Below are 60,948 nucleotides of genomic sequence, written 5' to 3'. Positions count from 1 at the left end.
TCTGATAACTCTCAAGAGAGGAAGGACAGAAACCCTCAGAGCCCTGGGGATGCTTCTTATAAATCCAGGGACCCCCCTAGACTTACAAGGTGGGGCAGGGCTGCAGGTATCCTCACAGATGGGCCTGGTTGAGGGAGGATGCGTGACCAACCTGGATGAACTCAAACTCTGACTCTTAATGGCTCAAAATATAGTGTCTTGCAGTTGGTGGATGATGACATATTTCTCTGGTCAATTGAGACTCTTAGAATGGTCCCTGGGACTCATCTCAACACATCTTTCTGACTGAGACCACAGTGGAAGTCCGAATTACAGGGAAGATAATTTGGGGAACAAATCCTTGAAGAAGCAGGAAAGGTGAGACCCAAGGACACAGATTTGGAAGGGAGAGTAGACTTGGGTAACTGTAGGTCCACTTCTTTTTTTACGATGTTAGAAAAGGAAGTAAATATTAAGATAAGAGAAAGTAGTATCTGTGGGGTTTCACATCAGTGTCTCTATTTTCTCTTTGGAGTAAAAGGTTTTCATGGTGTCTTAGTCTGTTTGGGCTGCTATAACAAAATACCTTAGAGGGGGTAATTCATAAATAAGAGATATTTATTTCTCAAAGTTCTGGAGGCTGAGAAGTCCACGATCCAGGCACCAGCAGATTCAGTGTCTGGCAAGGGCTTGTTCCTCTTAGATGGCACCTCCTGCGTATCCTCACACAGTGGGAAGGGGTGGAGGGGCTCCCTGGAGCATCTTTTATAAGAGCACTAATCTCATTCATGAAGGTTCTTTCCTCAAGGCTTAATCACCTCTGGTTTGATATGGTTTGTTTGTTCCCACCAAATCTCATGTTGAAATTTAATCCCTGTAGTTTGATCATGTTGGGAGGTGGGGTCTAGGGGGAGGTGTTTGGGTCCTGGGGGCAGATTCCTCATGAATAACTTGGTGCCAATCTTGTGGCAGTGAGTGGGTTATCACTTCTGTGAAACTGGATTCGTTCTCGAGGGAATGGATTAGGATTAGTTCCCTCAAGAGCGGGTTGTTGTAAAGCCAGGATGCCCCTTGGGTTTGGTCCCTCTTCCCCTTTGACCTTCCCTGCCATGTTTTGACACAGTATGGAAACCCTCAACAGAAGCTAAGCAGATGCGCAGGCTGCAGAACTGTGAGCCAAATAAACCTCTTTATAAATCACCTAGCCTCAGGTACTCCTTTGTGGCAACACAAAATGGACTAAGACATCTGGTAAAGGCTCCACCTCTTAATACTATCACACTGAGTACAGCACTTCCACCTTTCCACCTCTTAATACTATCACACTGAGTACAGCACTTCCACCTTATCTGTGGGAGATATGTTCCAAGACCTCCAGTGGATGCCTGAAATTGTGGATAGTACCAAACTCCATATATACTATGTTTTTTTTTCCCATATGTACATCCCTATGATAAAGTTTAATTACAAATTAGCACGATAAGAGATCAACAACAATAACGACTAAGAAAATAGAACAATTGTGGCTGGGCGTGGTGGCTCACCCCTGTAATCCCAGCACTTTGGGAGGCCGAGGCAGGTGGATCACAAGGTCAGGAGATTGAGACCATCCCGGCCAACATGGTGACCCTGTTTCTACTAAAATACAAAAAATCAGCCCGGTATGGTGGTGCGCCCCTATAGTCCCAGCTACTCAGCAGGCTGAGGCAGGGGAATTGCTTGAACCTGGGAGGCAGAGATTGCAGTGAGCCGAGATGGTGCCAGTGCACTCCAGCCTGGTGACAGAGCGAGACTCCGTCTCAAAAAAAAAAAAAAAAAAAAGAACAACTGGAACAATTGTAACAATATGCTGGCATCACTCTTGCTTTTTGGGGCTATTCTTAAGTAAAATAAGGGTTACTTGAACCAGTACTGATAGTTGATCTGATAACCAAAATGGCGATTAAGTCACAAACTGGCAAGGAGCGTCTACAGCGTGGATACCCTGGACAAAGGGATGATTCACATCCTGGGTGGGATGGTGTGAGATTTCATAGTGTTACTCAGAACAGCACACAATTTAAAACACTAATTTTGTATTTCTGGAATTTTCCATTTAATATTTTTGGACCTCGGTTGACTGTGGGTAACTGAAACTGTAGAAAGTGAAACCGCAGATAAGAGGGGGGACTACTGTATTAGGTTCTAACATATGAATCTTGATCATCATTCAGACCATACCACATGGTCTTCTGAGTGTGAGGGTAACCAGATGAGTGAGAATTTAGGCTAAATGGGGATGGTTTGAAACAGCTGCTGGGCATTGGGGAAGGCAGCTGATTAGGACAAATATAGAGATGGTGAACTTGGGCTTGTAGCATTGGGGCTGGGGAACAGAGGGATTTCTGAAACCTATCCTTGATCATGGTCACCTGTCACCATGAGGGAGATATATGCCCAAGGAACAATGGCAAGCAGGGGTCAAAATCTGAATTTCTATCTAGTCAGTTCTGGCTCTGGCCCCAAATCCTATAGTATGTAATTCTGGTAAATTCTGCTGGGTTACCTTCCAAATATTCTCTTCTTCCTCAGCTTGTAAGGCCTAAGAGCATCAGACTAAAGCAAGCCTCGATGCTTGCTCTGTTCATTTCATCCATCACATCTAGCCCCATAACCTAACTACCTCTCAACTTTACCACTGTGATGAGAGAAGAGGACATCCAGACACACCTGTGATCATCCAAGGGCATGGAGGCAGAGAAAAGAAGACAGCAACAGAATGCACATTCCCTCTCAGCATCAGCACTGATTTGCTTAAGATGATGCTGAAGCAGCACCAGGCCTGGCAGCCATCAGCTGGGGAAGCAGTAGCTTTCAAAGGAAAATTAACGAAACATCCCAGACTACTCTCTTACGTTTAGCCTTTGGGAAAGAAAGAGACGGAGGCAAGGAGGGAAAGAGAGAGATGAAGATGTACCCTGGTCTCTCCAACCTGAGAGTTCCTCTTCACTCCAGCAGTACAGAAGGGGAGGGCAGAAGAGACAGCCACACCACACACACTCACTGTTATTATTTTACATAGATGATTTCATTAAGTAGTAAAGAGGTGCAATCAGAGTCTTGGTATTTAATCAGTCAGATACTTGGAGAGGAATAAAAAAGCTTGCCTTCAGTGATCCTTGGATTAGGAGTGACAAGGTGGACTGGAGCTCCCTCTGAAGGACAGTGAACAACACTGATCTCTTGTCCTCTGCTCCAAAACAGGATGTGTGGCAGGTTCCTGCGGCGGCTGCTGGCAGAGGAGAGCCGGCACTCCACCCCCGTGGGGCGCCTCTTGCTTCCCGTGCTCCTGGGATTCCGCCTTGTGCTGCTGGCTGCCAGTGGGCCTGGAGTCTATGGCGATGAGCAGAGTGAATTCGTGTGTCACACCCAGCAGCCGGGCTGCAAGGCTGCCTGCTTTGATGCCTTCCACCCCCTCTCCCCGCTGCGTTTCTGGGTCTTCCAGGTCATCTTGGTGGCTGTACCCAGTGCCCTCTATATGGGTTTCACTCTGTATCACGTGATCTGGCACTGGGAATTATCAGGAGAGGGGAAGGAGGAGGAGACCCTGATCCAGGGAGGGGAGGGCAACACAGATGTCCCAGGGGCTGGAAGCTTCAGGCTGCTCTGGGCTTATGTGGCTCAGCTGGGGGCTCGGCTTGTCCTGGAGGGGGCAGCCCTGGGGTTGCAGTACCACCTGTATAGGTTCCAGATGCCCAGCTCCTTTGCATGTCGCCAAGAACCTTGCCTTGGCAGTATAACCTGCAATCTGTCCCGCCCCTCTGAGAAGACCATTTTCCTGAAGACCATGTTTGGAGTCAGCGGGTTCTGTCTCTTGTTTACTTTTCTGGAGCTTGTGCTTCTGTGTTTGGGGAGATGGTGGACGACCTGGAAGCACAAATCTTCCTCTTCTAAATACTTCCCAACTTCAGAGAGCACCAGAAGACACAAGAAAGCAACCGATAGCCTCCCAGTGGTGGAAACCAAAGAGCAATTTCAAGAAGCAGGTGAGAAGGACACCCTCTCTTCCTGTCACTGATGTCTGTGTCCTGATGATCTCCTCCCGGGGCAGGTCCCTCACCTTTCTGGGAAGTACAACTTCTGCATGTTACAAAGTAGGTAACCAAGTTCTAGGCAGATGTGTTCTGACCGCCACTCCCAACCCTTTTCTTTGTTCTCTCTTCCTCTCAAAATCTATCCCAATGTCCATCTCCATCAACTTGATGGTTCCTTCCAGCGAACAGGGACAAGAGTGCTAGTCCGTTGTCCCTCCTGAACTTCCATTTAGGTCTCTCTCCACTTAGGAAAAATCTCAGCTTCTTCTTGATTCTCTACTTTGCAGAGTTATAAAGACACCTGGCTTGCCTGAAGGAAACCCTGTGATTGAATCTTCCTCCCAACATCCAGTGAGTGGGGATTCATGTCTGTGACAAATTAGAGGCTGTTGAAGGATCTCTAAGGGCCCCATGGGCCATGTAGTCTAAAGCATTTCCTGACTCTGCCTTTTCACTGGAATTTTCTGGTGTCAGCATCACAATTTTTATGGGCTTGGTTCAAGAGTCAGCCAGCAGAAGCCTCCCTAAACTGTGCCTCTCCCCTGCCCTGCTCAATAAATATTGATGACTGCTGTTGGCATTCCTGTTGCTGAAGATAATGCCCCTTCCTGTCTCGGTGGCTTCATTTACCTCTTTTCTGTTTTTCCACATTCTCTGCTCCCCTTATCATCAAAGTTTGGTAAATGAATGCCCCTCAGACCTGCAGCACATGTCATAAGCCAGAAACTCCGGGCTTCAAGTATATATAAGTCAGTGTCCTTTAATATTTATAGATTTATTCAAATGCCCGGCCATATCCTTAAGGAAGATTACTGTGAATTCAGGGGCTTAGGCCCCCTTGATCACCGATAGCTCTGATTTCTGCTCAATTCTCATTCTTCATTTCTGCAGTTCTCGTTGCAGCTGTTACAATTGTCTCCAGCACAGCAGCAACTCATGCTGGACCAAGTTCCTACTCTTTAAGTTCATAACCCTCAATACCACCCAGAAAGGCAGTAGAGTTCTACTGCTGATTTGCTGATTTGGGAGTAACAGCAAGGGAGGCTGACATCACAGTGTGATTCGGCAGATAATTGCAATCTGAATATCAGTCTTCTCGAGTCTCTTAGTCATTTCTGTTGGACAGTGTTGTTCTATCCTTTTCCTTTTTTTTTTTTTTTTAACATAATGCTGCCCCCTTTTCTTAGTTTTCTCTTGCCCTGAAATTCTCAACAAAAGCAGTTATCTATTTTTTTTTTCTCTTTCCGAATCCCAAGTTATCCCCAAGTAAGTTAGGGGATCCCAAGGGATGCTTTGGCAATAGCTAGGAAATTTTTTTTTCTTCCTGCTACACAAGTGCTTCATAAGAATCCCTCATCCACTGTAGACAGAGCCCAGCCAAACTGACCAAGGAAAAACGCAAATGGCATCATTTGGAATTCTTCCTTATACCACCCCCTTTTAAAACAGCTTTATTGAGATATAATTCATACACCATATAATTTATCCACTTAAAGTGAGGCAGGAGAATAGGTTCTGGAGGAAGGGAACCTAAGGCTGTTTCACGCCAACTTCCTAGGACTAAATTGAAAGGAAAACTCTAACTTTCCTTGCCTAAGTAACACAAGGACCAGAGGCTACTCTCTTTGCAACACCCCCACCTTTTCTGCGCAGCAGATGGGAAATTGCCTGTCCCCAACAAATCAGGCTGTTTGCAGATGAGTCTTCCTTTGCAACTTTGTAACTTCACCCTAGCCTCTGATTGGTTGCTTTCTGCAAAGCATGAACTGGCCAAAGGGAAACTTCTAGTGGGTGTTGGGACCCAAGAAGATTCTGTATCCGGGCCCTTGAGCTGCTGCTCAGATTGCCCCCACACTGTGGAGTGTACTTTGGTTTTCAATAAATCCCTGCTTTCGTTCTTTTGTTGCTTCATCCTTTCTTTGCTTTGCTAGGAATTTTGTCCAATTCCTTGTTCAAAATGCCAAGAACCAGGACAACTTGCAGTCATGATCCTCTACCAGTGAGAAAAGTACACAATTAAATAGCCTTTAGTATATTCAGAGTTGTATATCCATCAACACTCCCAATTTAATAACATTTTCATCAACTTAAAAAAACCCTACCCCCTCATGTTACTCTCAACCTCTTATTAGCACCCAAAACATGCAACCATCATATGGTTTTGTCTCTATTGGTTTTCCTACTCTTTCATACAAATGGAATCATGCAATATGCGGTCTTTCATGTCTGGCTTCTTTCACTGAGCATAACTTGAGGTTCATTCATGTTGTGGCATGTTTCAGTATTACATTCCTTTATATGGTTGAGTGTTATTTCACTATTAGGATATACCACATTTTGTTTAAGGATATACCACATTTTGTTTATACATTCTTCAGTTTCTGGACATTTGGGTTGTTTCCTTTTTTTGGCTCTTATGACCACCACTGCTATGAACATATGTGTACCACTTTTTTTTTTTTTTTGGGATGGAGTCTCACTCTGTCACCCACACTGGAGTGCAGTGGTGTGATCTTGGCTCACTGCAACCTCCACTCCCTGGGTTCAAGCGATTCTCCTGCTTCAGCCTCCCAAGTACCTGGGACTACCGGTGTGCATCACCACACCCAGCTAATTTTTGCATTTCTTGTAGAGACGGGGTTTTGCCATGTTGGCCAGGCTGGTCTCAAACTCCTGACCTCAGGTGATCTGCCTGCCTCAGCTTCCCAAAGTGCCGGCACAACAGTCCTGAGCCACCACACCTGGCCCCAGTTTTAGTATTGTGTGAACACGTTTTCAGTCCTCTTGGGTAAATACTCAGGAATAGAATATCTGGGTCATAATGAAACTCCACGTTTCAACTTTTGAGGAACTGCCAAACTGTTTTCCACAGCAGCTGCACTATTTTCACATTCTTATCAGTAATGTGGGAACACTTTTTATTTATCTATTAAATTCTAGCCATCCTAGTGTGTGTGAAGTGGTATCTCATTGTAGTTTTGATTTGCACTTGCCTAATGGCTAATGACATTGAACATTTTCCATGTGCTTAGTGGTTATTTGTATATCTTCTTTGGAGAAATGTCTATTCAAATCCTTTTCCCATTTATAAATACGGTTTTTTGTATTTTTGTTGTTGCATTGTAAGAGCTCTTTATATATTGTGGGTATTAGATACTTATTGTATGTATGATTTCCAAATATCTTCTCCCATTCTATGATTGTCTTTCACTTTCTTGATAGTGATGCACAAAAGTTTTAAATTTTGATGAAGTCTAACATCCATTTTTTTCTTTTGTTGCTTATGATTTTTGTGTACTACCTAAGAAACTATTGCCTAATTCACAGCCATAAAGATTTATGACTATGTTTCCATAAGAATATTATAGTTTCAGCTTTTACATTTAGGTCACTGGTTGGTTTTGAGTTAATTTTTGTGTATGGTGTAAGATAAATGTTAAACTTTATCTTTTGCATGTGGATATTCAGTTGTCTCAGCACTATTTCTTTTTTAAAAACTTTTTTATTTAAATGGGTACATAGTAGGTTATATATTTATGGGGTGTACAAGGTATTTTGATACAGGTATGCAATGTGTAATAATCACGTCAGGGTAAATGGGGTATTTGTCACCTCAAGCCTTCAGCCTTTGTTATAAACAATCCAATTATACTAGTTATTTTATAATGTACAATTTTTTTGACTATAATCACCCTGTTGTGCTATCAACTACTAATTCTTATTCATTCTTTTTATTTTTTGTACCCATTAACCATCTCCACTTTACCCCTACTACTCTTCCCATCCTTGGTAATCATCAAAGAAGATATACAGATAATAAGAAAGCATATGAAAAGATGTTTAACATCATTTATCATTACAGAAATGCGAATGATTGACTTTAGGGTTAGGGAAGAGAAATACAAGATAAGACTGGAGGATTTTGTAGCAGTAGAAAGTAAGAAAGTGCTACTCCCTCTTCGCCACAAAATGACAGGAGTTTGTCAAAGGGACACAGGTGTCAACTGAAAAAGCTCCCAATGGCCAATACAGGAATAATCTGAGCAGTAAAATAAACAACATAGTATTAGATTATAACCCAAAGTATAAAATAATAATCCCTGAGTTCATAATATAAATAACTGAATAAATAGGAGATAACTGACAAATTTCTCATGCAGAAGAATGTAGATACTCCACCGCAAAGAGGTGAAATATAACTACTCACTTTTTTTTTCTTTTGAGATGGAGTTTTGCTCGTCGCCCAGGCTGGAGTGCAATGGCAGGATCACTGCAATCTCTGCCTCCCAGGTTCAAGCAGTTCTCCTGCCTCAGCCTCCTGAGTAGCTGGGATTACAGGCATGCACCATCATGCTTGGCTAATTTTTGTATTTTTTTTTTTTTTTTTTTTTGAGATGGAGTCTCACTCTGTCGCCCAGGCTGGAGTGCAATGGTGCAATCTCGGCTCACTGCAAGCTCTGCCTCCTGGGTTCACGCCATTCTCCTGCCTCAGCCTCCCGAGTAGCTGGGACTACAGGCGCCGTCCACCATGCCCGGCTACTTTTTTGTATTTTTAGTAGAGATGGGGTTTCACTGTGTTAGCCAGGATGGTCTCGATCTCCTGACCTCGTGATCCGCCCTCCTCGGCCTCCCAAAGTGCTGGGATTACAGGCGTGAGCCACTGTGCCAGGCCTAATTTTTGTATTTTTAGTAGAGACGGAGTTTCACCATGTTTGCCAGGCTAGTCTCGAACTCCTGACCTTAGGTGATCCACCCACCTCAGCCTCCCAAAGTGCTGGGATTACAGGTGTGAGCCACCATGTCCACCAGCTACACTCTTTTTAGGCATGGGCTGCATATAGTGACTTCCCACTATACAGTAAAATAGGGGGAAAGGGGGAAGAATAACTTTACAGGGGAGAAACCCGTCAAATACTACCTCAGCCGGGTGATCAAGGTTAACAACAGTGATAAGCAATGTTGACAGCATGTACGCTGGATATGATGTGATGATGGTTTTTGTATTTTCCCGTTCTAAAATTTCCATGGGGCTATTCTTTATATTTTCTATTACTTCTCTGAGACTTTTAAACTTTCCATTTGAATAGCTGCTTTATAGTCTTGATAATTCCAACATGTGTTTCAACTTACATTCTGCATCTGTTACATTTTTTTCCAACATGAGTTGAGATTTTCCTGGTTCTTCACCTGCCAATTAATTTCGATTGTATCCTGGACATTTTGAATGTCATTAGGATGCTCTGGGTCTTGGTTAAATTTGGTGGAGGATGTTGATATTTATGTTTTAAAAGGTAATTAACCCATTTGGGTTCAAGTCGTAAGTTTTGACCAGCCTTCTGAGGGTTGTGATTCCAATGTCAGTTCAGTTTTCAAAGCCTTTGTAGTACTCTTCTGACAGGTCCCACATGGGTGGCACCTAAAGTGTAACCCAGGGTCCTTGGGTTTTTGGGTATGCACTGTGAAAAAGTTACCACTTGTAACTGTTATATCTTGAATTTTTGTTTTAAAAAGTTCCAGGAAGAAGCTCAGCCCAGGAAAAACAAAGACCAGTTGGACCCAGAGATGCCTGAGTTGGAGATGAACTTTGGCCAACTTTCCTCATTGCCATACTTAAAATCCTGCCCAAAGAGGAGCTTATTCACCATTTTCTATACATGTGACATATGCAGCAGCATGAACGACAACTGGGACTGCGCTGCCTTGACTCCACCTCTACATACAATGACTCAGCTAACCAGACTAATAAAAGCCATGTTTGCACCATTGCTCAGGGAGGCACTGCTTTGGGGAATTATTCCCAGTGTCCTCCTTACTTATCACAAATAATAAAATCCCCCTGGGAAGTCCTCCTTGGTTGTGGTCGTTGGACTGTCACCTGCCAAGCAATTTAACCCATTCGTTGTGTGGGTAACAAAAGGCCAGTCTGGGACATGAGATCTGGGTCTATAGTTTAGTTCTCATAGTCTTTGGCATGCAATTTAGGACCAGATTCATCATACCAAACAAGGGAGATAGTCTCAACAGAATTCTAAAATTACTTAAATATCAGAGGCAGTGTAGAGAAGGAGTACTTGGTGGTATGGTAGGTTTTCTGACAGGAAACAAAAGATGGAGGTAAAATAGAACCAGTTCTTTCTTTCAGAGAATACTGACTGCACCATTGACCATAACATGAAGCCAAGGCTATATCTCCCGGAAGTAAGAAATGTAATAAAGGAAACTTTCAGAAATAATAGATCATCTGGAGATTTGTTGGGCAGTGTATTTGGTAAGTTATAACTACCAGGTATCAATACAATAAGCTTAGTTTGAATAAAATAAGCTTAGTTTCTTTTTAATGAATTTATCCTGCTCAGTGTTCCCTGAGCTCCTTGGATTGGTTTGGTGTCTCACAAATTTTGGAAATTCTCAGCCATTATTTCTTGATTTTTTTTTTTTTTTGAGATAGAGTCTTGCCCTGTCGCCCAGGCTGCAGCGCAGTGGTGCGATCTCAGCTCACTGCAAGCTCCGCCTCCTGGGTTCATGCAATTCTCCTACCTCAGCCTCCCGAGTAGCTGGGACTACAGGCGCCCGCTACCATGCCCGGCTAATTTTTTTGTATTTTTAGTAGAGACGGAGTTTCACTTCGTTAGCCAGGATGGTCTCGATCTCCTGACCTCATGATCCGCCTGCCTCAGCCTCCCCAGTGCTGGGATTACAGGCGTGAGCCACTGCGCCCGGCTATTTCTTGATTTGATATTTTTTTTTTTTTTTGAGACGGAGTCTCGCTCTGTCACCCAGGCTGGAGTGCAGTGGCGCAATCTCGGCTCACTGCAAGCTCCGCCTCCCGGGTTCACGCCATTCTCCTGCCTCAGCCTCTCTGAGTAGCTGGGACTACAGGCGCCCGCCACCACGCCCGGCTAATTTTTTTGTATTTTTAGTAGAGACGGGGTTTCACCGTGGTCTCGATCTCCTGACCTCGTGATCCGCCCGCCTCGGCCTCCCAAAGTGCTGGGATTACAAGCGTGAGCCACCGTGCCCGGCTCTTGATTTGATATTGATATTTTTTCACCAGTCTTGGATGCTGTGTTCTGTTTCTGTCATTCTTTTTGTGTGTGTGTGTGTTTCAGTAACTTTTATTTACCTACCTTCAAGTTTGATTTTTTCCTCAACTGTGTTGAGTCTCCTAATGGGCCCATGGAGGGCATTCTTCATCTCTATTATTATAGTTTTTTATTTTTATAGTTTCCATTTTATTTTTCCTTATAGTTTCCATCTATTTGCTAAAATCACCCATCTGAGCTTGCATTTTGTTCACCTTTCCCCTTAGGGCTTTCATCACATTAATCATAGTTATTTAAAATTCTCTGACATTTCTAATGTCTATGTCTTATAAGACTGGTTCTAATGATTGTTTTATCTCTTTGGACTGTGTTTTTTCTTGCCTTTCTGTATGCGTCTTTTTTCTTTCTGTTAACAGTTGGTCATGTTGTATTTTTTTTGCTTAAATTATTTTTTTCAATCCCCTCTTCATAGTATGAAGTAAAGACTGTTTTTATGCTTGGAGATGAGTGTGTCTTTCCTTCTGCTAGGCCTTTAGTGCTCTTGAGTGCATAGCGGTGGTTCGGTGGTATCAGTCTAGTCAGAGATTGGGCTAGGTTTACAGTTTGTTGTTGTGGTTATCCTCAGTGCACAACAGACTTCAAATTTCCCTAGGGATAGCTTATGTGTAGGGTGTGGGCTTTATTTTGAAAGTATGTTTTAAAGAGGTCTGTATGGATGTCAACTCGACACAGAGTGGACAGTGGTAATTTTGTAATATATCAACTTTGCTAAGCTAAACTATGTTTCCCAGAATTTCCTTTCCTTTTGTTTCTGGTTAGAATAGCCCAAAAAAGACATGGTTGTGTAAGTCTTGAAGGGGAGAAATGAAGCATCCCTCCAGTTTTATACTTGAAATGGTGGTGCAGGGACACTAGGTGCTACTACGGCTCATCCACTTTGTCACCAATCAGCTGGTTCACCTCGTTGGGATGGGGCAGAAGCTTTTCCCTGAGTCTTCCTTCAGCTTTTTTGATTCCTGAGCCGTGTGTGTGTCTAGTCCTGTGGCAAAGAGTGTCAGCTCCTCTAGCAAGGATACTCATATCTTTAAAGTTGGAGACAGTGAAAGAACGACCAGCTCGTGTCTTAGGTTCCAATTCATTCTTGCTCTTCCCTACTTTATGTTCATCTTCCCTTCTTAACTGCTTGCCCTGCGAACATAAAGAAACGTAATGATTCCACTTCTCTGAATGAACCTTGGCTGGTACACAGACTTATAGACATTTTGTGATGGAGAAAAATTGTGAATTAGGGAGCCTCACTTAGTAAAGAAGGAAGGTCATCTCTGTTATGGCAGGAATAAAGACATAAGGATTTTAAGCGATTTACCTGAAAAGATTTAAATGACTACTGTAAGGGGAATAAATACTTTGCAGGAATGCTGAAACTTCTCATCCAATACTTAGGAAGACATACAGACACACAGATGCCATAAACACTCATGGTAAATATCAGTAACTGTTAAGAGCATTCCTTCCTGCTTGGTCCCTATTAAAGAACCAGATCCCTTCTTCAAAGAGTATTCCAATTTGCAAAGAAAATCCATTCATTAGTTGTCTAATTTAAATGTTTTAGAAATATTCCGTGGAACTTTCATCAATAACCCCCAAACAGATATCTCAAGAACCCCTTTTTCTAATCATTTAATCATACTACTTACTGAGAAAAATTATTATAGGAAAGGCAGTATTTGATATTGGGACATAAAAAGAATGAAAAATCTGTTAAATAAGCAAAAGCCCATTAGCCCGAAGCTGTCTTGGTATTTGAGTTCCTACATAACAAAATACAACCTGACTTAGTATGTAAATGAACTGAAGCCTAACTTACTATATTTTATTACAAATAGCTGGGTTTCAGCCAATCATGGCCGAGCTTCAGCCAATAGCAGACAGCCAACTGATCAGACCATGCCTCAATAAGGCAAATGCGTCATCATATCATTGTCAAATAAGGCAGACACCTAGATGTTAGCTAATCAGGTGATTTCTCTACTTTGCTTCCTATAAAAGCTAGCAGTTCATACTGCTGGACAGAGCTCTCTGAACCTCTTTTGGTTCTGAGTGCTGCCCAATTCATGAACTGTTCTTTGTGCAAATAACTTCTATTAAATTTGTCAGTCCAGAGTTTTTTTTTTTTAAACAAATATTCACAAGAAAAAGAAGAAAGTGGGAAGAATAAAAAGCAAAGCACCTCAGAAACACAAGGTCGAAAATCCACTTAAGGGATATAGATAATTCCCTGAAACAGGTAAGCATATTATTTGTTGAAAGCCTCCATGGATGTTCTTTGGGATAGCAAAATGGTTGCTACTTTTCAAATTGGATACCAAAAAGGCAACGTATCTGCATCTCTGAATCCAAATCATCCCCACGTTAGCCAAACTCCAGGCCTACCAACACAGATCCTTCAAGTCTTCCTGGCCTTCCAGGCCCCTAGGCTGCAGCTCGCCCAGAACTCCTGGGACTCTAGAACTTAAATAGGTCTAACCAGCAGGCGAACACAGACCTGAACCCTCAAACTTGGAAAGAAAGATCAGAGGCACCTCCCCAGTTTGCTCCCCCAGGGACCACAACGTCCAGCTCTAATGCCTTGCCCAAGTTCTCTGTAGCTTCCCACAGGGATTTCTGGGTCTCTATAGCTGTTTGGAGGAGCCGCCCACCGGTCCCGTCCTGCCCCGCCCCTAGGCCTGGACCAACCCCCTCGCGCTTCAGGCGCGGATACCCAACAGCTTCCGGTCTTGCGCGCTCAGGTCGGGCAACGGCCGCGCGTTCTTTTTGGGTCCTGAACCCCGGAAGAGAAACTGCGCAGTCCCCTTTTACGTGAGGCAGTGGCGTCGGTTCGGAAGTCGTCTGGCCTCCCCGCGGCCCCTCGCAGCTTGCTGGCCTCTCCCGCGCCTCACGTCGGACTCCGTCTCCGCGGCAGGGAAGCAGCATGGAAGCTGAGGACCTCCAGGAGGAGTTGACCTGCGCCATCTGCCTGGACTATTTCCAGGACCCGGTGTCCATCGAGTGCGGCCACAACTTCTGCCGCGGCTGCCTGCACCGCAGCTGGGCGCCGGGCGGCGGCCCGTTCCCTTGCCCCGAATGTCGGCACCCATCGGCGCCCGCCGCGCTGCGACCCAACTGGGCCCTGGCCAGGCTGACGGAGAAGACGCGGCGCCGGCGCCTGGGCCCCGTGCCCCCGGGCCTGTGCGGCCTCCACTGGGAGCCGCTGCGGCTCTTCTGCGAGGACGACCAGCGGCCCGTGTGCCTGGTGTGCAGGGAGTCCCAGGAGCACCGGACTCACGCCATGGCACCCATCGACGAGGCCTTCGACAGCTACCGGGTGAGCTGGCCGTCGCGGTGACTATGACGGGGCTGTCGGAGTTGCCCGATAAAGTTTGCTTAATGCTCCTAAAAGAGCCACGAAGTGGCTGTCATTCCTACTGGAAGCATGAAAAACCCCTGAAACTCAAAGAAGTTAAGCAAAACACGAATTTCAGAGCTGGGGTTAAAACTGGAATGAGAGGAGGGGAGGTGCAAACCTCAGCAATCATTGTGCAGAATTTTCAGTAAACTGGCCCTTGGGGAGCTCATAATAAAGAAAAACATACTGAGAGGGTGTGTGCCGCTGCTGTCCAATAGAAACCACATATGTAATTTAAAATCTTTCTGGTAAGATAAGGAAACGACGTGACGTTAATTTTAATAGTATATTTTATTTAATCTGATTACCCCAAATATTCAAAGCTGAGATGAAAATTATCAATGAGTTTTTTTTTTTTTTTTTTTTTTTGAGACGGAGTCTCACTTTATTGCCCAGGCTGGAGCACATTGGCGTGATCTTGGCTCACTGCAACCTCCTCCTCCGGGGTTCAAGCAGTTCTCCTGCCTCAGCCTCCCGAGTAGCTGGGATTACAGGCACACGCCACCACACCCGGTTAATTTTTGTTTTTTAGTAGAGAGGGGTTTCACCGTGTTGGCCAGGCTGGTCTCGAACTCCTGACCTCAAATGATCCACCCCGCTTGGCCTCCCATAGTGCTGGGATTACAGGTGTGAGTCACCGCGCCTGGCCTCAATGAGATATTTTATACTCCTTTTTCATAATAGGTCTGAAATTGGTGTGTATTTTATGTTTACAACACATAGCGGTTTGGAATATCCACATTTCAGGTGCTTGTATGGCTAAATGGATACTGTATTGGACAGTGCCTGTCTGTATCTAAATGTCATTGACAACTGATGATTTGGGAAAAGCTTGGCTTGTAATGATGAGGCTGGGTTTTGTTACTAGCTTCCTTCATCAGTTGGGAAAATCATGTAACATTTGAATTTGGGGATTATCTTTCCTATCTCATGGATTAAGAAGCTTCAGTTGAATAAATCACTTTACCTTACTCTGCTTCAGCCATACTGGCTTTCTTGCTTTTGTTTCAAGTCTGTTCTCTTTCTCTACCCACATCTATCCTTTAGATCCTTTTAGCTTTTAGCTTGAAGACCTTCCCTGATCATCCTTTCCAGAGTAGCCCCACCCCCTCCCATTACTGATGGTGTAACTCCAGTGGTCTCCAGCAGAATTGATATGCAGTAAGTACATGAACACATGAATTTATTTATTTATTTTATTATTGTCGTTTTTGAGACGGAGTTTCGTTCTTGTTGCCCAGGCTGGAATGCAGTGGTGAGATCTCAACTCACTGCAACCTCCACCTCCCGGGTTCAAGTGATTCTCCTGCCTCAGCCTACCAAGTAGCTGGGATTACAGGCACCTGCCAGCATGCCCAGCTAATTTTGTATTTTTAGTGAAGACAGGGTTTCACTATGTTGGTCAGACTGGTCTCGAACTCCTGACCTCAGGTGATCCACTCACCTTGGCCTCCCGAAGTGCTGGGATTACAGGCGTGGGCAACCTTTCCTGGCCAAACACATGAATTTAATGACACAGTGAAAATGTTTGGAAACTGTAGAATACTGTACAGTTGTACCAGCTGACTATGAACAGGAAACAGACGCAAAGCTGGACTAGAAAGTGTACGTTCATTCCTTCACTCAGTAACCTTTATGGATGCTTACTATTTGCCAAACATTGTTTTAGAATCTGGACATAAGTGGATGAGAAAGACATGGGCTTTGTCTTGTAAGGAACTTAAGTGTGTAGAACATTAATTTTAGTGTGTGTGAGAGTAGCTGAAGTATTTACCAAGTGTACAGAAGGTCTGAGGTCAGAGTGATCACTGGAGAAGTGATCCATTGAGGAGTTAAATGTGTTAGCTCTTCAAGGGTGAGTAGAGGTAGGAAAGAGGTATTTCAGGCCAAAGGAACAGCATATTCCAAATGTGGTGGAGTGGGATAGCATGTGATGTGTGAGAGGGCTGGAGTTTGCTCGGTACTTCTGGAGCATGGAGCATGGAGCATGGGAAGGAGGATGGTGGGCCATGAGCTTGAAGAAAAAGGCAGGGCCTTATCATGAAGGATCTTGTTTGCCATAGTAAAAAGATTGAACTTTCTCTTTCAGGCAGTGGGGAGTTATTAAAGGGTTTTAAGGCAGGGAATGATATGATCAGTTTTTTTTGTTTTAGACAGGTAACTTTGACATCCACATGGATGAATGGAAGAGAAGACTAATTAGGCTGCTGTTCTACCATTTTAAGCAGGAGGTAATAAGGACCTGAATTAGTTCAGGGCAGGGATGATGGAGAGGGAGGGATGGAGTGATAATGAGCTGGAGTTGAATGACTTGGTGATCAATTAGACTTGGTGGGTGAGAGAGAGAGAGAGGAATCTTGGATGGTAGTTCAGATTTCTGCTTCAGATGGCAGGTAGATGACTGTCAGGTTAACTGACATAAGGTACACAGGAGGAAGCATAGTCTTAGGACAGAAGATCCCATGCTTGTTGTGGAATGTACTGAGTGTGAAGTAATTGTGACAGGAAGTTCAAGGAAGAGGGACAGGAGGTGGGGTGCCATGGAGGCTAGAGATAATATTTTAGAATCCTCAGTCTATTCTTGAAGTCATGGAAGAAGTAAGAAGATGAGATTCTCCTAGGGGGACCACATAGAGAGTAAAAAAAGGCACAAAGAGAAGCTTGGGAAACACCAATGGTTGGTAGCCAGCAAAAGACATGGAGAGGACCCATCAGATAAATGGAAGGGAAAATATACTTGTGGGTGGGGGCCGAGGGAAATGTAAGTGAGTGGGTATGAAAGGGGAACATAGCCCTTAAATCTTCCATCTTCAGCAATAATAGCTATCAATTGTTCATTACTTCTTATGTACCACCCACAGTTCTAAGCATTTTTCATATTGTAATTCTTTAATCCTCATAGACATCCTATTAGGTGGATTCTGTTATTCCCTTTTTGAAGATGAGGCAGCCGTGCCACAGAGATGTGAGGTTACATGCCCCCAAGGTCACAGAGCTAAGAAGTGGCTATGCTTGAACTGAGGTCTTCTAACCCCTAATCCTTTACACTTTTCACTCTGCCACAACTAATCTGAGAAGACTTCTTAGAAGAGGTGGGATTTCAGGATTAAACACAATGGCCCAACAGGACAGGAGTGGATGGGTAAGGATTACACTGGGATGGGCTGAATGTCACAAGGTTGACTGCGTAGGTGTTCAGGAGCCAGGTCACTGGGTGGAATTCCCTGATACCCGCCCATCTCTCCATCCTCCTCTGCTTAGTCACTGCCCTATTCAACCACCTTTCATTCCATCCCCACCCCAAGTTAGTTAGAAAAACATAAACTGCCCCTGGGTGAAGCTGCTCTATTTCCAAGCATCCCATTCTCAGCATATGCTCAGATGGATGGATTATGTTTTAAAAGTTGGACAGCTGGAAGTTCCCTAAATCCATGGAAAATATCCCCATCCTATACCTGTTATGGTGAGGGGAGGAAAAGAGAGAAATAGCTTCATAAATCTCCGGATGCAAATTGTTTGCATGGAAAAGGCCTCCAAGCGCAGCTCTTTTTTCCTTCATGCCTGACTCTAGGAGCTAATCCCTCCATTCTGTTAATTAATTTAAGATGTTTATTGAACACTGGTTTTGTGTCAGATGCTGTGGCACGGCACCAGATGCAGCACTGGGAATCCAGTGGTGAGCAAGACAGGTAAAGGCTTTCCATGGAGCTCACAGTCCAGTTGGGCTGAGGGTAGGAGGTAAACGACAGACAGACAAATAAATGAAATAATCGCAGATGGTGATGGCATGCTGGGAAAGAAAAAGAAAGTGCTATCCTAGGCCAGGCGCAGTGGCTCACGCCTGTAATCCCAGCACTTTGGGAGGCTGAGGCGTGAGGATCACTTGAGGTCAGGAGTTTGAGACCAGCCTGGCCAACATGGTGAAACCCTGTTTTTACTAAAAATACAAAAATCAGCTAGGTGCGGCAGTGGACACCTGCAATCTCAGCTAGTTGGGAGGCAGAGGCAGGAGAATTGCTTGAATCCGGGAGGTGGAGGTTGCAGTGAGCTGAGATCATGTCACTGCACTTCAGCCTGGGTGACAGAGCAAGACTCCATCTCAAAAAAAAAAAAGAAAAAGTGCTGTGCCAGAGAAGGAGCAGGGGCTTCAATCGGGTGAGCAGTCTTCTCTTAGGAGGTGACATTGCAGCTGAAACTTGCTGGATGCAGAGTCTGCCATCTGAGGAACTGTGGGAAGAGGCCCTGAGGCTGGGGAGAGCTAGATATGTTTATGGGGTGGGAGGAAGGTCTCTGCACCTGGAGGACCAAGAGCAAGGGGAAAGGTGGCATGAGATGTGACACGAGGTGTAGGCAGTGGTCAGCTTATGTTGAGCTACAATGAAGTGTTCGAATTTTCTTGGTGAAGAGGAAAGCCAGTGAAGAATCTTGAGCAGGAGAGTGACAATATCTGATTAGTTTTTAGAAAAGTTATTCCAAGGGCAGGTGTGGTGGCTCATGCCTATAATCCCAGCACTTTGGGAGGCTGAGGCAGGAGGATCACTTGAGTCCAGGAGTTCAAGACCAGCCTAGGCAACTGTGAGATCCCATCTCTACAAAAAATACAAAAATTAGCTGGATGTGGTGATGCACATCTGTAGTCCCAGCTACTCGGGAGGCCGAGACTAGAGTATCACTTGCACTCAGGAGTTCGAGGCTGCAGTGAGCTATGATCGTGCCACTATGGCTGCCTTGTGGATATTGTATGAGAGAAGGACATGACTAAGTAGGGAGAGCAGTCGGGAGGTTATTGTAGTTGTTCAGACAAAAGATGATGGTGGCTTCAACTAGCGGTGGCAGTGGGGTTGGCATGTAGGTAGATTTGAGGTATATTTCCAAAGTATACCTACCAGCTTGGATCAATTGCAAAAGTTACAGTGATTGAAATTCATAGAACTCAAGAGCTGGGATGGTATTTAAAAGACATTTAGTCCAGTTGTCTTCATTTTATAGTTAAGGAAGCTTTGATCCAGGAAATAAGCAAGGCTGACTTGCTCACAGATGCACAGCTGGTTTGAAGGTCTAGAGTGAAACTAAGATCTTTGGAAGTTTAATGTTGTTTGAGTTACATGATCACAAGTCAGTAAATGTCTTCATTCTATAAAAGTATGCTCTTTTATTATACTTGTGTTTTCATATACGTACAATTTTCTGGTGCTAAATTAAGAGAAAGTGATTTTTTAAAAAATTATTATTTTTATTTATTTATTTTTTTGAGATGGAGTCTCACTCTGTTGCCCAGGCTGGAGTGCAGTGGCACGATCCCAGCTCACTGCAACCTCCGCCTCCCAGGTTCAAGCAATTTTCCTGCCTCAGCTTCCTGAGTAGCTGGGATTACAGGTGTGCGCCACCATGCCCGGCTAATTTTTTTTTGTATTTTTAGTAGAGACGGGGTTTCACCATGTTAGTCAGGCTGCTCTGGAACTCCTGACCTTGTAATCTGCCCGTCTTGGCCTCCCGAAGTGCTGGGATTACAGGCGTGAGCCACCGCGCCTAGCTGAGAGAGTGATTTTTAAAATTTCTGGTATTTCTAACCCAGATTGAAATGTTTGGTGTTGCGCTCCTGCCACCTCCTGGCAGTTTCTGTTGTTGCAGGGAAGGTGTTTTCTAACTTCCCCCAAGGCTGTCAAGTTAACTCACCTCCCAGTTTAGATTCCAACTGTGGCCAGATTGAAAAAGACTTAGGTAGAGTCTTGAATAATAGAACCATATGAGAGAATTCACGCATACTGACTTGTTAAGGCTTTTTAAGACATATAAAATCTCTATTTAGTAGATTATTGTTTTTTTCATTATCAAGCAAAGTGAAAACTTTCAAAAAACTTGGTCCTATTTGAAGGAACTAATATATATCTCATTACAAACCTCATATACATCAAATTTGACAGTGACCACAGAGTGGCAGTTATAATTGAATAAAGAAGTGAAATTACATGAGAGAGTAGCAGGGTTATATGCCTATTAAAGTTAACTACTAGAGATAGTAAATAGATGATATAATGTTAGGAAACATCATGGTAGTAACAAAATAGCACAGATGGTATTGTGCCATTTAACAGAACTGTATGAATCCCTTTTATAATTTAATTTTGTTTTCCTATTTCATTTTACCATGAAAATTTCAAGCGTACATCAAAGTTGGAAGAATTTTGTAATAACACCAGTGTACCCACATGTAGATTCTACCATTAACATTTGACTCTTTTATCACATAGCTGTCCATTTGTCTGTATCTCTCTGAATACATCAATTGTTATTTCCTTTTGATGCTTTTAAAATTCAATTGCAAACAAAATACTTTAGCATGTATATCATTAACCAGATTTAACATTTGTTTATGGTATTTTTTTTTTAAATATGTAGAGTCTCATTCTGTTACCCAGGCTGGAGTGCAGTGGTGTGATCTTGGCTCACTGAAACCTTTGCCTCTGGGTTCAAGCGATTCTCATGCCTCAGCCTCCCAAGTAGCTGGATTACAGGCTTGTGCCACCACACCTGGCTATTTCTTTTGTATTTTAGTGGAGACAGGGTTTCACCATGTTGGCCAGGCTGGTCTTGAACTCTTGGCCTCAAGCTATCCACCTGCCTCGGCCTCCCAAAATGCTGGGGTTACAGGTGTGAGCCACTGCGCCTGGTGTATGGTATTTTTTGAGGTAAAATTTAATACAATAAACAACACATATCTTAGTTGTACATTTGCTGAGCTTTGACAAATGCCCTTCTCAAGATAAAGGATATTACCATCCAGAGAATTCCTTCATGCCCTTTCCCAGTTATTCTCTGCACCCTTCCCCTACCAGGGCAACCACCGTTGTGATTTTTTTTCAAACACAAATTTGGTTTTGCCTGTTCCAGAACTTCATATAAATGGAATTCCATTGTCTGTATTTTTATGTAAGATCCTTTTGCTCAGCATATTGATTTTGAGATTCATCCATTTTGTATAGGTTGGTGCAAATGTAATTGCGGTTTTTGCCATTATTTATCCACCTTCCTATCAATGAATACCTGGACTGTTTCCAGCTTCTAGCTATTGTGAATAAAGCTGCGATGAATATTCTTGTACAGGTCTATTTATGGGTACATGTTTTCATTTTTCCTGGGTCTAGGAGTAGAATTGCTGTACCCTAGGATTACTGTATGTTTAGTTTTACACCAAACCTTCTTCCAAAATGGTGGTAGCATTTCATTTGCCTGCTGATGTTGTGTAAGAGTTCCAGTTGCTCCATACCCTTGCCAACTTTGATGTTATCAGCCTTGTCAGTTATTTAACTTGATTTTAACCATTGCCACTTGTAAATGATTGAATGAAAAGTTATACCTATTAGTAATTGTTAGTTTTCTGGGGAAGAATTTAAAAAGTTGTACAGGTTATTTTTTTTAGTTCTAATCATTTCTTTTTTCTTTTAGTTTTTTAAATTTATTTTTAATTTTTAAAATTTTTTTATTTTGACATATAGTGAGACTTACAGAAAGTTGTCCCAGGCCACCCTCCAGCATTTGACACTATTCACTAGTTTTGTAATTTAAATGGTCTCTTCCTTTGGCATAGGAGAAACCGTTCTCTCTTGGTTTTTCACCAACTGCTCACCTTAGCTTCTTTGCAGGATTTTGATTCTCTACATACTGCTTAAATGTAGTTGTTGCCAGTTCTAGCCTTGATCCTCTTACTTTATAGAATCTTACTGGGTGATTTTACGCACACCCAAGGCTCCAACTGCCACCTGCACTTTAATCCTGAAATCTGCTTCTGCAGCACAGATCTCCTTCCCAACTCTAATTGCTAACATATCCACTTGGATGTCCCACAGGCATCTCAGACTCGATTTATTTAGGTGAAATTTATTTTCCTTCCTCCCATTTACACACTGCTCATCTTCCTATATTTTCTAATTTGATAAATAACCTGCAGTCCATCCAGTTACTTAAACCAGAACCGAGGGGGCTAAATCTGGAGCCTTTCCTCCTGCAGCCATTTGATCACCAGTTCCTGTGGGTTTTTCTCTTGTGTGTTTCTCTAACATTTCTGCTTCCATCTCTGCACTCGCAGCTGACATTCTACTATTGGGTGCTGCCCCTCAGCCCAATTTGTTAATGTTGATTGACTTGCTTTATTTTTTAATAACTTACTCGGGTTTTTAAATTACAAAAATGGCATATGCCACTTGTAGAAATTAAAGCAAAAAGGCATAAAATTTCTAGTACCCCACCTCCAAATTTGTAAGCGATTCTTTTTCCTTGGAAGTCACCAATGTTAATACTTGGGTATACATCCTTCCAGATTTCCCTTGTCTTCACATACAGATACACACACATAGATAAACATGTATGCGCATAGACACGTTTATTCTTTTCAAAACAGAATTATACAATACATATTGTCTTATGGCTTGCTTTCAACTTACTGTGTATTTCATGTCAATACATAGACAGCTACCTGAAATTGATGCAAAGTATCAATATAACATAATTTAATAATTCCTAATTAGTGGATAATGAATAATGCTATGGTGACCATTTCTTTACATATTGGTTGTTTTTGCTAGTGTTTTGTTGCATAGATTATTAGAAGTAGCATTATACACATTTTAAATTTTGTTAAATCCTGCCAGTTGTCCATCAAAAAATGGCACCTTTTTAATCTCCTGTGGTGCTAGAGGCCTTCTCCCTGCCAGTAGTAGATATTTGCTAATCTTCTAACAGTTTTTAGTTTTTGCTAACTTACCAGGAAAACTCAGTATAGTGTTGTGATGATTTCAGACCAGAATAGTTCTTATCATAGGCCTGTGACCGTCTTCAGTATTTTCTCAATCTCATTCTCTGTTTTGATTAGGTGACTTTTAGCTCTTAAAAAATGAAGTTGCCAGGTGTGGTGGCTCATGCCTGTAATCCCAACACTTTGGGAGGCTGAGGTGGGAGGATCTGGGAGCCCAGGAGTTCAAGACCAGCCTGGGCAACATAGGGAGACTTTGTCTCTACAAAACATAAAAAAATTAGTTGGGCCTGATGGAGCATGCCTGTAGTCCCAGGTACTTGGGAGGCTGAGGTGGGAGGATCACCTGAGCTTGGGAGGCTGAGGCTGCAGTGAGCCATGATCAGGCCACTGCAGTCTAACCTGGGTGAGAAAGTGAGACTTTGTCTCAAAAAAAAAAAACAACCAAAAAACAAAAAGAAAAAAGAAGATGATGATGGTTGGAGATATGTTTTCTTACCTGTGTGTGTTTCTGCTGGCAGGAGAAACTTCTTAAGTCTCAGCGTAATCTCGTGGCCAAGATGAAGAAAGTCATGCGTTTACAGGACGTAGAAGTGAAGAACGCTACACAGTGGAAGGTAATAGCAGAAGTGGTTGGATAGTTCTTGCTCCTGAGGTCCTTTTGGTCTGGGACATTTCTTGCTTCTGAGGTCCTTTTGGCCGTGGGGTTTTTGCAGTTCACATAGAGTCTTGGATGCCTCAGAGCCTCTGTTTCCTCCATATCATGTGACTGAAAAAAGAGCTTTCTGGGTGTCAGTTCAGTTGTCAGGCCCCTTGTAGATACGGGGATAGGAGAGGAAGTACCTGTCCCTGCTGCTAGTGGCTTTGGGTGATAATGAGTTCCACATACTTCATCCCCATGTCTCTACTTTAAGGTAGCGCCCCTCTCCTTCCTACTTTTTCCTAAATATACTCCCTAGGTTAGAGTCGGTTTGGGCCCATGGCATTGTGGAAAGAAACAGATGAATGGATGCGCACACACACACACTCACACTCCTGAAGATTTAGCAAAACTAAACGAGTGTTCTGAGGGCCAAACTAAGTAGTAGATGTGAAAGTTTGTTTTAGTTTAAAACTTGTCAGTAGTAGAGACTGAAATGTTAGGAAGAATGAATGAATACTATAATGACTAGTACAGAGCTATCAAGTAGGTATAAATAAAGGAGTAATGGAAATTTTAGTGGGGGTGGGCAGGAGCTTTTCAAGAGGGTTTGATTAGGATTGACTGTGGATTACTGAGGAATTGTGTATGGAATTTAGTAGCTGGGGTCAGGCAGAAAAAGGAGTGAGCAAATCTCATGTGGCCTTAGGATAAGATAAAGAGTCAGCGAATGAGAATCAGCACGGAGTTTTCAAAGCTGCACAACTTCCTGGTTGAAGAAGAGGACCTGTTTCTTCAGAGATTGAACAAAGAAGAAGAAGAGACAAAGAAGAAGCTGAATGAGAACACGTTAAAACTCAATCAAACGATCGCTTCATTGAAGAGGCTCATCTTAGAGGTGGGGGAGAAGAGCCAGGCCCCCACCCTGGAGCTGCTTCAGGTGAGACAGTTACGGGCGGGGATGATCTCGTCTTCACTAACTGAACTCCCTCTTGTCTTTAGAGCTGAATGTCCTTCCTGGTGAGTGGGTTTCATAGACATGTCTTATCTCTTGCTAGTTCTGTGCTGTCACACAACTAAAAAGCCAAAGATTCACCATTCAAAGGAAATTAATGTGAAATGTAGGTATGCTGAGCTCAGGTCATAGGAGATAAGTTGATTCACATGGTCTCATAGTTCATCTAGGATCTGAGACTTAGCACATATAAGATTTTTTTCATTCATCTTATGTGTACATTTATAATTATTAAACAATAAAGTAAGCATAAAACTCCCAAGTACATAATTGTATCAACAATTAAGAGACACTTATCTTTCTCGCTTATTTTTAATCATTACAATCACAGCTTGATAAAACTTTGTTCTTCTCCCCATATTTTGAGTGGTACTTTCATTTAAATAATTTCCAATGTCTAGCAACCTTTAAAAGATTATAATTCTAACTCAGCACGTAAGTTTGGGTCTTTAGGCCAGTTTGTTATCAAAAGCCCCTCCTTTGAGTTAATCTTTACCTTTATATCCTCTGTAGGTAAAGTGTCCTTATAGCTTCTTTTAGTTTTTGGATAGGGTCCTACATTTGTGACTGTCTTTGTTTTTTCTTTTTGCTGAAATAATTCATGTTGAGTCTCGGATGCCTCAGAACCTCTTTTTCCTCCATATCACGTGATTGAAGATGAAAGGATCTCTAAAAGGTGTTCTCAAGAACATTTTCTGTCTACCATTACTATTTTTTTTTCATAAGCAAGAGACAACATTCTGTTCTACTCTTAAGAAAGTCAGAAACCTGGACCCACCCGGTAGTTATTATCAACAAGAAATTGCTAGCTAGGTTTTATATGATAGATAAAACCTAACATTTAAATTAAATGTAATGACTTCCAAGAATTATGTAAAAGTTTTACAACATGCTTAAGCAATGCAGTTGCAAGTACGTATCCAAATGTGTGTCATAAAAGAATCTCTGAAATAACACATTTAAAATACAGGCTTAACATCTAATTAGAATCTGAAACCTCTAAGATACATGTGAGCCAGCAGAATGTTTGCAAAAAATTGTATCAGCAAACGGAAATGCAAAGTTAGGGAAACGATTAAAAAAGATGAAACTGGGGCCGGGTGCAGTGGCTCACGCCTGTAATCCCAACACTTTGGGAGGTTGAGGTGGGCGGATCACCTGAGGTCAGGAGTTTGAGACCAGACTGGCCAACATGGCGAAACCCCATTTCTACTAAAAATTAGCTGGGGGTGGTGGCACATGCCTGTAATCTCAGCTACTTGGGAGGCTGAGACAGGAGAATCGCTTGAACCTGGGAGACAGAGATTGCAGTGAGCCGAGATTGTGCCACTGCACTCCAGCCTGGCGACAGAGCGAGACTCCATACCAAAAAACAAAACAAATAGATGAAACTAGAACATAGAATCTCAGAGCCTGAGAGAACTTACTGTACTTATCTACCTACCTACCCATTTTTAAAATTGATTTCCTTTACTTTTACCCCATGACCCACTTCTAATGTACATCTTCCACATTTTACCTGTTTCTTTTTCCAGTAATGGCTACCTGGGTTGCCTCCAACACCATTACCACTACAAATAATGCTGCAGTGAAACCATTAATATCTGCTCTTTATTGTTTATCTTTATTTTTATTTTATTTAGGTTTTGAGACAGGGTCTTGCTTTGTCACCCAGACTGGAGTGGAGTGGTGTGCTCGTAGCTCACTGCACCCTCAAGCTGCTGGGCTCAAGGAATTTTCCTGCCTTGATCTCCCAAAGTGTTGGGGGATTATAGGTGTGAGCCACTGCCCCCCAGCTGTTTTTTTTTTAATTGGTCCTTGGGTTTCTTCTCTAACTCTTTTCTCAACTTCTTGAGTTGGAATGCTTGGCTCCTTTATATTTACCCTTTTGTTTGCTGTAAATTTAACTTATACTTTTACCTTTATTGCTCTGTATTCCACAGATTTTGACAAATTGTTATATTTATTGTCATAATAAAATAAACATTAAAACACATTTTAAGGCCGGGTACAGTGGCTCACACCTGTAATTCCAGCACTTTGGGAAACTGAGATGGGAGGATCTCTTGAGCTCAGGAGTTTGCACTAGCCTGTGCAACTTAGCAAGATCTTGTCTCTATTTAAAAAAAAAAAGTATGACACTCATCTAGAAAAATGTATAAATCATAAGCTTGACAGATTATCACAAACTGACCATTCATGTAACTACTATCCAAGTCAAAAAAATAGAACATAGCATCCTTGAAGCTTCCTCATGTCCCCAATCAGTACCTCTTCCCTTCTCCTCAAAGGGTAACCTCCCTCTGGACTTCCCACACTCTTATTTTTTTTTCACTTTTTTTTTTTTGAGATGGAGTCTTGCTGTGTTGCCGAGGCTGGAGTGCAGTGGAGTGATCTCGGCTCACTGCAAGCTCTGCCTCCCGGGTACAAGCGATTCTCTGGGCTCAGCCGCGCAAGTAGCTGGGATTACAGGCGTGCGCCACCACACCTGGCTAATTTTTGTATTTTTGGTAGAGACGGGGTTTTACCATGTTGGCCAGGCTGGTCTCGAACTCCTGACCTCGAGTGATCCGCCTGCCTTGGCTTCGCAAAGTGCTGGTATTACAGGCGTGAGCCACCACGCCCGGCACTTGTTGCGCTTATTTTTGCGTGAGTATCTTTCAGGATGCACTCTTTTATACTGGCTTCTTTTGCTCACATTACGTTTGTGAGATGAATCCTGCAGTAGGTATTTGTTTTCATTGCTGTACACCAGTGTTTTGAATCAGGGTGATTTTGCTCCCTCCGAGGGCAAAATCTGATATTATGTAGAGACATTTTTGGTTGTCACAACTGGAGGGTGGTTACTACCAGCATCTCTTGTGTGTAGGATGCTGCCAACATTCTGTAATGCACAGGACATGCCTGCCTTCAGCTCCCAGCAAAGACTTATCCAGCCCCAAATGTCAGTAGTGCCTGCTGTATAGTACTGTCGTATTCCGTTATATTAATATACCAAAGCATATTATTCATTTTTCTTTTGAGGGAAATTTGGATGATTTCTGTTTCTATTGTTATTAAAAACAGGAATATGTGTGAACATATCTTTTTGGGTGCACATTTATATACATTTCTATCAGTTGTATACCTGTGAGAACAATTGGTCATAAGACATACATGTGTGTTCAGCTTTAGTAGATGATTCCAAACCATTTTCACACTGGTACAAAGTGATTGTTCTGGTTTACACTATTGTTACCAGTATGTAAAGCTAAGAGTTCCAGTTGCTCTATATCTTCACCAATACTTAGATTTGTCAGTTCTTTAATTTTAGCCATCCTGAAAGGTGCAAAATGTCATCTCCTGCCCTCAGTCAGCACCCCTTTCCTCTTCCTAAAGGTATGTGGATATATATATATATACATATATATATATATATATATATATACCTTTCCTTGATAAAGCTATTTTCTTTTTTTTTAAATTTTTTATTTTTTATTTTTTAGACTGAGTCTCGCTCTGTAACCCAGGCTGGAGTGCAGTGGCACCATCTTGGCTTACTGCAACTTCACCCCCCAGGTTCAAGCATTTCTCGTTCCTCAGCCTCCCGAGTAGCTGGGATTACAGACACCTGCCACTGTCTAATTTTTGTAGTTTTAGTAGAGATGGGGTTTCATCATGTTGGCCAGGCTGGTCTTGAACTCCTGACCTCAAGTGATCCACCCACCTAAGCCTCCCAAAGTGCTGAGATTACATAAAGGCATGAGCCACTGTACCCATCCAGATAAAGCTGATAACTAGTGAGATTGAGCACTTTTCATGTGGTAATTAACCAGTTTTTTTAAAAAAATGAACAATTTAGGTTTACCAGAAAGTTGAGAAGATGGGACAGAGTTCCCACATACCCCTTCACCCAGTTTCCCCTATTGTCAACATCTAGTGTTAATATGGTTCTTTTGTTACAATTAATGAACCAGTGATACAGTTTACTAACTAGAGTTTGTAGTTTATTTCCATTTCCTCAGTTTTTACCTAGTGTTCATTTTATTTTCTAGAACTGCACCCAGGATACCAGATTTCATTTGGTTGTCATTGTCTCTCCTTAGGTGCCTCTTGGCTGTGACATTTTCTGAGACTTTTCTGGTTTTTGATGATCTTGACAGTTTTGAGGAGTGCTGGTCAGGTATTTTGTAGGATGCTACCCTATTGGAATTTGTCTGTTTTTTTCTTGAGTTACAGGTTTTTGGAGGAGCTGTATTTTTTAAATACACATTGCCATTGGTTACCTGATATGTTACGTAGGATTTTCACATCTATGTCTTTAAGTAAAATGGGTCTATACTTTTTTCTACTATTTCATTTCATGGCTTAAGGAACAAGGTTATAATAGTCTCTGAAAAATCAGTTGGGAAAATTTCTGTTTTTCTCTTTTGTATTATAACTTAGGGTATTTTCAGTTCCATAAAGTTTAGTAAAATTCGCCTGTAGAAAAAACTCTTTGGACTTGGGCATGATAAAATATCCCTTGTGATTATAATTTAAAAGCAATCTTGTAAAACAACAGGAAGGAGAAGAGTGGAAGCTCAAAGCTGGAGCTGCTGAGGACCCACCAGAAGGCACGCAAAGGAGCAGGCTCTGTGATTGAGACTAGTTGGGGAGGCCGGCAGGAAGCCAGGAGCCAGTTCATGTCATGGTGTCAAAGGAGAAAGAGTAGGGGCGCAGGCAGCATTGTCGAATAGTGCAGAGGGGCAACTTGAAAGAAAGAACCAGATTCTGTCAATCTGTTGGCTTTGGCAGCGGGAGATCGTATGTGACATGAGCAAAAGCAACCATCAAAATACCTGCTCACACGGTTGTATTCCAGGTCTCCAGGAGAAGGTTTGTAACTTGCTTATGTCTTCCTTCTTTTCACAGAATCCAAAAGAAGTGTTGACCAGGTATGCGCTCCTGTTCTCTTATGGGGACCTGGGTGGCATGGTAAAGATACAGGCTGAGCAGAGGGGAAACAAGGCCTAGGCTCCATAGGTCAGTCTGGGCACACCCTAAGCGGGTTCTGAGAAAAAAATTCTCCTGATTGCTTCTGTGAGGAGGAATGGGAACAAAAGCCATCTGAACTTTGGGCTAAGAACCTTTGACCGGGAGTGGGGGTCTTGGCTACCCTAGCTGTTCCCTAAGAGCAGTCTTCTCTACCTTCTTAGGAGTGAGATCCAGGATATGAACTATTCCCTTGAAGCTGTAAAGGTGAAGACAGTGTGCCAGATACCATTGATGAAGGAAATGCTAAAGCGATTCCAAGGTGAGCAGAATTTCTAGGACTTGGGGCTCCATAGAAATCTTTCAAATAGGAGAATAAAGAGAGAAGTCTGAAGAGGAAAGAGGAAACAGCATGCAGCTAATAGAGTGTCAGGAAAGATGGTTAGTAAATGGGTATACACTGCATTCAAGAAACATTTATTTAACACACTGTTACAAGGTGCCAGTGATACAAAAAGAAAGGGACCTGTTCACTTCTTCATGAGTTCGTAAGCACATTGGAGAGACACACAGCACTCACTGTGATATAGTAGGAGCCAGTGTTTGCTGGCGGTAGGAATAAAATGTTACAGAAATCCAGAGGAAGGGCTCTGTTGGGGGCGAGATGGGAAAGTTTGCACAGCAGCGGTGACAGTTTTGAGATTTGAGGGATTAGTAGGAGTTTGGCAGGTGGAAAATGGGGATGACTTTTTCAAGCAGAGGCAGCAGCATGAGCAAAGGGGAGAAAATGGAGGGGTGGGTATCCAAAGAGGCTAAAGAACAAGGTGTATTTTGAGGAAAGGTAGAGGTTGAGGTTGAGAAGAAGAGTGTAGGACAGACTGAAAATAAAGTCATTGGATCTCCAGGGAGGCACCAAGGCATGTACGTGCTCTAGATGCTGTGCTGGCGATTCTCATGTGCACACGTTTGATTAAGAACCATGTTGTAGGCCGGGCACGATGGCTCATGTCTGTAATCCCAGCACTTTGAGAGGTCGAGGCAGGTGGATCATTTGAGGTCAGGAGTTCGAGACCAGCCTGACCAACATGGTGAAACCCTGTCTCTACTAAAATACAAAAATTAGCTGAGCATGGTGGTGTGCACCTGTAATCCCAGCTACTCAGGAGGCTGAGGCAGGAGAATCGCTTGAACCTGGGAGGTGGAGGTTGCAGTGAGCTGAGATTGTATCCACTGCACTCCAGCCTGGGCGATAGAGTGAGACTCTGTCTCAAAAAACAAACAAACAAACAAAAAAGAACCATGTTGTAGATGTTCACTTCTAGCCAAAATGGAGTAAATAAATAGGAGTTGTTTTCTTGTCTGTAGCAACTAAAATAAAAATACAAAAACGAAACAGGCACAATATGTGAAACAACAGTTTTCAAAGCACCAGACGTCAGGCAGTGAAGGACGGTGATTCCTGAGAAATGTGAAACAAATGAGGTCAACCTATGATTGCCCTACCCTCTGCCTGAGGGAGTTTCCAGACCATGTAAGGCTGAGGTAACTGAGGTAGAGCCAGGGAGACTTGCTGAGTTGAGGAATAGAGCTGGGAGTTCACGGAGAACAAAGTAGTGAGAGTTTGCAAAGTACTGGGCAGTATCCTGGAGGGGAGAGAGCCGGACAGAGAGAGAACCCTCGCCATCTATGGAGGAACTTCCTAGTTGGCAGAGTTCTGATCAGCACATGCCTGTGAAAATCTCCTCAAGGCTGGAGATAGAAGCTTCTAAAACGATTAGAGGGAGCGGTTCCTGGTGCTCACACAGGGCCAGGAACAGTGCCAGTTCCTATCAGCCACACCAGAAAACTCATAGTTCATGGGCACTGAGTAGTGTACTCAGGAAATCTTGCCTCATTAGCAGAAAATATTTACCCCTTGACTGGGTACTGCTCCACACCCACCTTACAAATCATGAAAGCAAGACCCAAAGGGGTCAAATTCTTTCCAGGTAACTTAACTGCATCCCAGGATAAAGCCCTAGAAAATTGGAGTTAATGGGTGCAGCAAACCAACACGGCACATGGATACATATGTAACAAACCTGCATATTGTGCACATGTACCCTAAAACCTAAAGTCTAATAATAAAAAAAAAGAAATAAACAAAAAAAGAGCACCTAACAATATAAATTCACAATGTCTGGCATCCAGTCAAATATCATGCATGCAAAAAGATAGGAAAGCAGTGACCCATAGTGGAGGAAAATAATCAACTGAAACTGACCTAGAATTGACACAGATGTTAGAATAAGCATGGAAGGACTTTAAAACATTTATTATGAGTGTATTCTGTAAAGAGGTATATAGAGACCAGATCAAAGTTTTAAAGATGAAAAATGTGGTGATTAAGGTGAAGAATGCACTGGATGGGATTAATAGTTGATTAAATATTACAAAAGAAAAAATTGGTGAACTTGAAGACAATGCAGTGGAAACTACAAAAAAATGAAACATACACAGAATAAAACAATTTACAAAAACACAGAGAGCATCAGTGACCTGTGGGACAACTTTATGCAGCCTTATTATCTATGGTGATTGGCGTCCCTGAAAGAGAGGAGTGGGGATGGGGATGGAATAGGAAAAATACTGGAAGACATAATGGCCAAAGATTTTCTGAATATAATAAAAACTAAGTCCACAGATCCAAGATGCTCAACAAACCCTAAGTATGAGAAATATGAAGAAAAATACGCCAAGGCTCATCATAACTTGCTTGAAACCAGTGATAAAAAGAAAATCTTAAGTGCAACCAGGAGAGAGGACAGTTACTTGCAGTGGAACAAAGACAAAGTTGACATTACACTTCTCATTGGAAACAATGCAAGTGAGCAAACTCTTTAAAGCCCTGAAAGAAAAAAACTGTTAACCTAGAGTTCTAGAACTGGCAAAAAATATCCTTCAAAAACAAAGGTGAAATAAATAAGTTTGGAGGTAAACTAAAGCTTAAAAGAAAGAGTTTACAGCAGACTGACACTTCAAGAAATGTTAAAGGAAGTCCTTCAGACAGAAGGGAAATGCCAAATGGAAATCTCTCTACACAAAGGAATAAAAGAGCACCAGAAATGGTAATGACATGAATAAATATATATTATTGTCATTATTTATTCTTTTAAAAAGGAATTGCGATGGTAAATTTATACATCAACTTGACTGGGCCACAGAGTGCCCAGATATTGGTCAAAAATTATTTTGGGTGTTTTTGTGAGGGTGATTTTGGATAAGATTAACATTTAAGTCAGTAGGCCTGTGTAGACTGCCTTCATAATGTGGGTGGGCCTCATTTAATCAGTTGAAGGCTTGAATAGAAAAAAAAAGGCTTGGCCTTTCTGATGGATTTCTACAGCATACTGCCTTGGCCTTCACTGCAGCATTGGCTCTTCCTGCCTAATGGCCTTCAAACTAGAACACTGGCTCTATCTGGGTCTTGAGCCTGCCAACTCACACAGCAGATTTGGACTTGTCAGTAGCAATAATCACACAAGCCAGTTCCTTATATTAAATCTCACACACTGGCTGGGTGTGGTGGCTCACATCTGTAATCCCAGTGCTTTGGGAGGCTGATTTAGGAGGATTGCTTGAGGCCAGGAGGTCAAGGCCAGCCTGGGCAACGTAGTGAGACCCTGTCTCTACAAAAAATAATTAGTGTGCTGGTGTGTGCCTGTAGTCCCAGTTACTTGGGAGGCCACAGTGGGAGGATGGCTTAAGCCCAGGAGGTTGAGGCCGCAGTGAGCTGTGATTGCACCACTGCACTCCATTCTGGGCAACAGCGAGACCCCATTTCAAAACTCAGAAAACTCACAGGTGCACGCATGCACACGCGCACACACACCCACCCACCATACACAGACACACACAGACATATATATCCTTTTGGTTCTGTTCCTTTGGAGAACCCTGACTAATAATAATTGACTATTTCAACAGACAAAATATGGTGCATTTTGGAGTTTATAACATATTTAAAAGTAAAATGCGTGACAGTAGTGTGAAGATTGGGAGAGGAGAGATGAAAGTATATTATGATACAGTTCTCATGTGTGAAGTGGCATAATATCACTTGAAGGGAGACTAATAAAAAGGTGTATACTTGTGCCAGTCCCCTACTGACTTCATTAAGGATGGCACCATGTCTGAAAGGCCGAAGAGGAGATCTGGAATAGTGAATGAGACATGGGGTTTATTGAAGACCTACATGCAGGGCAGTCCAGGAATGGCTGGCTGGACAGGAAAACAAACCACTGCTATTTGTAAAAAGCATGCAGGTTATATATAGCATTTTCATTTAGCAATGTCCACCTGGGACCTTCCATTTAACCCAAAAGAAAGGGCCTCGATTCCCTGTATTGCTTGCATTCCAAGGAATGGACCAGGAGTTCACATGGCCTTTATAGGTAAGGAGTGCATTTTTAGGTTGGCCACTCCTGGATTCCTTAGCTCATAACTCTGAATACACAGTCTTCTTAGACCATAGGGTTATTCTCAGGGTGTGCTGGAGTTACTGCTGTCAGGTGTGTCTGCCGTACACTGCAGTCCAGCATACCCTCGAATGGCCCCCACATTCTTATCACGTCATTCTCTGCAACTTCCCTGGGGCAAGGTATGTGCAGGAGCATTGCTGCCAGATGCTGCAGCAGCATTAGAAACTACAGCAACAAAAGACAATGACAAGCATAGTAGCAATCATACTCTACAGAAAGCTTTTCCAAGCACTTGGAAGTTGATAAGGTAGAGAATTTTTAGCTGAAATATGGGTTTCTAGGGTTCCCATAGCCCCGGTTATAATGTGAGAGTAATAGGGATATATACACAACATTTGGTTTTAAGTAATGTGCAACTTCCACCCAGGGCAGCAGTTAAGATATCCAGGGCCATGGGATTTTACACAGTTGCCCAGTGAGAAGAGTGATGGCATGGCACAGGTATCCTTGAAGGCTGCAGCCATATGTTTAGCGAGGTCTCCAACTTGCAGCTCTGTGTCTATTGTTGCCACTTGGGGGCAAAAATGGCCAAGGGGTAGAACCACCAGAATGCACACTTCTGGATGTGCCTGGCTTTTACACTCTCCCAGTTAGTAGGAATGGTGTCTCAATGGGACAGAATGTGTCCGGCAGGTGAGGACGACCCCAGGTGCATCTATCAGCCCAATTATACGGTAAGTAAGGCCAGCTGTGGTTGCCGTCTACTCGTAGCCATCCCCAAGGGGAGGGCATGGGCCCCCACGTGGAGACAGTCACTGTGCCACCCTAGCCACATATTATTGGCTATTTGAAGGGATTGGTTGCATTGCTGTGGGGGTAGTCACCCCATATTATGGGTTTAGCTTGTGACATGCTATTATCATGCCTTTCAGTACATAAGGGTGCATGACTTACTACCTGTATCTGCACTCTTGTCACTCACCCTTGTCCATCGTGTACAGAATACCCTACAGCTGGGGTAGCACTAACCTGCTCCCATACTAGGTGGAAAATATGTCATCTTGTCTCACTGATGGTAGGAAACTCACTGCATAATGTGGTGGTGGTGCTGAAGGGAAGTGGGTGAGGCTCATCATGCCAAGTATAGACATGGCTCCAGGTACTCAAGTTAGCAGCATGGATGCCCCATGGCAGGCCCATTGTGGAGGAGAGGGGCAACTCTCTGCAGACCCAATAGTCTGTTGTGTTCTGGAAAGAGGTCACCATGTGCACCCAGTTGGTGAAGCGGTTTGCTGCACCCCATCTGTGGGCAACAGGTGAGATGTTTAGTGGGTACAAGAAAGGGGAAGCCATTTAGTAAGACACAGGAAGTTGTGTCATTCTGAGAGCACCACCCCTGGCAGTGGCCTGGCGCCTGGTTTATAATACCAAGTGGATTGGGCCCTCTGCAATGCTTTGCAAGTGGCCAGAGTAAGACAGTGGGGGGTATTATAATGTTCTATAAGAGGTTGATTGTCCCCTTGCACAAGGAAGACTGGGATTCGTTATTTTAGAAATACAGGGGATTGGGGAGTAGGATGTAAAATAGGTGTGACCTGTATATTCTTTTCTAGGCCCTTCCCCCATGGAGTGCAAGAACCGACTTGAGAAATCTTTTGTTCTTTTTTTTAGTTGCTACATAATAATTGTACATATTTATGAGGTACAGTGTGATGTTTCAATACATGTATACAATGCGTAATGATAAAATCAGGATAATTAGCATATTCATCACCTCAAACATTTATCATTATCTTCGTCGGGAACATTCAAAATCCTTTTCTACTATCTGGAAGAGTGTAAAATCCCAGGGAGGGTGGGATCGACTCTCTCCCACTCTGTCTGAACTTACTTCCCAGCTTCACTAGTTCCACAGCGGTATAATCCTGCATTGTGGTGGTCTGTCTTCTTTCAGGTGAAGGCAAGTCTTGTAGGGCTACCCTCTGTGGGTGTGGTTGGTCTTCTTTTATCTTGGTGGTGACCATCAGACATGCTGGGAGGATGGGAAACTCTGTGGACTCATCCCAGTCCTCATCCTCCTCGCCACTAGATCTCCTCACGGGGTCCCAGGACTTAGGGTTCCAGGACAATTTAGTCATGGTAGTCCTAACTCCATGTGGCAGTCAGTGACCCTTCAAACAGGCTACTCAACAAACCAGTGTCTCCATTTTGTCATCCTGTTCCCACAGGTGGGACAGTAAGTTCTCCAACACTTCAGCCTGAGCTAATATCTCCCTAGTTGCAGCTCATCTTGTAACTGGTACACCCTTGCCTGTGCCACAAGCTCAGCCTTGGGGGCTGCTGTAAGCACAGTCAGGAGTGGCCAGCCAACTGCAGCTGCCACAGCTTGGGCATTTGACTTTCCCTTAGCTGGATCCACTCCCTGCAGCAGTTCTTCCAGACCTTTTGGTGGGCCCCACCCATCAAGGATAGTGGCTATCGGGCCCCACATACATGTGGACAGCCAGCCCAGGATTTCCCCCGTGGATTCTCCCCTGATCTCATTGTCTTGGCACTTGCGGAATTTTCTCCAACCTCCTGCTGGGCTAATTGTTGTGCTAGACTCCGATTGATTTCAGTACGGGTGGCACTGTGAGAGGTGGAAGAAACCTGGAGCCAGTGAATGAGACATAGGGTTTATTGAGGACTTACATGCTGGGTGGTCCAGGAGCAGTGGGCTGGACACGAAAACCAGTTGCCACTGTTTGTAAAAAGCATGCAGATTATATAGCATTTTCACTTAGCATCCTCCTAACAACCTCCATTTAACCTGAATCAAAGGGCCTTGATCCTCTATACAGCCTGCATTCCAAGAATGGGCCAGAGGTTCAGATGTTCAGATGTCCTTCCTAGATAAGGAGCAGATCTCTGGGTTGGCCATTCCCACATTTCTTAGCTTGGAAGTCTGAACACACATTCTACTTGGACCATGGGTCATTCTTAGGGTATGCTTGAGTTATTGCTATCAGGTGCATCTGCCATACGATACTATAAACCTTAAACCACTAAAATAAAAGAGTTGTAGCTAATCAATAAAAGGAAATAAAGTGGAATTATAAAAAAAGATTAATAAAAAATAAGGCAGAAAAACACATAGGACAAATAGAAAACAGCAAAATAATAAACACAAATTTAATCATACTAATAATCACATTAACTATAAATGGTCTGAATGCGCTAATCAAAAGGCAGAAGTTGGTTGGATTGGCTAAAAAAAAACAAGACCCGATTTTTTACTGGAAAAGAAGCACATTAAATATGAAGAACCATATATGTTTAAAACAAAAGAATGGAAAAAGATATGTTAATAGATCTGGAGTGGGTATATTAGTATCAAAGTAGATTTCTGAGCAAAGGATATTACCAGAGATAAAGAATGTTATCCTAGTGATAAAGTGGTCAGTTCGTCAAGAGAATGTAAGTTCTAAACATTTCTGCACTTAACAGTGCTTAAAACGTGTTAAGGAAAAACTAATAGAGCTGCAAGAAGAAATAGACAAGTTCACAGTTACGTTTGGGGTTTTCAGTACCTTCTTTTAATAATTTTTAGGATAATTAGGCAATAAATCAGCAGGGATATAGTAGATTTGAATGACATTATCAATCAACTTGATCCCATTATTTATAGAACAGTCTACCCAACAGCTATATACTACATATTTTTTTCAGTGTACGTGAAACATTTTCCAAGATAGACTAAGCTGGCTGTAAAGCAAGTGTCAAATTCAAAGGATTCAGATCATTCAGAGTATGTTCTCTGATCACAATGGAATTGATAGAAATCAGTATCAAAATATCCTTGGAAAGCCCCATAAATGTCAGGAATCTAAATAATAGACTTTTTAGTAACCCTTGAATTAAAGAAGAAATCAAAAGGCAAATTAGGAAGTAGTTTGAATGGAATGAAAAGGAAAAGACAACATACCAGAATTTGTGGGATGCACCTAAAGCAGTACTTGAAGTGAAGAAAAGTGTATAGTGCTATACTGGAAAGAAGAAACTTCTTAAATCACTGACCTCAGCTTCCATCTTAAGACACTAGAGAAAGAGGAGCAAGTAAAGCCCAAAGTAAACAGAAGAATGGAAATAATAAAAATCAGAGCAGAAGTCATTGCAATAAAATACAGAAAGCCAACAGAAACCAATGAAACCAAAAGCTGGTCCTTCGAGAATTTCAGTAAAATTGACATACCTTTAATCAAAATGATCAGAAAAAAGAAAACACACATTACTAATGTCAGAAATGAGAAAGGTGACATCATTACAGATTCTACAGATATTAAAAGCATAATAGAATATTAAGAGCAACTTTTTGCCAATAAGAGCAACTTTTTGACAATATAGATGAAATGGATGAAGTCCTTAAAAGACGCAAATTACAAAAGCTGACTCATGAAGATAGACATAACTGGAATAATCTTATTTCTATGAAAGAAATTGCTATTAGAAACCTTCCAAGTGGCTTTCGTTTTTTCTTTCTTTTTTTTTGGCGGGGGACAGAGTCTTGGTCTGTCGCCTAGGCTGGGGTGCAGTGGTGCAATCTCAGCTTACTGCAACCTCCACCTCCCAGGTTCAAGTGATTCTCCTGCCTCAGCCTCCCAAGTAGCTGGGACTGCAGTCACGCGCCACCATGCCTGGCTAATTTTTATATTTTTTTTTAGTAGAGATGGGGTTTCACCATGTTGGTCAGGCTGGTCTTGAACTCCTGACCTCGTAATCCACTGCCTTGGCCTCCCAAAGCATTGGGATTACAGGTGTGAGCCACCGCGACTGGCCCCCAGATGACTTTCTTGGTGAAACATTTCACCAAACATTTAAGAAATAAATGCCAATTCTTCAAGAACTCATATTGAAAATTGATGGAGAGAATATTTCCCAATTCTTTCTGTGAGGCCTTTATTACCATGATACCAAAATCAGACAAAGACGTCACAAGAGAAAAGAATTATATATCAATATCTCTCATGAACATAGATACCTAAATTCTCAGAAAGCTTTGGCAAATTGAATCCAACAATATATTAAAAGGATAACATGTAATAACAACAATTTATATATCCTTTGATATACAAAAAGGATAATGTATAATAATCACAATATATGAGATTTATCCCAGAAGAGCATAGTTGATTTAATATTTGAAAATCGATGTAATTTATATCATTAAAGTAAAAAAAAAAAAAAGAAGGAAAACCATGTGATTGTCTCAATTGATGTAGGAAAAGCATTTGTCAAACTCTAGCATACATTCCTGATTTTTTAAAAAAAGTCCTCAAACTCAAGAGACATGGAGAGTTAGAGGGAAGGGAATTTGGAGTCAGGGAGGCCAGGGAGGACATTATTAACACATTGAATGATGCTGGAGATTGGAGTAAAGGCAGTGGCAGTGGGAGTGGAGGGGACGAAAAGAACCTGAGTGACAAATTTCAGAGGTAGAATTGGTAGGACTTGGTGACTAACTAGCTATTGAAGGTTAGAGGAAAAAGAGTCGAAAATAAAGATTTCAGAGCATGAGTGTTCAGGTGGAGGTGACTCTGACACCTTAGAGACATAGAAGGCAAGATGTCTGCATATGAAGTGGATTAGTCCCGAGAGTATAGAAGGGGGTGTAAGTAAGATAATTAGTTCAGTTTTGAATGATCTGTGGGGAGATTTGTGGAGATGCCCCATAAACAACTGGAACCGGTGAAAAGAGACCTCATTATTCTGTCCTATGTGACACCTGCGTGTATCTAGCCAAAGAACCAGCTAGTTGGCAGCCTTGGTTCTAGTTTTGATTCAACATGTGAGAATTTGTTAATATCTCTCCAAATTTTAGGCTGATTTTCGTGAAAACTTGGGGCATGAAATAATTAGACCCCAGTTTCTAGAGGTTAGTCTTTTTTTTTTTTTTTTAAGATAGAATCTTGCTCTGTCACCCAGGCTGGAGTGCAGTGGCATGATCTCGGGTCACTGCAACCTCCGCCTCCTGGGTTCAAGTGATTCTTCTGCCTCAGCCTCCCGAGTAGCTGGGATTACAGGTGCCCACCATCATGCCGGGCCAGTTTTTTTTTTTTTTTTTTTTTTTTTTGGTATTTTCAGTAGAGACGGGGTTTCACCATGTTGGCCAGGCTGGTCTCTCTCTCGTGACCTCAAGTGATCTCCGTGCCTCAGCCTCCCAAAGTGCTGGGATTACAGGCATGAGTCACTGCACCTGGTCTAGGGCTTAGTCTTTTAGAGCAGAAGGGAAATGAGGACTTCAGGTTGCTAAAGGCCATGCTGTGGCCTGCTAGGCCTGGCTGAAGATCAGTTGGGCAGCATGGAGTCATGAATGTTTGTTAGGAGGAGAAAGATGAAACTGATGCTGGAAAAGATGGGCATTTCTGGGGAAGGGTTGATGATAAACTGCCCCACTACTTATCTCAGCTCTCATGTTCTCCACAGTGGCTGTAAACCTAGCTGAAGACACAGCTCATCCCAAACTCGTCTTCTCCCAGGAAGGGAGATACGTGAAAAATACAGCATCAGCCAGTTCTTGGCCAGTGTTTTCTTCAGCATGGAACTACTTTGCTGGATGGAGGAATCCTCAGAAGACTGCTTATGCAGAGAGATTTCAGCACTTACCCTGTGTTCTGGGAAAAAACGCTTTCACCTCAGGGAAACATTACTGGGAAGTTGAGAGTAGAGATAGTCTGGAGGTTGCCGTTGGGGTGTGTCGGGAGGACGTCATGGGAATTACTGATTGTTCAAAAATGTCCCCAGATGTGGGCATCTGGGCGATTTATTGGAGTGCTGCTGGTTATTGGCCCTTGACAGGCTTCCCTGGAACTCCCACCCAGCAAGAGCCAGCTCTCCACCGAGTGGGGGTTTACCTGGATCGTGGGACTGAGAATGTCTCCTTCTACAGCGCTGTGGATGGAGTGCACCTGCACACCTTTTCTTGTTCTTCTGTCTCACGCCTCCGGCCATTTTTTTGGTTGAGTCCATTAGCATCTTTAGTCATTCTACCAGTGACTGATAGGAAATGAGTCTTTTCTTCCCCTGACCAAAACTCCTTCCCTGTAGTCCAGCTCAGGGACACACATCCTTGGGCCCTCTTCTGCCCTTCATGTCTCTATCCTGGATGGTCCATCTTCTGGGTCCCCCTAATGGAACCGTTTGGTATCTGCCCTTTGTATGCTTCACAAGAGGCAGTCCCATGGGAGGTGGTTCTGGCCAATGGAGATGGGACAGGAAATTTTCCAAGGTGCTTTTGGGAAATCTTTTTGTAGCTTTTAAAGAGATGTGCGGGGAAGACATATGGATGTTAGCAGCCATATTGGAACTAAGAACACAGGGATGGTGGAAAGGTAGAAGAAACACAGTTTTTGTTGCCGTTGTGAAATTGTTGAAATTTCCTTCATGCCAAGCTTCTTGTTATATGAGATAATTACGCCCTTATTGTATAAGACAATTTTAGTTGTATTTGGTTACTTGCAGCCTGAAGTATCCTAATTGGCACTAAAGGGACGTAGTGTGAGCATCCCACAGTATAGGCTTATGTCACTTCTGTGAAATTTGACAAAGGCATAGAATCTTTTTCTATCCAGTCAGGCATTGCCTATTCTTTCCAGTAACTACTGATTCCCCCACTTTTCTGTCTTAGAAAATTGTGGGAATCCCCCCTCACTCTGCCCATGTTGCACTCTCTCTCTTCCCAACCATGACTCTGCCCTCAGCTATTAACTGTGCTGTGTATTTATCAAGTTCCTATATTGTATGTACAGGGTTATTCATGTCATCATGAGAATGTTGGAACGCTTGTTAAATACCTTTTGCTAGCCTCTTCATATGCTGTTGCATATGACTCTCATCACAACTCAGTGAGATGGGAAGTGAAATCCTATTTGTACAAATGAGAAAACCGAGCTCTTTAGAATAACTAGCTCAGTATTGGCTAGCTGGTAAATGGCAGTGTTGGGATTAAAATCCAGATTTGTCTGAGATGAAAGCCCATGCTGTTATCTACTCTCCCTTTATTTGGAAGCATTTATTGGATGTTGATCTTTGTTTCAGGTTTTAATTTTGTTACTTTTTTTTATACTGTGTATATTTTCCTCAGTCTACCCTTCTGCTCTAGACTGTCTGGACTCAGGAGATTGTGGCAGTTACCGGATAGTTATTTTTAAGATAATGATTGCTTTTCTCTGTTTATATAAGTCATGTGTACTTATTGTAGAAAGTTTGTAAGATGCAAAAAGTATAAAAATTAAAGTTATGCACTACTAACATTTTAATATATTTTCTCCCAGATTTTCAATAAAGACTTTCAGGCAGTGATTTAACGAGGATTTTATTTTAACTTATATTTTAGTTTAAGGGGAACACGTACAGGTTTGTTCTATAGATCAATTACATGTCACAGGGGTTTGGTGTACATATTATTTCATTACCCAGGTAATAAGCATAGTACCCAATAGGTACTTTTTTGATACCCCACCCTCCTCCACCCTCTACCCTCAAGTAGTCCCTGGTGTCTGTTGTTCCCTTTTTTGTGTCCTTGGGTACTCAATGTTTAGCTCCCCCTTATAAGTGAGAACATGTGATGTTTGATTTTCTGTTCATGTGTTAGTTTGCTTAGGATAACGGCCTCCAGCTCCATCCATGTTGCTGCAAAGACATGATCTTATTCTTTTTTTATGGCTGCATAGTATTCTGTGGTGTATATGTACTACATTTTCTTTATCTAGTCTACTGTTGATGGGCATTTAGGTTGATTCCATGTCTTTGTTATTGTGAATAGTGCTGCAAAGAATATATACATGCATATGTCTCTATGGTTGAATGATGTCTTTGAGTATTGGGCATATACTGAATAATGGGATTGCTGGGTTGAATGGTGGTAGTGAGGATTCTTACACAACTTAACAGCATCTTCCCTAACTCCTCCTCCCCTCCTCCCCTTCTTATACATCAGCCATCTTGGCTTGTCTTCCTATTCAGCCTGAGCAGCCCCCTCATTCAACAGTTTCTACTGAGTTCTCAACTTCCCAGGATATTTGCTGTTATAGGTTGAATTATGTTCCCAAAAACATATGTTGAAAAGCTACCTGTGAATATGACCTTATTTGGAAATAGGATATTTGCAGATGTAAACAAGATGAGGTCATTTGGGTGGGCTCTAACCCAATATGATTGGTGTCCTTATAAAAAGAAGGAAACGTATGCATATGTTCACACACATGCCCACACATACACAGAAAAATGCCAGATGGAAACAACGTGAAATAGCCTCTGGAAGATGGAGGCAGAGATTGGATTGGAGTTATGCTGTCACAAGCCAAGAAACCTGGGGCTACCAGAAGCTGGGGGAGGCCAGGAAGAACCTTCCCCTAGAAGCTTTGAAGGGAGCATGGCCCCATCAACACCTTGGTTTCTGATTTCTAGCTGCCAAAACTGAGGTTAGACAATAAATTTCCATTGTTTTAAGCCACCCAGTTTGTTATGGCCACCTTAGGAAATGACTACACTTGCCCATCAGGACGTCCTTCAATACCTGCCTTACTAATAGCTAATCCTTTGGAAACTCATCAGCACCTTCCCTCCTCTCTTCCTTCTGGCTATTGAAAGGTTGATTGATTCTACTATAAATCCTTGCTCTCTGCCTTCAAGTGGGCCCTTTGAGCTGCATGGTAAACTTTTTTTTTATCATTTGACTTGTTTTTACGTCTTTGGTGGCAATGATTCCAAACTTTTCCTTTTAAGTCTTCATGAGTCTGCCTTCATACGATTGCAAAGAACTTGCATCTTCAACAGAGAAAAAATTCTTTTCCTCTACCCTTCTTATTCTTCACAGTTCTTTGTCTCTGTGCTTGAGTCTTGATATTGACCCCTCTGGTCTCATCAGATATGGGATGGGACCTAGGTGTTCATTTTTATTTAAAAAGCTGACCAAAAAAAAAAAAAAATCCACCCATAAACTCTTTCCATGCTTCTTGATATACAAACAGGATTGAAAATAAACTGTCAGTTGTAAACTAAAAATCCTAAGCCTCCCGTCTGACTGAATGAACCCCCTCTTGGCTAAGGGGACTCCGGAGAAACCTGAAAAACAAATTTCTGGCCATGATGGGCTAAGTTAAGACATGCCTCAGGTGCACCTCCTACCTTTTGAAGTTTAGACACAACAACTACCCAACATTAATATTAAAATAGAGACAACAGGATTAACAAAATGGGCTCTGACAATAAGATACCAAATCATAAATAAGACCTAAGGCCATGACAGACCTTTAGTCACACACCCTTACAGGTCAGTCTGATGCAGTGAATTAGCTAACAGACTTCCTGTCCTTCAGGGATGTCCTAGAAAGAGGCTGTAGTGCTGCAGTTGACCACTTTCCGGTGGTACCTGCATATCATGCAGACCAGTCTGCAGGCTGAGGAGCAAGGGAGCCAGTCTGAGTCCCAAAGCTGAAGAACTTGGAGTCTGATGTTCGTGGGCAGGAAGCATTCAGCACAGGAGAAGGATGTAGGTTGGGAGGCTAAGCCAGTTTAGCCTTTTCACATTTTTCTGCCTGCTTTATATCTTGGCTGTGCTAGCAGCTGATTAGATGGTGCCCACCTAGATTAAGGGTGGGTCTGCCTTTCCCAGCCCACTGACTCAAATGTTAATTTCCTTTGGCAACACCCTCACAGACACACCCAGGATCAATACTTTGCATCCTTCAATCAAGTTGACACTCAGTATTAACCATTACAATACCCATATGTATACACACTTCTAGAATTATTTGTCTACCCATCTATATTTATATTCAGCTAAGCATGAATTAATACTGATGTCTCCAACTCTAATCCAGCTCCATGAGATTCATTCTAGCCTTCCCTCCTTTCTTATCATCTGTAATTTTCTTCTCTGATAGAAACCTGGCTCTCATCATCCATGATCTGTTTGTTTATAACCCCATCATACACACAAAGCAGATTCAGAATTGTTAACCTGTATCCCAGTGAGAAATTTATCAACTGGAGGATAGTGTTTGTGTACAATTCCTTTTATTTTTCACGTTATGTTTTTCCATCAAAACAGCATTTTCCAAAGTTATTCAGCTCCTTCCCCTACCACTCCATTCTTCAGTGAGATTGTGTAATAGATTTGTAATATAGTTAGAGTCTTCCTCAGAGTCTGCATTTCATCCTGGAATTCTTCCAACATCCTGTTTAATGTTTAAAATTTTGTGTATATAAAAGTTCACTCCTTGTTGATGTATGGTTCTATGGGTTTTGGCAAATGCATGAGTTATGTATTTATCACTCCAGTACCAAATAGAATAGTTTCGTCATCCTGTCATTACCCTGTGTATCCCCTTTGTAGTCATCCACCTGCCCTCCCATCCACCTGTCCTCCCAATGTATTCTGCATATATTGATATAATCATATGGTTTTTGTTTTTGGTTCTGTTTATGTGATGAATTACACTTGCTGATTTGCGTATGTTGAACTAACCTTGCATTCCAGGGGTAAAGACTACTTGATAGTGGTGGATTACCTTTTTGATGTGCTGCTGGATTAGATTTGCTAGCATTTTGTTTGTTTGTTTGTTTTTTGAGATGGAGTTTCGCTCTTGTTGCCCAGGCTGGAGGCAATGGCGTGATCTCGGCTCACTGCAACCTCCGCCTCTCGGATTCAAGCGATTCTCCTGTCTCAGGCTCCCGAGTAGGAGGGATTACAGGCACATGCCACCAGGCCTGGCTAATTTTTGTATTTTTAGTAGAGACAGGGTTTCATCATATTGGTCAGGCTAGTCTAAAACTCCTGACCTCACGTGATCCGCCCTCCTGGGCCCCCCAAAGTACTGGGATTACAGGTGTGAGCCACCACACCCAGCCAAGTATTTTGTTAAGAATTTTTCCATCTATGTTTTTTTTAAGGATATTGACCTGAAGTTTTCTTTTTTTTGTTGTGTCTCTGCCATGTTTTTGTATCAGGATGATCCTGACCTCATAGAATGAGGTAGGGAGGAGTCCCTCTTCAGTTTTTTGGATAGTTTCAGCAGGAATGATACCAGCTCTTCTTTATACATCTGGTAGAATTCAGCTATGAATCCTTCTGATCCTGGGCTTTATCTGGTTGATAGGCTTTTTATTACTAATTCAATTTTGTAACTTGTTATTGGTATGTTCAGATTTTTTATTTCTTCCTGGTTCAATCATGGGAGATTGTATGTTTCCAGGAATTTAGCCACTTTTAGTAGGTTTTCTAGCTTGTGTGCATGGAGGTGTTTGTTATACTTTCTGAGGTGTTTTTTTTTTAATATTTCTATTGGGTCAGTAGTAATGTCCCCTTGTCATTTCTGATTGTGTTTAATTGGATCTTCTCTCTTTTTCTTTATTAGTCTGTCTATTGGTCTATCAATCTTACTTATTCTTTCAAATATCAACTTCTGGTTTCATTGATATTTTGTATGGTTTTTTTGCACCTGAATTTCATATAGTTCAGCTCTGATTTTGGTTATTTCTTGTCTCTTACTGGCTTTGGATTTGGTTTGCTCTTGTTTTTCTAGTTCCTCAAGGTGTGATATTAGGTTGTTAATTTGAGATCCTAGCTTTCTGATGTGGGCAGTTAGTGCTATAAGCTTTCCACTTAATACTGCTTTGGCCATGTCCCAGAGATTTTGGTATATTATATCTTTTGTTCTCACTACTTTCAAAGAATTTCTTGATTTCTGCCTTCATTTCATTGTTTACCTAGAAGTCATTCAGTATCAGTTTGTTTAATTTCCATGTAATTGTTTAGTTTTGAGTGCTATTCTTATTATTGTTTTCTATTTTTATTGTTTTGTGGCCTGAGAGTGTGGTTGGTATGATTTTGGTTTTTTGAATTTGTGGAGAATTTTTTTTTTTTATTTATACTTTAGGTTTTAGCATACATGTGCACAATGTGCAGGTTTGTTACATATGTATCCATGTGCCATGTTGTTTTGCTGCACCCATTAACTCGTCATTTAGCATTAGGTATATCTCCTAATGCTGTCCCTCCCCCCTCCCCCCACCCAACAACAGTCCCCAAAGTGTGATGTTCCCCTTCCTGCGTCCATGAGTTCTCATTGTTCAATTCCCACCTATGAGTGAGAACATGCGGTGTTTGGTTTTTTGACCTTGTGATAGTTTACTGAGAATGATGATTTCCAGTTTCATCCATGTCCCTACAAAGGACATGAACTCATCATTTTTTATGGCTGCATAGTATTCCATGGTGTATATGTGCCACATTTTCTTAATCCAGTCTATCGTTGTTGGACATTTGGGTTGGTTCGAAGTCTTTGCTATTGTGAATAGTGCCACAATAAACATATGTGTGCATGTGTCTTTATAGCAGCATGATTTAAAGTCCTTTGGGTATATACCCAGTAATGGGATGGCTGGGTCAAATGATATTTCTAGTTCTAGATCCCTGAGGAATCGCCACACTGACTTCCACAATGGTTGAACTAGTTTGCAGTCCCACCAACAGTGTAAAAGTGTTCCTATTTCTCCATATCCTCTTCAGTACCAGTTGTTTCCTGACTTTTTAATGATGGCCATTCTAACTGGTGTGAGATGGTATCTCATTGTGGTTTTGATTTGCATTTCTCTGATGGCCAGTGATGATGAGTATTTTTGCATGTGTTTTTTGGCTGCATAAATGTCTTCTTTTGAGAAGTGTCTGTTCATATCCTTTGCCCACTTTTTGATGGGGTTGTTTTTTCCTTGTAAATTTGTTTGAGTTCATTGTAGATTCTGGGTATTAGCCCTTTGTCAGATGAGTAGGTTGCAAAAATTTTCTCCCATTTTGTAGGTTGCCTGTTCACTCTGATGGTAGTTTCTTTTGCTGTGCAGAAGCTCTTTAGTTTAATTAGATCCCATTTGTCAATTTTGGCTTTTGTTGCCATTGCTTTTGGTGTTTTAGACATGAAGTCCTTGCCCATGCCTATGTCCTGAATGGTAATGCCTAGGTTTTCTTCTAGGGTTTTTATGGTTTTAGGTCTAACATGTAAGTCTTTAATCCATCTTGAATTAATTTTTGTATAAGGTGTAAGGAAGGGATCCAGTTTCAGCTTTCTACGTATGGCTAGCCAGTTTTCCCAGCACCATTTATTAAATAGGAAATCCTTTCCCCATTGCTTGTTTTTGTCAGGTTTGTCAAAGATCAGATAGTTGTAGATATGTGGCATTATTTCTGAGGGCTCTGTTCTGTTCCATTGATCTATATCTCTGTTTTGTTACGAGTACCGTGCTGTTTTGGTTACTGTAGCCTTGTAGTATAGTTTGAAGTCAGGTAGCGTGATGCCTCCAGCTTTGTTCTTTTGGCTTAGGATTGACTTGGCGATGCGGGCTCTTTTTTGGTTCCATATGAACTTTAAAGTAGTTTTTTCCAATTCTGTGAAGAAAGTCATTGGTAGCTTGATGGGGATGGCATTGAATCTATAAATTACCTTGGGCAGTATGGCCATTTTCATGATACTGATTCCTCCAACCCATGAGCATGGAATGTTCTTCCATTTGTTTGTATCCTCTTAATTAATAGTTTTCTTCAGCCAAAGTTTGAGAATACATCTTGGAAGAACACCAGCCACAGGAGCCTCTGTGACCTGTGCTTTTTCTAAAGAGGGTTTAGGGAAGTTCACAATTTAAAGGAGAAAGAGCAAGCAGGAGAGAGAAGAGGGAGACTGTAGGAAGTGAGACAAATGGTCACATTCTTGCGAGGCTCTGAGAAGTGCTCAGCAAATCTGCATTTTGCATGTGAAAAGAGGGCATAGAGGAAAAAGTCAGTTATATATTTGTATTGTGATAAAGAAATCTCAATTTTACATAATATAATGCAAACATGTGGAAAGAGAGAGTAGAGGCAAAGTCAGTTATGCATTCAACTCAGATTGGGTGGAGGGATAATTTCTTGGTCTTGTCCTTGTCCTGTGTTGGCCAAGATAAACTGGAAATTGACATTGTCAGGGTAAGTGAGATTCAACAGAACTTGGTTTTAAGGGCTGGTTCATGGGGGGAAGGAGGATATGTATCCTAAAAGATTTAGGGACTCATAAGGAACGTCCTTGTGAGAAACTTATGAGGGAGGCCATCTGGGGAGATATGTGGCCTTCTATCATTTTGGGAATCTGGCTTTCTTATGAGGTTATGACACAGCATTGTGAAATTACAGCTATATGATTTGAACTAAAGGAAGGCAGTATTGCATGACTCAGTTTCCAACCATAACTTTTCATTTTGGTATAGTGAGTTTGGTCAGATTTTTGCTCTTAATTTAGTCAAGATAATTTTTTTTTTTCATAAAGGACCACAGTATGTTTTATTACGTGAAATGTGTTAAAACTTTTGTATGAGAAGATACCATAAGCAAAGTTAAAAGACAGGAAAGAGACTAAGAGAAGATATTTGTACAAGGATTAATATAGAGAATCTATAAAACTTCTATAAATGAAGGATTTACTTGATAAGTGAGAAAAGGATATTAATAAGCAATTCATAGGAAATGAAGTCTGAATTATCAGTAATATGAATGAGTAATTGACAATGATAAGCATGAGAAGTTCCTCAGTATTGGTAGAAGTCAGGAAAATGCAAACTAAAAAGATGCCATTTTTATTAAAATGGCAAAAATTACATTTAAAAGCATAGATTGGCAAAGATGGAGGGAAAGGATACTTTTTTATATAGCTAGGGAGTTTGTAAATTAATAAGGTTCCTTTGCAGAGTTAGTTTGGCAGAAAATGGGCATAAAAAAAGATAACTTTTAAGGATAGACATGACCATTTTATATGTCCTTTAAAAAATTTGATCTTTTAATTAATTGTTTAGAATAAAAGGTCACTAAAATTTTAAATTTAGAAGTCTTAATTCAAAGGCTCCCACTATTTTGTCATTGACAATTAGAATTTCTAATGAAGTATTTATTATAATAGCACATAGAGAGAGAGAGAGGCTGGGAAGGTGGCTTTGTTACGCAAAGAAAACCTCATAGGTAGTAGCCCTCAGAGTATGTGTCAGATCCTTTTCTACTCTTCCCTAGATTCAGACAAGGGAAGTTCTGGTAAGTCCACATTAAAATGTGTCAAAGTTGGGAGGCTGAGGTGGGAGGATCACTGGAGCCTGGGAGGCAGAGGCTACAGTGAGCCAAGATGGTGCCACTGCATCAACCTGGGTAACAGAGTGAGACTCCATCGCAATTAAAAAAAAATGTGTAAGCTGGGTGCAGTGGCTCATGCCTGTAATGCCAGCACTTTGGGAGGCCAAGGCAGGCACATCACCTGAGGTCAGGAGTTCGAGACCAGCTGGCAAACGTGGTGAAACCCTGTCTCTACTAAAAATACAAAAATTAGCTGGGCGTGGTAGTGAGTGCCTATAATCCCAGCTACTCAGGAGGCTGAAGCAGGGGAATTGCTTGACCCCAGGAGGTGGAGGTTTTAGTAAGCTGAGATTGCCCCATTGCACTCCAGCCTGGGTGACAAGAGCAAGACTCCATCTCAAAAAAGAAAAGTGTCAAAGAAATATATTTTGGGTTGCATATTGATTTTTCTTAACTGGCTGGGGTTTCTAGAGGGGTAAATTGAAACTTTGTAGCTGTGGGAATTCCAGTAAACATTAGAGGGGGCCACGAGTTGGTAAAACCCAGTGGAAGGTAGATTGAAACTCAAAACAGAAAGTTATCACACAATTTACATAGGGTCAAGATCTCCAAGCATAAGGGGAAGTTATAGCTAGCTGACAATAAACCTTGACCCTCAGCTACCAAATTCCAAAATCAAAAGCCACATCAGCTCCTTACGTGGAGATGGATCTCAAGCTAAAAACTGTTCATCATTATGGAAGCAGAAAGCTCACCTTCCTTGTAGGAAGTAAGTAAACACTCCCAGAAATGACCTCTATGGCAGAAGAAAATTCAGGTCTCAAGCAACATTTTGTGGGAGATCAAGGATCTCTAGAAGGAGAAGCTCCCAGACCTCAGCACATGAGCCAATTGGTTAGAGTGATAAAAAGCTCTAGATGGTTCTATCACACTGATGGGAAAATTTCTGCAGGCTGAGGGCCAAACTGCACTCAGTGAATCCCATTGTGGTCACCAAGGTGTTAACCAAAAAGTGACTGAGGCAGGTGTCTTGATTGATAGAGGTTTATTGAGTCAAAGCTTGAGGGTACACCTGGAAACACATGAGCCACAGGGGTGGCTGTGACCTGTGTTTTTCCAAAGAGCGTTTTGGGAACTTGCAAATTTAAAGAGGAAAGAACCAGCAGGAAGGAAAAAAGGGGGGAAAAGAGTAGGCAGTGTGGTAAATGATTACATTTCTGTAAGGCACCAATTAGCTCCCATCAAATCTGCATTTTACATGTGAAAAGACAGAGTAGAGGAAAATATCAATTATGCATTCATGTTGTACTCAGAAAATCTACATTTTACATGAGATATACATGTGAAAAGAAAGAGTAGAGGAAAAGTCAGTTACATATTCATCTCAAGGTAGGTGGAGGGATGATTTCTGGTCTTGTCCTTATTCTGTACCTCTGATAAGCTGGTAATTTACATGATCAAGGTGTGAGTCAACGGAACTCAATGATAGGGCTGGTTTATAGGGCAGATGTGTAGAATTCCATGTGAGCGACTTGTGAGGGAAACCATCCAGAAAGATATGTAGCCTTCTATTGATATAGGAGCTAGAAAAAAATTATTTAGGCAGATAGTGAGGGCAAAAGGGTCCTCAGCAAGGCTTCCCTTGTAACAAAAAGCAGCCCCCCCAAATCATTTCTTTTCTAACAAAGAGCAGCCTGAAAAAATCAAGCTGCAGATATCGATAAGCAAGCTGGAAGCTTGCACGGGTAAATGCTGGCAGCTGTGCCAATAGAAAAGGGCTACCTTGGAAGCCGGTTATGCTCAACATGGAGGCCCTATCTTCCCTTATCTTTGTCACCCCATTTACAGTAAAAAAGCAGGCAACATAGTGCCAGCCAGGTAGAGAACCCATCTGCATAATTAAAGATTAGGGTGGGGCAGACAACTTCTTCACGTGTTATGCAAACAGTACACCTAGTCCTAACCAGTTTTTTATGTGCTGTGCAAATGGCGCACCTGGTCCAACCAATCTTTCGTGCCCTATGTAAATCAGACACTGCCTCCTCAAGCTCATCTATAAAACCTCCTGCACTTTATTGCAGATCAGAAGACCCACTGGGGACCCCCTCTCTCTGCAGGAGAGAGCTTTTCTCTTTCTTTCACCTATTCAACTTCTGCTCTTTTTTTTTTTTTTTTTTTTTTTTTGAGACGGAGTCTTGCTCTGTCTCTGTCACCCAGGCTGAAGTGTAGTGGCCTGATCTTGGCTCACTGCAGGCCCCGCCCCCTGGAGTTCACGCCATTCTCCTGGCTCAGCCTCCAGCGTAGCTGGGACTACAGGCGCCCGCCACCTCGCCCGGCTAATTTTTTGTGTTTTCAGTAGAGACGGGGTTTCACCGTGTTAGCCAGGGCGGTCTCGATCTCCTGACCTCGTGATCCGCCTGTCTCGGCCTCCCAAAGTGCTGGGATTACAGGCGTGAGCTACCGCGCCTGGCCCAACTTCTGCTCTTAATCTTACTCCTTGTGTGTCCGCTGTAGGGAGACCCCCTACATCTGTGGGACAACAAACATCGGATATCACCCCAGATGAATGATGCCGCATTGCTATTGTTGTCGGAATGTGGCTTATGTATGAAGCTATTACCCAGGGTTGTGAAATTACAGCTATCTGTCTGGGGAAAAAAGGAAGGCAGTAATGTATGACTTAATTCTCAAGCTCAATTTTGCCTTTGGCATAGTGAGTTTAGGGTCTCAAAGATTTTATTTTTGTTCACATACCGAATATGCATGCAGTTTCCTATGACACGCATATTCCCCTTGCAATGCTCAATTCCCAGATCATCTTTTTCTTTTAGATAGCCTCTCTGTTTGTTACTTAGGTTGACAAGAGCTTTATCCAAACAAACTCTGGGCTGAGATTGTTCTCTCTGCAGTAAAATAACTCAACATAGCAACAGCTCTATCCAATGCAAGTTTCCAGAATACTCACCCCCACATTTCTCCATATTTTTCATTACATTCTCTGTCAAATTTCCAAAGACCCTGGCAGAAGAAACAAAATACAATTCAATTATTATTTCAAATGTATACTGAATGCTACATTTAACCAGGGCAAAAAAGTCAATCCCAATGACATTAGGCTTGCTACCATTTACTGGCAGTTAGAGGGAGTCTTTTTTTTTTTTTTTTTTTTTTTTTCTGCTGCCCAGGCTGGAGTGCAATGGTGTGATCTTGGCTCATTGAAGCCTCCGCCATCTGGGTTCAAGCTCTTCTCCTGCCTCAGCCTCCCAGGTAGCTGGGATTACAGGGGCCCGCCACCACGCCCAGCTAATTTTTATATATTTAGTAGAAATAGGGTTTCACCATGTTGGCAAAGCTGGTCTCGAACTCCTGACCTTAGGTGATCCTCCTGCCTTGGCCTCCCAAAGTGCTGGGATTACAGGCGTGAGCCACTACGCCCGGCCGGGAATCTTATTCAGAGACCTCTTAAGGAAAAGGAGAGAACATAGAGAAGATATTTGAAATGGAGAATTTAAAGTCACTTTTAAATTTTCTCTAACTAGTGTAGATATTGAATGACTTACTTTTGTCTATGAACACTAAGCAACTCATTGTCTTTCTGATGTGTTTTCATTTCTGCATATGTCGTCTCTGCAATCTCATAAACCCCTGAATTATCACCACCATGGGAACATGAAGAAACTGAGGCTGAGGGAAAGTGAGTGAGTGTCTCAAGGGAATGTGCAATCTTTTATCTCCTCGTTCAGCATCCTTTTCATTTATCTCTTGTGTTCTCTCTAGAATTCTAGCTGAATTAGATAGTCAAAAACATCAGGGACCACTTTTAGTCTAGCAGATGTAAATAAAAGTCCAAGGCATTTTGTTGAGCGAGAAAATGAGTGAGTGGGCAAATGACAGAGTGGACTCACTTTCCAGTTTTCCAGCTTAACACATAATAAGTGTGGGAAATGCCACCTCTAGATGTCAGACACAGCACATTACAATACTCACTCAGAGTTTTCACTTCTGACACTTAAAAACAAAACTTCCTGCTTCCACGTTTCAGTTTTGATGTTCCAACTAGGCAACATATGGCCCGGGAAATGTGGATTTACTAAAGCATTGATCTGGGAATATGAAGAGAAAATTATTGCTTTCTCAGAGGATAAAAAAGGATGAAATTCTTAAGTGGTAATTTCGCAATGAAGGCCTCAGTTGGGAGAATTAGAATCTGAAAAACAAGCCTCAGGTCTGTAAGACAGAAAACCTGAGTCAGAGAGAAACCTGTACACAGGCTTTCTTACTGGCCATGTGGACATGCACTTGTGACTTTCCACCATGGCCCCAGGCCCTTGGTGGAGCATCAGACCAGGGTAGCCACAAGGCTCAGTCAAAATTCGTAGACTATGAGACACATATTACCTCCTGTTTAGATAATTAAATTATGAATAAGTTTGTCAAATTATCCCCTTTCTAGTTATTTGGTTAAGTAATTATGCCTTTCTTTAAAAAAAAACAGAACTCATTTTGTGGTTAAATATCTGAAGTTGATGGACAGCCACCATATTGTCTTCATTATAAGCACTCCCTGCTCAGGCTCACTCATAGGGTGCTGCCTTTGAAGAAAAGCAGCAGGAAAGCAGAACCTTCTTGTTCTTCCTCTCAAATCTGTAAAATACATCATGGGGAGAAGAAGCTGGAACACAACTTTGGAACTACCTGCAGAGAATTTAACAGTTCTTGAGAGAATTCAAGTATGTGCAAATTATCCAGTGGTAAATAGCTGCCTAGTGAACTGAATTTTCTTTTTTTTTTTAGACAGAGTCTTGCTCTTTCACCCAGGCTGGAGTGCAGTGGCGCTATCTCGGCTCACTGCAAGCTCCACCTCCCGGGTTCATGCCATTGTCCTGCCTCAGCCTCCCCAGTAGCTGGGACTACAGGTGCCCACCACCGCACCCGGCTAATTTTTTTTTTTTTGTATTTTTAGCAGAGATGGGGTTTCACCGTGTTAGCCAGGATGGTCTCGATCTCCTGACCTCGTGATCCACCCGCCTCGGCCTCCCAAAGTGCTGGGATTACAGGCGTGAGCCACCGTGCCTGGCCAATGAACTGAATTTTCAAAGCTGTCCAGGAGGAAGGAAACAAAAGGTTACTAGAGCTCTTGCTGCAAACAGGAAAGTTTGAATCTGGTATATGATGCTAACAAGCCACTACTGGGGCTCCCATTTCCCCATTTCTGCTTTTCTCTTAATACTAAGGACAACTGTACCTTCTCAGAAATCTGCACAGGGCAAAAGGAAAGTCCTCTTTATGGTTCACAAAGTCTGAACATCAAGTCCTGAACATCGAGTGCTGATCCCCCAGATATCTGTGCCATGCAACTGAGGCAAACCCAAACCCCCTGACCATTAACATGAGAGTCCTGGTGTAAACCTGGCCCTGCTCTGGGTGGAGCATGCACACCATTTCTGAAAGTGTAAAACATTGGAACTTCCTCCTGAGGAGGAGCATTTTTACTGATAGGACTAAGCTTGGGTTTGCATAGATAAGAAGCAAAAGAGGGAGCTCAAATAACACTTACCCTGAGGTAGAACAAAATAGTTCCCAGAAAAGGCAGAGGGGTTGGCCCAGGAATTCCCAGCTTCTTAAAAAGTTTATGTGAATGGGTCCCATAACTGTAAAATAAAAGAGAAAGCCAGGTTACAGAAATTGTAACTTTATAGATACGGGGTTGGCCAGACATTACCTCTGGAACTGGAATGTTCAAGGGAGGGAGGTAACATGGAGGCGATAAATAACAACACAAACTCTAATGGCAATAATTACATTTTATAGCAGGATTTTAAGGAATCAGAGAGACTGATGGGGTTCAGGAGGATATTTATTAATTATTTAGGTACACTGGCCCAGTCAGATGAATATCCAAAGGACTGAGCCTCACTTTCTTCCAAGCCCAACTCTCAGGGTGCTCCTGACTCTGCCTCCTGCTTTATTCTGGCCAAAGACAGGTATACTGGCACATATGGGGATGGACATTCCCTTTCCTCAGGTGGGGCCTGAATAATTGATTTTGGCTGAGGCTTTGGGGATTCCTGCAAGTTCTGCTCTAGTCACATCTCAGAAGCTGACTAGTCTACGCACAGCCGAAGCTAAGAGTACCATCTCCGGATAAGTAAATGTGGGTACAATTTACAAGCCTAGTTATAATTCTGTCAGTACTGATTGTTCTGTTGTTACATTATCACTGCAAATGCTGCAAATGTCTATGCCCAGAGGAAGGTTTGCCATGCCCATGTGTAGTGTAAGCATGTTTCTATTACATACACTAATGTTGTTACCATTTCTGCCTACACTAAAAGCGGAGAAATCTCCAGAAGGATGCCCACACTGTGTACACACTACCTGGGTAAGGAATACCATAGTTAAAACTCTACTGTACCATAACTACTATGAATGTGCAGGAACCAAGTTAGGAACCTGCACATACAACCAGACCACCTATTCAGTCTGTGACCCAGGAAATAATCAGCTATATGTATGTTATGACCCTAAGCTCTTACCCTGTGAATTCTGGCTTGAGGTACATATTAAATCAGAGGGAGAAAAAGAAGGAGACCTTATAGCTCAAACCAAAGAAGCCCTTCCCTCCTATAAAAGGCCTATTTCCTTGTATTTTGATGCCTACCATGCTGCATATGTTCATAATCCTAAAAAACCAGAAGCAGTCTGCAACGGTTTGACACGAGAGGCTTATCAGCAGCAGTCCTAAACATCTGTATGGAGAACGACAAATCAGATGCCCAGACTGTAACATTAAATGGTCTACACTGACACAGCTCCAACACCTATATTCAGGGAAGATTGTTCTGCTAAGTAGTGTGTCAACCAAACCAGATTGTAAGACAAAGACATGCAATCCTTTACATTTTACTATCTTAAAGCCAGAGCTACCTTTTTGGTCTACAGGACAGACAGCACTATTAAGAGTTGATAGACAAGGAGCAGGCCTTAGAATTCCACTACTGATTGTCAAAAAGACTAGAAGAACTCAGATGTGTCCAACCCTGCAATTCCGGGTTCATAAGTCATTCTATAAGCATTTTGATCAGCCAGTGCCCGAGCTTATTTGCTCAACTAACTGAAAACATAGCTGGCAGCTTAGGAATTCCCTCACACTATATATGTGGAGGAACTAATATGGGGGACCAGTGGCCATGGGAGGCAAAGAAATTAATGCCACAAAATCACTTCACTTCACTTAACTCTACCAGTGAACCAACAGCCTCAGCCAGTGTTTGGTTGTTAAAAACCTCCATAATTGGAAAGTACTGTATTGCCCAATGAGGAAAGGCTTTCACAGAGGCAGTAGGAGAAACAACCTGCCTAGGGCAACAGTATTATGATGTGACTAAAAACAAAACTCTATTGAAGAAACGCCCAGAACAACTTCTACTTACAAGATCGAAACCCTTTCTCTTGATTCTGTACTCTAAGCCACACTTGGCATCAGCTAGAGGCTCCAAATGCTTAGAAAGCACCCTCTGGCCAATATTGGACCTGTGGAGCACGGGCATATCAGCAACTGCCGGCTAAATGGACAGGGGAATGTGTGTTAGAAACAATCAAGCCATCCTTCTTTCTAATTCCTCTAAAGCAAGGGGAACTCTTAGGATATCCAGTTTATGATGAAAATAAAAGAAGAACTAGGAGAGGCATAATCACAAAAATAAACACAAATATCAAAAAAGATGTGGACATAGGAGACTGGAAAGATAATAAGTGGCCTCCTGAAAGAATCATTAAATACTATGGGCCAGCCAGCTAGGTGCAAGACAGGTCATGGGGGTACCGTACCCCCATCTATATGCTCAACTGCATCATAAGGTTGCGGGCAGTCCTTGAAATTATAACCAATAAAACATCAAGGGCACTAGATTTATTGGCAATACAAGCAACACAAATGAGAAATGCTATATATCAAAATAGGCTGGCTTTAGATTACCTCTTAGCCTCAGAAGGAAGAGTATGTGAAAAATTTAATTTAACCAATTGTTGCTTAGAAATCAATGATAATGGCCAAGCTGTCATAAAAATCACAGCTAGAATGTGCAGGTTGGCACATGTTCTAGTTCAGACTTGGTCCAGGTGGTCCCCGGATTCCTTATTTGGAGGATGGTTCTCAGCCTTTGGAGAATTCAAAACCCTCATTAGTGGGTTCTTGCTTATTTTTGGCATTTGCCTCATCCTGCCTTGCCTTTTACCCCTGTTTATTAGGAGTATTCAGTCAACTGTAGAGGCAATAGTAGCCTGACACACTACTGCGCAGTTGTGGCATTAACCAGATATCAGCTGCTGCTGGTAGAAGAAAAAGCTCAGCTCCCCAAGGAGGAGTGGTGCTTTCTATTAACACATCTGTTATAAAAAGCACCAAAGGGGGCAATGGAACAGGAATTAAAAGAAATTAAAGAGTGTGTAAGAAGAAACTCAGTTGTATATGAAAAAAACCCAATTTCCCCTGAAAAAGAGAAAGAGTTGGAATCTTTTAAAAACTAACTGCCTGTTTTTCTGAGGCTAGTGAGCCTTATCTCTCCTCCCTTCCCAGGCATTGCGAAGACCCTGTTTCCCTAGCTGTGCAGCTGCAAGGTCACTAGACAGATGAACTCAAGTCGCAAAACATGTTTTTCCTTGAAAAGTAAGAAATGATGTAATGCATGTCTCAATTGAATAACTGTGTTTGTTTCTCACTTCTCTAGTATGCTTCCCTCTGCACAGATCTCCCCGCTCCCACGAAATACTTAAAAGGTAACTTAACTCTTTGTTCAGGGCTCAGTCCTCTGGATGTTAATCCAACTGGGCTGGTGCACCTAAATAATTAATAAATATCCTCCTGAACCCCATCAGTCTCTCTGATTCCTTAAAATCCCACTACATTTCAATCCTCATCTTTTTTGCTGCCTCCTCTGTGAGACCCAAAAAAGTCACAATGATTAACTAAAAGCAGCTGAAGTCAGCATGATCCCAGTGCTAGAGTGAATGCTTAATAAATGTTCCCAAATTTGAGTGCCCTTAAGAGGTTCAGGCTGGAATTCTTCCAGGGCATTTCATTCACATATGTCTATTTAGTTAATTGATTCTTTCCTGATTTGGAAATTCTCTTTCTAGGTGTATTAGTCCATTTTCACACTGCTATAAAGAACTACCTGATACTGGGTAATTTATAAAGAAGAGAGGCTTAATTGACTCACAGTTCTCCATGGCTGGGGAGGCCTCAGGAAACTTACAATCATGGTGGAAGGTGAAGGGGAAGCAAAGCATGTATTACATGGAGGCAGGAGAGAGAGAAAGACAGACAGACAGAGACAGAGAGAGAGAAGAGGTGCCGCACTGTTTTTTTCTTGTTTTTTTTTTTTTTATTATTATACTTTAAGTTTTAGGGTACATGTGCACAACGTGCAGGTTTGTTACATAAGTATAGATGTGCCATATTGGTGTGCTGCACCCATTAACTCATCATTTAGCATTAGGTATATCTCCTAATGCTATCCCTCCCCCCTCCCCCCACCCCACAACAGTCCCCGGTGTGTGATGTTCCCCTTCCTGTGTCCATGTGTTCTCATTGTTCAATTCCCACCTATGAGTGAGAACATGCGGTGTTTGGTCGAGGTGCCACACCTTTAAAACCATCAGATCTTGTGAGAACTCATTCACTATCGTGAGAACGGCATGGGTGAAACCACCCCTATGATCCAATTCCTCCCACCAGGTCCCTTCCTTGACACATAGGGATAACAATTCAAGATGAGATTTGGCTGGGGACACAGAGCCAAACCATATCACTAGGCAAAAAAGGTGAGGTTTTTTTTTTTCATCTTTTGAGCTGATAATGAGTTTGTGCATCACTACATCCATTGAATTACAGAGGGTCACTGAGACCCTTTGCTGACACCTTCTTTTCTGTTTTCTTAGGGGTGTTTATGCTTTTCCTTCCCTCTAAACCATAACCTTGTTTTAGGATCTGGCTATTCTTAAATATTCCTGCACAGAGAAGCTTTGGAAGAATCATAATGTTCTTATTTTTATGGAATGACAACCATATTCAAGGCTTCCACTGGCTTCATAGAAATGTGAGCACCTTCCAGCTACACCCAAATCTCTGTGGTCAGACGATTTGATTGATATAAACTATAGTAAATGTGATTGACCTATATGTTCTCTGAATGGCACTATGCAGAGGAACCAATGACTAAAGAATAAATTTCAAGGCCATTCCTCCTCTTGTGCAATCTGGCCCCCCGACTGGTGATCTTTACTTGATAAGCACAATGCCAGTCATACTCACTTTTGTTTTTCTCAAAATGATCAGTCACACAGCAGTCAGTTTACTTCTTCTGTACATCAACTATCTCTGCAGGAAAACCCATTAAGTCTGGTGCTCCTTATGGCAGGCCTGCCTGCAACTCATCTTTGATGGCTTATGTGTGAACTCCATCAATTG

At 42.2% G+C, this 60,948-nt stretch overlaps 2 protein-coding genes across 3 annotated transcripts; both read left to right on the top strand.

The window, feature by feature from the left end:
• The first annotated feature begins 3,223 nt into the window (after positions 1-3,223).
• LOC100597723 (gap junction gamma-3 protein) lies at positions 3,224-9,898 on the top strand. Its single transcript, XM_003278080.2, has 2 exons — positions 3,224-4,004; positions 9,564-9,898. The coding sequence occupies exons 1-2, from the start codon at positions 3,224-3,226 to the stop codon at positions 9,620-9,622; spliced, it is 840 nt and encodes a 279-aa protein (XP_003278128.2). The 3' UTR covers positions 9,623-9,898.
• A 3,969-nt stretch (positions 9,899-13,867) lies between these two features.
• Positions 13,868-43,181, top strand: TRIM4 (tripartite motif containing 4). 2 transcript variants are annotated; one of them, XM_030796610.1, is made up of 7 exons: positions 13,897-14,459; positions 16,694-16,771; positions 23,811-23,906; positions 24,639-24,869; positions 29,838-29,860; positions 30,122-30,219; positions 40,820-42,694. In XM_030796610.1, exons 1-7 carry the CDS (start codon positions 14,067-14,069, stop codon positions 41,401-41,403), a joined length of 1,503 nt encoding a protein of 500 aa, XP_030652470.1. In that variant the 5' UTR covers positions 13,897-14,066; the 3' UTR covers positions 41,404-42,694. The 2 variants fall into 2 exon arrangements, with proteins under 2 accessions (XP_030652469.1, XP_030652470.1); XM_030796609.1 differs by lacking the exon at positions 16,694-16,771 and having other exon boundaries at positions 13,868-14,459; positions 40,820-43,181.
• Positions 43,182-60,948: the final 17,767 nt, after the last annotated feature.

This window comes from Nomascus leucogenys, chromosome 17 (genome assembly GCF_006542625.1).
Source record: "Nomascus leucogenys isolate Asia chromosome 17, Asia_NLE_v1, whole genome shotgun sequence".
NCBI classification, from domain to species: Eukaryota; Metazoa; Chordata; class Mammalia; order Primates; family Hylobatidae; genus Nomascus; species Nomascus leucogenys.
The sequence above is the reverse complement of the archived record's forward strand: the minus strand, read 5'-3'. Positions and strand labels throughout refer to the sequence as shown.

Coding starts and splice junctions, on each gene's coding strand:
- LOC100597723 (XM_003278080.2), top strand. CDS start 3,224: ATGTGTGGCAGGTTCCTGCGGCGGCTGCTGGCAGAGGAGAGCCGGCAC. Junction 4,005..9,563: donor AGAGCAATTTCAAGAAGCAG/GTGAGAAGGACA, acceptor TGTTTTAAAAAG/TTCCAGGAAGAAGCTCAGCC.
- TRIM4 (XM_030796610.1), top strand. CDS start 14,067: ATGGAAGCTGAGGACCTCCAGGAGGAGTTGACCTGCGCCATCTGCCTG. Junction 16,772..23,810: donor TCTACCATTTTAAGCAGGAG/GTAATAAGGACC, acceptor TTCTGCTGGCAG/GAGAAACTTCTTAAGTCTCA. Junction 29,861..30,121: donor CCAAAAGAAGTGTTGACCAG/GTATGCGCTCCT, acceptor CTACCTTCTTAG/GAGTGAGATCCAGGATATGA.